The 72089-nt window shown below is 41.4% G+C and overlaps 4 protein-coding genes across 6 annotated transcripts in view; 2 read left to right on the forward strand and 2 right to left on the reverse strand.

Moving 5' to 3' along the window:
• Positions 1 to 286: 286 nt before the first annotated feature.
• Positions 287 to 24107, reverse strand: LOC119656108 (integumentary mucin C.1-like). Its single transcript, XM_038062424.1, has 3 exons — positions 23760 to 24107; positions 23105 to 23689; positions 287 to 2441 (listed from the first exon to the last, which is right to left on the reverse strand). Exons 1-2 carry the CDS (start codon positions 23845 to 23847, stop codon positions 23130 to 23132), a joined length of 648 nt encoding a protein of 215 aa, XP_037918352.1. The 5' UTR covers positions 23848 to 24107; the 3' UTR covers positions 287 to 2441; positions 23105 to 23129.
• A 9344-nt stretch (positions 24108 to 33451) lies between these two features.
• Positions 33452 to 45158, forward strand: LOC119656107 (zinc finger C4H2 domain-containing protein). Of its 2 annotated transcripts, none has more exons than XM_038062423.1 (5): positions 33452 to 33858; positions 33983 to 34154; positions 39322 to 39500; positions 43836 to 44078; positions 44652 to 45158. In XM_038062423.1, the coding sequence occupies exons 1-5, from the start codon at positions 33791 to 33793 to the stop codon at positions 44782 to 44784; spliced, it is 795 nt and encodes a 264-aa protein (XP_037918351.1). In that variant the 5' UTR covers positions 33452 to 33790; the 3' UTR covers positions 44785 to 45158. The 2 variants fall into 2 exon arrangements, with proteins under 2 accessions (XP_037918351.1, XP_037918350.1); XM_038062422.1 differs by having other exon boundaries at positions 33453 to 33858; positions 43836 to 44102.
• Positions 45159 to 51582: 6424 nt separating this feature from the next.
• On the forward strand, positions 51583 to 59723 carry LOC119656049 (procathepsin L-like). The gene is made up of 4 exons (XM_038062314.1): positions 51583 to 51720; positions 54782 to 54987; positions 55058 to 55170; positions 59084 to 59723. Exons 1-4 carry the CDS (start codon positions 51622 to 51624, stop codon positions 59683 to 59685), a joined length of 1020 nt encoding a protein of 339 aa, XP_037918242.1. The 5' UTR covers positions 51583 to 51621; the 3' UTR covers positions 59686 to 59723.
• Positions 59724 to 66033: 6310 nt separating this feature from the next.
• The window catches only part of LOC119655326 (TBC1 domain family member 16), a 16236-nt gene continuing 10180 nt past the window's right edge, over positions 66034 to 72089 (reverse strand). The window contains exons 3-8 of one of the 2 annotated variants that reach the window (XM_038061166.1): positions 71559 to 71854; positions 71297 to 71502; positions 71082 to 71229; positions 70798 to 70904; positions 70545 to 70726; positions 66034 to 67152 (exon numbers count right to left, since the gene is read on the reverse strand). In XM_038061166.1, the coding sequence (XP_037917094.1) occupies positions 66953 to 67152; positions 70545 to 70726; positions 70798 to 70904; positions 71082 to 71229; positions 71297 to 71502; positions 71559 to 71854 (1139 nt within the window). In that variant the 3' untranslated portion in view covers positions 66034 to 66952. The remainder of the gene's footprint in view (positions 67153 to 70544; positions 70727 to 70797; positions 70905 to 71081; positions 71230 to 71296; positions 71503 to 71558; positions 71855 to 72089) is intronic. The other variant, XM_038061167.1, reaches the window with a different exon arrangement.

The raw sequence follows: 72089 nt of genomic DNA on the forward strand, positions 1-72089 counted from the left end.
TATGATGAAGATCGCTTATCGGTACGTACTGCTCCATTTGAGTGGCATTCTTTCCAGACTTTGGAATCTTTAGGAACTATCTGCTAGACCATGCTGGAAATAAATTTAGTAATCCTAAGTATTTACATTTTTTGGATGACGCCACAACGAAGTATTTAAAATAGGTTACTCTCAGGCTCCTCCATCTTTATTTTTCAACCAAATACACTTAAAAAACACCCCTTACATGTAGTATCCTTACAAATTAGTACTTAGTAACTTCAGGGAACGAATAGAAACACTTTTGTAAATTTTTAAATAAACAAAGTCTTTATTTCTGATAATATCTATACAGAAAAATTATAAACATAAAATATAAATTCCGTTAAATAATCATTTTCTAATCAAATCACAAAATTAATCTATTCTATTCATATGAGTTACACATAAACAGTATATAGGGGAGTAAGAACCAATTACTTTTGGTAAATGACACGAGATAAATTCATACAACTTCTCCAGATAAATCGTTGAACATACGAAAAATAAAACGAATTTCAAAAGAAAACAGAAATTCAAATGAAAAGTGACTATCTAAACACTATGCAGACACCAATTAACGGGATAAAATGTGCAAATCAATGATATTGTAATTATGATAAAGCGAGTACCTAACGGAATATTCTCTTTTTTCCCAACAGATAAGAAAATGCATCAGGTCTACTCTGTTGAACTATCCCCTTCTTATCACAAAGACAATACTGACTTACACACTGTTGGAGAAAAAGTATCTTAAATATTTATCAACTTAGAGCTTTTCTTTTCAAAGATGATCCACAGGTAGAAATCGATATAATCTTCTCCTAATTGTTTATTTTCAGAATCTTACTTTTATTATCAATTGAACATTAAAAAAATGACGTGTTTCAAATTTTTAAGAGCACTTTCCATCAGCAGTCCTTTTCTCTTTCTTAAAAAAAGTTGTCAATTTTTACATATTTTTATGGTATAGTTATTCGATTTTCATATAAGATGTGAGAAAACATTCAGTGGCAATCAAGATCATAATTATGTTCTTAATTTCTTCGTCAAAAAGTTTCGTTACATGTTCTTCTATGATTACTTTCCTAGTTACACCGAGTCCTTTGCAAACTTTATATGTTCCAACTTTCGAAATGATCAAAACGTCTACCAAATTAGCTTGGAATTAAGAGATTTCTTTGTGTAGTAATAAATGCAAAACTGGAAGTGGTAATCATTTGGAAAAGAACACTCAAACCATATTATATTGCACTACTGACGCACGTCTAAAAACATTTCAAAGGATTTTATTTATTTGTACCGAAAGGTTTCAATAAAAAACTACTAATTATAATAACAACGTTAATCCCGCAAAATTCGCATGTTTTTATTTCTGATATTTATATGGACGCCATGCAACTGAGCGCTTGTAATACAAACTTTGCAGAACTTCCACGAGCTTGTCTTTGCCTCGATAAGGTAACTTCACATCGACATCAATTGTCACAATCTTTAAACTAGAAAGTTAAAGACAACCCGCAACGAAAATATTTTGTCTGTGCCAGTTGTTTTTATCCCACATGCTTGAGTTTCTACTCTTAATCTTCCAACTTCAAACATATAAAGATCTTTAAGCTCATATTAGACACGTTGTGTGTAAAGTAATAATTTGATTAGTTTTTGTTCGCTAATTTAATTTGTTGTTATATGTTATGCTTCCGATATGATTGCCGAAGACCGAAGAGAATTTAGCCTTCAAATTTTCATAGAAATACGTTTGAAAACAAATCTAGTTGACATTTTTTCGTCAAGTTAATCTCGAGTCCTAGTTTTGGTTATCATAAAGCATTAAGTCAAATTGAAATCTGAGAAAACTAAAAATATCTTTTAAGAAATTCTTGAGCAGAAGATACCCATATTTGGTAAACTTATATTAAATAGTGCTGAGTAAAGGAAATACAAATCAGATTCAGTAATTCGATATGATTGAAGGACGAAAAGGGAAAAAAATTTTGCTGCTTGGAAACAATATTCGTCCCGCGATTCTTAACTTGCCTTAACTACCTTAGAATCAGAAATACTTCTTCTTTTCAATTCTATATTCAGAACAATCGGCCAGTCTTGAGTTTCCTCCATGAATCAACACTCAAGAAACTCAAGACCTTTTTGTTTCAGCAGCAAATAATACCTAACTTTCCGTTGTTTTTGAGATTCTTGTGGAAATAACAAAAGGATAAATGCATCTTTAATCTCGTGACGAATTGTTTAGTTAGAATAGGATGCGTTGAATGACGCACATGAAAAAAAAGATAGAACTCATCACTTTCAGGTATACATACGTACGTGTAATAATTAAATGTTTTCACTTCCAAGTTAGTAAATGTTAAGACGGACATTTACAATGTGAGAAGACTACTATTGTTGTAATTGTGGTTGAAGTGCTGAAAATAAGAGAAAAATGTGACTGTAATATACACAACACCAACAATTTTAGGCAGAATTAAATAGATAAAGAAAAACTATACACCGCAAACAACATCAATCCAAATGACAAACACATTCACTATTTCTCAAAATTTAATAAAACTAGCTGTATATCATTCTCATAATAATACAAATCAAAATGCCGCAATATTGAAGATCCTTTACGTTGCCTAATTACAAATGCATCATGGCTTACTCTATTTTCGTTATACCAATTTAATTTAAACAATTTGCTTCAAAACTTTCGACTCATTCAAACGTTTTGTACGTCGCTTATTGAAATATGCATGAATACGCGGTCTCCTCTTCAAGGACACACTTGAATCAGTTTTCAGTAAAGTGCATCTTCTACTTGTATTCACATGCCCATCCCCTGTATCCTTTCTATGCTCCACCAACGAAACGGTCCGTTTCAACTTTAAACGATTGAATTTTCTACAACCACCTCTGTTTGTGAATGGCTTCCTAAAAATAAACCGACAAGGATTCACTCTGCGGCAAATATCTACAATTGTCCGATTGCTCCTGTAGTACGACAAAATATTTGCAATGTCAGTATCTGAAAGCGACTTTTTTGAAACCATGTTGAGTGCTTTATTTTTAGCCTTTTATGGTCACAGTACTTTAATGTTGATCGATGGACCACGAAAATATTTTTGAGTCAAGGGATATTCATTAATTACGCTCTGCCATGGGAAACTGAATATTATGTGAAGTATTATGACAAGTTGTTGGGAAAAGCTGACTAGGACTTTTACTTACAAATAAACATCTACAAAATGAAACTTGCCGTTTTTAAGGTTTTATATAAGACAAAACCTTATTAAAATCTGTCCATCCATCTGTCTGTCTGTCTCTCACACCTATTATCTGAGAAACAGTTACCCCTACTGATATGAAATTTGGTCCAAAAGCGGTACATGTGAATCCCCTCCCATGCAATTAGTAACATATTTCCACGTTGAATTTAAGGGGGCTCACATTCATGCAAAAGGGATGTCTAATTTTTTTTCACCAAGTATAGTCATGTTGAGATTGGTTTGCAAAGGGGAGGGATAAATGATCCGAAAATCGTCAATTGCTTCAAGATCCCATTTCTAAGAGGTTAGATATTGTCTTCTATTTGTAGTCAAGCATAAAATGGATAGACCAGTAGCTTACTCCAAACTACAATTTTTATTTTACAGTGTAGATATATATTTCGGAGGCAACTTCCCCCCTTCATCAGTACAGTGTATATATATCTACAGTGAACGTAATTTCTATATACGCAGTCACATTTTTCCTCTTTTTTTTAGAAAATGCATAGAATGCGAAGATTGTGTGAAACAATTGAAGGGAATATAAGTTCCTTGGTTTCCTGAGAATTCGTTATGACAGCGGCATTTAGTTTAGCTGCAAAAAGTTGTACGATATTTTGTTTCTGATCGAAAGCGATCATTTGCAAGTGCGCAATTTCTATATACGCAGGTAGCTAAAACGTTTATAAAATTACTTTTGAAAAGTTTTTTTTTGTAGTTAAAAGGTGTGACGTGAAATGTTGTAGTGTTCTACGTAAAACGTGGAAAAGTGTTAACCGAAGAAGAAAAGCCCAACTTGCCAGAATGGAAGATTCGGACTGCACAATGAGAGCGATGTTGAGGGAAATTAGTACATCCGATCGAGTTGTGCAGAATTTCTTTAGATTAAAGGGGAAATATGGTACGAAAAAGCATCCGCGTGAAAATAAAAAAATCGGGAAAAGAGGAATCGCCCTGATTAAAGAGGAAGCTACTAGAAATAAAATTTGGTTCTTTCTAGATTATGCCGAAATTACTTCGTCCTATTAAAAAGAGACGGTTGCAACAGATTTTCCTTACTGATAACAGAATTAACTATAAAAACCTGCTAAAGTAGCTCATTTAACACCGACAAATAATAAGGCTCGTCTCAACTTGAATAGATCGTGGATGAAATGGGAAGAAAAGTGGAAGGCAGTAATTTTTTCGGGAGAGAAGAAATTCAAGCTTTACGGCCCAGCTGGATTTAGCGCATTTTGGCATGATCTAAAAAAAATGAAGATCCTCGAACGAGTCGCAACTTTCGAGGCGGCAGTGTTATGGTTTGGGGAGCATTTTCTTTTCCCTGTAACCTTCGACAGGGAATCATACCAACCAAAATGAACTCAGTAATTTGTACTGAGCTTCTGGAAGCCAATAATAACATTGACTAGAATTTCCAACATGACAACGCCGCGGTACACGCTACTGCATACACGAAATGGTTTTTAAATGACAAACAAATAAAAATATTGCAGTGATCCCATCAAAGTCCTGATCTTAACCCCATAGAGAATATATGGGGGGATACTTGCAAGGAAAGTCTATGTCAATGGACGACAATTTAGCTCCGTACTTGAGTTAATGACAAAAGTTTTAGAATGCTTGGACCAAATCGAAGCAAATACTTTAAAAATTTAATAGCCTCAACGCCAAATCGAATTTTCAAAGTCATAAGGTCCAATGGGGGCAAAACAAAATATCAGTAACTAGTCAACTAGTCAAGTCATGCGTTTATTTACCTCAATAAGCTTAAAAGTGCAAGTGCGTATATAGAAATTGCGCAGTAAAAATGTAATTTTTGGCAATTTAAAAAAAAATTAAGATGTATTTTGTTAATTTTTTTTATTATTCTAAACTTAAATAAAGATACATTTACTACCATATCAACTTTATATTTCTCAAGGCTTCTATATAGTCATAACGAGCAATATATGGGGTGCGTATATAGAAATTGCACGCACTGTACACTGTAAAATAAAAATTGTAGTATGGAGTAAGCTACTGGTCTATCAAGTTCAAGATCCCGTCTTCAGAAACTACCCATTCCATTTATCTGAAAATAAATGTAGTGATCCATGCACATAATATCTAGGCCCCAAAGTACTGTCGATACTGAGAGATCTTTAAATAAAGTTGATAATATTATATTGCCGCATTTATTATAACTATACTGTCTGGGAATTGCCCGGGAGTCCCCCTCGAGTTTATCGCAAAATGATAAATTTTTTGAAGTAATATAGGTTATACTATAAAGCATAATACTACCAAGTTTGGTGGAAAACCACAATATTAATAACAGAGGTCAAAGTTGTCTTTTATGTGCGAATTCCTTGCATTCTAGGAATTTGAATGTCACTATCATACATAACGAGCTAGGTACAAATGGGAAAAGTTCTCATTCACTTTCACACTTATATAAGCAATACACAACACCTTCCATACCTGAAGCGTTCGGCTTCCGATTTCTCGATTGTTTATTCATCTAGAAACGAATAATAATCCAGAGGTGGACAACAACTATGAACAGTAATATGGAAAACAGTCATGTGAAAAAAACGGTCTGAGCAAGTAGACATATCCAACTATAACAGACTATGCCCCATTCTCTTTAGCCTTTGTCTCGTTTGCAAACGGGATCGGTACGTCGAGATCGGTTCTGCCATTTTTTCTATCAAAAGCGTGATTTGGATGCAGTCGCAACGCTTTAAGTCATCATAGCGTATCAAGCCAACACTTTTCGCCCTGCCTTTTGACTTCGATGTTCAGACCAATTTTGACAAGTAAATTCAGTTGCATTGACAGGTGCTTCAAATGTCGGCAATGCTCGCGGAAGTGGGGATGAACAAATTTTTCCGTTGAACTCAGCTTAAATTACTCTCACCGTCTATCCACCACGACTCGTCCTGCGGTGAGGAAAGTACTGTTCTTGTCATTATCGTAACAGAAGTGTTCGATATCCTGTATGTGTTAGTGTCGGCTTTTGGCAAGTCGATACAGATCTCTCTCGCCATCCCGAGTATCCAGTTTATCGTAAAGATCTTTGTAATTCCGAGAATTCCAACTATATAAGCTGGACATTCCGGGCCGAAATCGGGATGTGGGATCTCCTCCCCATCTTGCGACACTGTTCGTGATATAATCCAGTTTTGTTATCAAAGGATGCTCACCTCAAACAGTCCAAATTGAGTGATGCTTTGTCGTACACAGGAAGACAACGAACAATTATGACGGAGCTAGGCACCCGCTTCACAGACCTGTCTCGGGCAAGTGATTTGCGCGCCCACCGGATTAAACAAATTTGCGGCATCCCCGCCAGAAGTACCAACAGTCAGAAAGGTGTTTCTTTTTCCTTTTTTTTCAATCAATCAACATGGATGCATGAATTCTCAAGTCAACAATCATATAATATATATTTCGACACACGTCACGTTGGAATATTGGGACTATAAACATAACTATTTCGGCTTTTGACCAAAGTGAATCCGTTTCCAAGCAATGAATGAACTCAGGTGTGTAGCTTATAAAATCAATAGAATCTCTATACTTTCAGATTCGGGCCCCGTATGTCACTGCTAGCGATTCGGCTGTGATCCAGTAATGAGAAAACTTTCTTGCTGAGGAAACAATTCAACTCTCAAAACTCGCCCGAGAATATACTTGAGCACTAGGATCACCATCATCAGTATCTTCATCTCTGGCGCTAGTAAAGTTGTCGACCATGCCTTAAAAGAACATCATAAAATCTGACTAACTATGCTAATTTCGGACGCAGATCGATGAACGTAAGGATCTAATAGCTCCGTTGGCCGCTGTGAACGCAATAGAATACGCACTGATGATCTGTTATCGTAAAACCACGAGAAGTTCAGGGTATATTACACCATGCCAAAATGAATTCCGCCATTGCGTTAGTAAGGAAAGCAGAAGATGCCATACTGCATTACGAAAGGGTTTCCAAATTTTCGTAAACCTTTCGATTGTCCAGTGATGAACAGCTAAAGAGATTCTCAATCGTATAACATCAAATGAAATTCCACCTCTCGTGGATGATGTAGGAAGTGACCGTTACATGATTTCCACTCTGAATCCTCATGTATCGACTTCATTAACACCTTTCGGATTATTGCGGTGCAGTGTGTTAAAACTAATTAAAAAAGACAATGTAGATACGTCGGCGATGAAAAGGCAACTGGGTGAATTAATTTTTCCACCGTTGGATTGGATGGAATACACCGGAGAGCACCGGTGGTGGTATTTGTCCGTCGCATTAACCTGCTGCGCCACAGATTCTTCCGAAAAAGAATAACAGTTATCAGGCCGATATATTACGGCGCAAAAGGTCACCGCTGCGTCGAGATATGGTCTCTGAGGCCCGAAGCGGAGTATGTCATGATTGCATTTTGTCCGCAATAATTTTCCTTCTCCTTATCGGTTATCTATTTCATACTGCCTTCTCCGAAGAATATAAGAGATTCAGTAAAGAATATCTTTTCTCAAATACCTTGACTACACTGAAAGCATCTACTTGCATTCTCATTAAGTCCTGAACCTTGGATTGGATCTGTAGACAAGCAAAGTGAGACTAATGACAAGTACCAACTAGACCACAGTTCTAAAGTCCGACTGGCTACCGCATACCTATTTATTAGGTTGTTGCAAATGAAATGTCGGATTTTTCAATGAAGTGAAGTTAGTTATGATTTTAATGTTTAAAACTGCCGCAAGGTGACTCTGGTGGTATAGGATAATTGAGTATAAATAGTCGTTCGTTCGATCAAGGAGTCATTTCAGTTTCAATCGTCATTGAAGTTCCAAGTAAAACTCAAAGAAAAAAGCATGGAAGGGAGTCAAAAACGTCTACTTTTTCTATATGAATTTAAACTTGATCACAACGCAGCGGAGGCAACCAGAAACATTTGCAGAGCATTTGGAGCTGACGCAGCAAACGAACGAACGACACAGCGGTGGTTCGAAAAATTCCGATCAGGCGACATGACCCTCCAAAGTGAACCTCGTGGACACCCAGGACCATCGATCGACAACGACGAGTTGCGTTTGATAGTGGAATCTGATCCCCGATCATCGATTCGTGATATTGCAGAGAAAATAGGCGTACACTATTCGACAGTATCTCGGCACTTACAACAGCTTGGAAAGGTGAAGAAGCTTGATAAGTGGGTTCCGCATGAACTTAACGAGCAAAACATGGCGCTGCGAATGGAAATATCCAGTTCCCTACTCAACCGCAACAGGAACAATCCCTTTTTGCGCAGAATAGTGACATGCGATGAAAAGTGGATATTGTACGACAACCGTCGCAGATCAGCGCAATGGCTAGATGCCGATCAGCCTCCACAACACATGCCAAAACCGAGCCTTCACCCGAAGAAGGTAATGGTAACTGTTTGGTGGTCTGCACCTGGAATTATTCATTATTCGTTTTTGGAGCGTGGTGAAACAATTAATGCAGAGAAATATTGTGCCCAACTTGATGAAATGCACGAGAAATTACGTGTTCAGCGGCCTAGATTGGTCAACAGAGATGGAGTGATACTGCTCCATGATAACGCCCGACCTCATGTTTCCAGAATGACGGTCCAAAAATTAAATGAATTACGATATGAGACTCTTCCTCATCCACCATATTCACCCGACCTCTCGCCAACCGACTACCACTTTTTTAAGCATTTGGATCACTTTTTGGCGTGGAAACAATTCAGCAATGAAGTAGCTGTCAAAAGTGCCTTTGAAGAATTTCTTAGCTCTAGAAACCCAGACTTTTACGAAACTGGAATAAATGCCCTTGTATCTCGTTGGGAGAAGTGCATTGAAGCTGCTGGTTCTTATTTTGACTAATAAAATTAATTTTCATAAAAGTTATAGTTTTTTGAAATTTTACTCAAATATCCGACATTTCATTTGCAACAACCTAATACATTAATGAGCAAAATATGTGTATCTATCAATTTGATGTCGCTGGACGCATTAGCAGCACTGTTTTATCTATCTTGAAATGCAATACCCACATCAAGTTTAGATTTTTGCATGACAATCTTCGCTCTGTGCTGTTATATGGAAATAATACTCCATAGAGTTGCACATCGGAGAATAGTGGAGGAAAAATGTAAGCTTCTAGGATAACCGTGAATGAAGCCGAAGCACCTTGCCAAGAACCAACAACGATTGAATGTAGATGTATTTCAGGATAAATTTCCGTTTCTACAGGTCTGTTTATTCTTCGTAATTTTAGGAAGATCACTTTGGTGACAAAGAAAGGCAATTAAAGGAGTTAAGCCGATTCTCGACTCGAAATCTAAAAGCGTGAGCTTAATCTTTTGTTGCCACTACAATAATATTAAATCAAATTGACAGCATCAAATCAATATAATCCAATTAAATACATATTTAGTGTATTCATGTTTAACACCAAGAACGCAATCAAGGACTCAACACAACTAAAGAAAAAATCACGATAACATTATCAACTGACCTTTACAAATGATTCATAGAATAGTTTTAGTGATGAAATCATTTAGAAGATTGCTTCATTATCAAGTGTAAGGAAGAGTTCCAAGGTTTAAATTACGTGCTTACGATTCTTGTAAACGAAGAAGGTTGCACTGAACTTGTTGACCCTACTGTATGGATTAAATGCTATTTTCATAAATATTGGAACAGTACCGAAGACGTGTTATAAATATTGAATTAATTAACAATGCTTGAGATTATACTTTTGGAAATTTTCTCATTGCAACATTTGATATCAGTACTGGCTTTGAAACGATTTGTTTTCTAGTCTGCTTGGAAAACAATATGCAAGAGTAAACCGAAACACACCAATTCTTAAATAAAAGTACTTTAAGTAGTATTACTTGCTGACTTTACACAAACGTTGGTTAACCCCTAAACAGTATGAAGCAATAGACAAGAGAGGATTTAACGGGGAAAATTGAATAACAATATCAGTTCTGCAAGGGTAGTCGGACAGTCTATTTGGAGCGACGTTTATTGTTAAGCACTAGATCTTAGATCAACCTGACACAAAAATCAAGCCGCGCCTCAATATCAAAATAAATATTATACATGTGAAATAATTTGGAGCGTCGAACCCTCATATGAAACAGAAATTAATGATCTCCCGATGGCCCAAGAGCGATAACAGAATTTTTAATTCAAGTTCATTAACTAAAAACAAGGAAAAGATAACAACGGATCGCTTTATCATTTGCAATGGGTGAAAAAATAGTATAAAACGAGCCTCCAATATGTGGCCCACAAACCTAAATTTTACATTAAGATGCACCAGATTGCCAGTAACATTCGATATCTAAAAATTTAAAAGTGAGATGTTTGGAGAGAATATTTAGAATGTCTGTCAAACCCTGCATCGTAAGTATAGTAACTACGGAACAAACAATTGTCAATCAATTACACTTCCAGGAATGCAAAATGCCGCTGTGTAAAAAATAAAGCGTAATATCGACCAAATAATAAGTCGAGCCGCATGCCGGACATAGCATTGGTGACCTCCACATCGAAGCTATGACCGAGACAGACTTCTACAAGTACCTAGGAATTCTGCAAGGAACCCATGCTCGAGTTGGTGATCTGAAGGATGCTCTGCTGTCCGAATTCCTGCGACGTGTAAAGCTGGTGCTGAAATCGCATCTCTCGGGGGAAAATAAAATAAGTACGTTGAATGTATTCGCTATCCCTTCACTGGCTTAAGTTGCTCATGTAAAATGAACATAAAACCTTTATACCCAAGCGCCAGCTTTCGATATTCCCGCCTTGTTTTTCCTAACTTTCGAATACTAATTGAGCTCTTCAATTTGATACCCCACAGGAAAAAAAAATTGATCGCCACTTTTGTTTATGGGGACAACCCGCTAACGAAACATAAAATGACTCAACACCCGTTGTGGAACGACACTTCATCCAAGTTTCGTTAATGCGTGAAGCAATTTCATAACGCAGTTCTCCATTGGCTGATAGCGTTGACCCGAGGTATTTAAATCGGTACGGTCTTGAATGAAGTGCTCTAACACACTTCAAAGCCCTGATCCAATATGGATTGTTGAGCCAACGATTATCAAAGATGACATTCCCGCTAAACGCAGTAAACCATGAAATCCATAATTTGGTTCTCCCGATCTGGAACCACGGACAGATCCCGCAAAAGTGGTCGAAAAATGTGATATGGCCTATCTGCCAAAAAGGTGAAAAGTTGACATGTGAATATTACAAAGGCGTCTTATAAAATCTTTGCGATTGATAAATACCAAGGAGGCTTCCGGAGTGGAAAATCGACAATTGAGCAACTATTTACGGTCAAATGGATGGTAGAACTCAGAGAGCGTTCTACTTTGTCCTGCCAATTTTAACAGCCAGCTGCATACATGGGAAAGCAAAGCTCAGAAGATACAAAACGATAAGACCCGTGCTCTGCTACGGATATGAAACCTGGACGCAAACTTCCGAAAAACGATCAATACCTTCCTGGGAATAACAGGAAATAAACGAGAGGACAACCAACGGGGAATCAAATAAAACCGAGATTTGTACCAAATATTTGACGAAGTTTAAAGTCTCCAAATTAATAAAACTTCGGAAGCTGCAATAGGCTGACCACGATCAACGTATGGACGACACCCCGGACACCTAAAAAAGTATTCGAAGCGAGAGCAGAAGGATCGGTTGTCCGGAAGACCGGTTGACGAAAACAGCGCATCACAGATCGGATGTAGATCGATGGATCGAGATGGTTGGATAAAGTTTATCCTGAAATGGGCTATAGAGCCTCCATAACGATGAGATCAACGGCCAGGCATATTCTTGACCAGCATATAAAAAGTTTTGAAAAATATACCAGATGTCTTTATAAAAACTAGAACTGTGAAACTTATTTGAACTGACTACTTCGGAGGTGTATATCTTTGGATAATGAAGACGACTTGATTTCACAGAATTTTTACAATTTTAGTTGTTGGAATATCTCTGTTCTTTAGTATCATATCTAAAAAATAAATAGAATCAAATTGAAAAGAAATTTTATCAATTCCAGTACAAAATCTAAATTTTTGCTTCAAGATTCAACTTCCCAATCAAAAATAGACCGATAGTTAAATGACTCGCTAAAAAAACTAAACAGCTAATTTGGAACAAATTTATTCTACTTCTATTTTCTTCAGAAAGCGATTATGTGGAGAATTTCAAAGTAGTATCAAGCAATGGAAATAGACCTTGCAAAATATTCAAAAAATTATGCGGAAGCTAGAAGATAACGGAATAGCGCGCCGCTAACCAAACAACTGATAAGAGAATTGTATGCAAAACTTCTGGGTCAGAATTCTGGGAATCTTAGTTGCGATTTAAATGAATCATTTAACTGCTTATTTCTGACTTTATCCAGCTGCAAACTTCATGAGGAAAATAATTTAAAAGCAAACAAATAAAAGCAGAATGAAAAACCCAATAGAAGAAAGTATATCTGAATAATGATAAAATCCACAAATTGCGTTTTTAAACTGTCTTTTTGCAATAAAAAAAATTATAATCCACGATTATTGATAAATTCATGGGTTTTTGATTCTATAAAGAGTAAAATGGAATAAAGTACTCAAAATCACTGCGATTTAACAACGTTATCATAGAAAAAAAGGAGCATGCCTGTACTTCCTCCGTAAATTTTCTCTAACACATAAGTTTGTCGGATACCCTTTTGTCCGAAGACTTTCACCCATTTGTATACCATCAAATCTTGGGGTTTCTCTAGGACCCGCGACTTTGGAATTCCCGGCAGAAATTTAGTAACACGAAATCACTACATACTTCAAAAATTAGAATAGTAATTTCATGGATGACATTTCAATGCCCGTGTGCCGCGAGTGCCTTTGTCATTTATGATGCGATGACACCTCTCCCTTTATTATAATGTTAGAAAATGGCAATTGCAATGCCTCCATTTGATAAGTTTTCCAAAAAAGAGGGATATGAATTTAAGCCCTGTTTTCCTGTGTATTAATCATCGCATCATCGCCGCGGAATTTGTTGCAAATCCTGAGAATACTGTAATTTCGCCAGAATGAGTTTATATGTCACAATATATCCCTGGACATTATAAACAGTCTAAGCATAAATACTGTCAGTAGAGTTGCCTAACGAGACATTATACATTATATCATGTTCGCGTAACTATTGTTGGGTTTGCTGAAGGCGGGGCACAGTGTCGCGATACACTCATTGTTACGGCCGCTTCAAGTGAACGAAAGGCTGATTTATCGTATAGAAAAACAAGGAAGGAACAAGAGATGTTATTGATCGCGCTGTGCTCGTATCGAAAAGATGGCTAAAGCGATGCGGTCGAGAATTAATGGGAACTCTTGCCGTAAGCAGAAAATCATAGTGTCTGGCATGAAATTAGCACCACGAACTGTTTTTCGCATTTTTCGCATTCTGGGTAAATACCTGAAACTAAAAGGTTAAAAACGATACACTGGGCATCTCCCTATTCCACAATTGAAGCGTCTCAAAGTCGAAAAAGCTATTGCGCGCGTACGGCAACACTTGTTCAAAAAAATCTTGTTCACAGACGGAAAAAACAAGCAGAACAATCGAACACTTGGTCATCATATGACAGCAGAGTCCCATGGGGTCAACGAGGTTACCATGTGGAGGTTCTTCTGGACAGGTGTCACTTCTATCCATTTCTGCACTCCTGGAGTCAAAAATTTCGAAGAAACTGTTCTCGAATCGAACCAGTAGTCAATGAGACTCTCGCCGATGAACATTGGATCTTCCAGCAAGACTATGTGCCGACGCATAAATCGAAACGTTGTCAACAATGGCTCACGGACAATATTCCAGCATTTATCCGTGCTGAAGACTAAACATGGGAAGCTCATCTACACTCGCTGAACTACGAATTATAACATGACAGAGGTTACATAGAAGAAACTTCATTCAATATGCAACGCATCACAAACGACCCCCAACGGCAAGATATTCTTGCATCAAAACATACTATTGGACAACTTCCACCATTGTTCTCCAGTGGATTCAAAAATAAGCATTTAAGTGGAAAGCATTTTCCGTTAATCGAGTCAGCCTAATACATTCGAATTCTGATGTTGCCCAATGGAATTATGTTAAGCTGATATCGCATCGCAGCAGCTGATATCGCATCTCCTGGAACCTTTCCTCAGGATTTAATCGGAGACAGCCTATGATAGGAAGGACCAAATTCTAATCAGATGACTGGAATAAATGGCCAAAAACAACTGTGTACACCGACAAAACCTTGGTCAAGAGGGAAGTCCGTAATGACAAGTCGTACTTGAATACGAACATTGATCGAGGACTCGATTTCATGGCGAAATTTTCATCTCCCACCAAACTGGTCAGAGTAATTTCTTGGTGCAGACGTTGGGTTAGGACTGGCGAGAAAACGTTAAGTATTAGGTATTTAGGTGTGTGTGCGAGCAGTGCAAAGTGGAAACGACAACAAACGATTTCCCAAATCCAGCCCACTGATAAGATTAAACCCATTTGTAGATTCAGAGCATTTGTTTAGGGTCGAGGAAAGGGTACAACAGAGTCCGGTTAGCGAGAAGAAGAGGTATCCCAATATACTGCCACGAGGACATTTCGCTAATCTGGTAATTATGGGGGTCATCCCCTGTGTCGGATCCGAAGAATCGATTTTTTTTTGGCATCAATTGTATCTAAATATAGTGTAGGCAAAGTGAATTTTTAAGGTTTTGTGTAAACACAAAACGAAACTGAACGCACGCGGGGGGGTCCCCATACATGCAAAAGGGAGGTGTAATTTTTTTTTCAGCAAATATAGTCATGTCGGGTATCAAATGAGAGATCTCGGTTAGCACTTTCCGAAGCTGGTGACATTATTAGCATTTGTTGAAAAGGTGGGGAGTACAGGGGGTCAAAAATGGCCATTTCTTTAACGAACCCATTCTCAGAAAATACCCAACCGAAAAATCTGAAAAAAGTCAAGACTCTGCCACTATATAGTGCCTAGGCTCCGCAATACCCTCGATACCGATACCTGTTCAAATAAAGTTAATAGTAGTATGTTACTATAATTTTTAGTAATTGGATGCGAAACCCCCCTTAAGTTCATCATAGAATCACAATTTTGCAGTAGTGTATAGTATGGACCATGAGTCTGCCAAGTTTGGTGGAAATCACACTATTACTAACAAAGTTATAACAGGTCAAAGTTACCGTTTCTGTGCAAATTTAAGACCTTGAATATAAATATTACGCGAAAGTGGATATTCTTACATAATATATGCATATATTATGTGCTAGGTTCTAATGCGACAAATGCACATTCAAAACTCTTTACACATAACCTTTCACCTTTCATTTCGATCGGAAATTACAGTGTTAAACAGGTAAAATGTCACATACCAGGTTTATATCGATCACGGCAATAAAGCCCGTATTTATCGGTCCGAATGACTTCGCTAAAAGGACAAGATTTGAAGCAAAATCTGTACATGTGTTTCTTCAAAAAACCTAAGGCTATGAACTAGGTATAGCAAATTAACGGCCAGTTAAGATTTTATAGTTGAAAATCACATTCTACTTTTTAAATGCGTTTTTCTCGAAACTGCATGTTGAAAATCGGCTGCCACCATAGCTCAAAATCCATCCAACGAAATTCTTTGAAATTTTCAGGACTTATTCAGAACATATTTCTACGGTCCGCAAACTAGGATAATTGCGATTCATTCGGTAGTTTTTTTATTTATTAAAGAAGCCTTGAAAAAACACCAAAATTCACAAAAGAAGTTTAACAAGGCGCCAAAAATTTTGCTTTCAATATTTTTTAATCCTAAATTGTGGGCAAACGTTTAGTCTCCACGTTACAATGCTGTTTACATTTCTTCTTTAAGATCACAGCGCCATCTAGCGTGCCAGCAGAAAAACACCATTTTTTGGAGATGGGTGTATAAGTTGCTCTGTATTTCAACGATGTCATTGCGCTACTAAGCATGCTCAAGATATTAAGGGGGTCATCCCGTGTGTCGGGTTGGAGAAATCGATTTTTTTTGCATGAATTTTATCTATATATAGTGGAGAATATGTGGGCAAAGGGATTTTCCGATATTCCGAGTCGTTCAGAAATTACAGGGTTAAACAGGTAAAGAGTTTGCAGCCGCGGCTAGAGTACTCGATGAGAAAGAGCATCGAATCTTCTTTTACCTCTTAGTTTTTTACCTGAGCCTTATAAATTCGAACACAGGTATAAATATAAAAAGATGGAAAACCAATCAATTGTCTAAACTTATTTGCTATTTGGAATAAAAAGGGTAATTCAGTCTAAAGTGAGTACTGAAAGGCTTTCAAGCTATACTCAGTTATATTTTGTTGTAAGTATTGTGCCGTTTGTGTGTTCAATGATCAAGTTAGATCGGTTTAACGTTCAACGTCATGTTCACCCTAAAAAAACGAGTATTTCATGGGAATCGATACTTATCAGAGAAGAAAAAGGACTTCGCATCAACATCAGCAAAGAAACTTTTAGCAAGAATAAACATGGATGTTCCAATTGCGACAAGTTCTGTATATTGTATATTTGATTTTGCTGGAGTTTTCTTCGATATTTCTGCGAATTTCTGCAAATAATAAAATATACGTGGTAGTAAAAAAGGAATGCGTAGGACATGTCGAGAAAAGAATGGGAACGCGGCTTAGAAATGCAAAGAAGAATCACAAAGGCATTGGTGGAAAGGGGACTGGAAAACTTACTGACACGGTTATAAACCACCTCACTCCTTTTTTTGGGCTAGCTATTCGCCGACACGCAAATTCGATAGAAGGAGTGAAGCAAGAAATTTGGGCAACTTTCTTCCATAAATGTTCTACAGACGAAAATCCTCAGCATTAAAATTGTCCAGCAGGCGAGGACAGTTGGTGCAAATGGCGCAAAGCGGAAGCTAAAGGAGAACTGGATAGTTTCCACCACGAGAAGGCACCTTTGACTGAAGAAGTTCAAACAGTCATCAAACCAATCTACGAAGATTTGTCACGAGATGATCTCTTGAACAGATGTTTAGGAGCAGAGACCCAGAATAACAATGAGTCGTTAAATGCATTGAACTGGACTTTCGCTCCTAAACACCTTCATTCTGGGGCCAAGGTTGTAGAAATAGCCACTTTTCTGGCTGTAATTATTTTCAATGAAGGATTCAATGGCATTCTCAAAATCCTAGTGACAATGGGATGTCAAGTTGGTCACATATGTCAGATTTATGCCGACCGCGGTAATGAAGCACGAATTTGGCGGTCCGAACGACGTTCGACTGACCTCGCTAAAAGAGCCAGAATTGAAACTAGAGAGCAACAATCGGCCCTACAAGACTTTTTTGAACAAACGGAGAGTGCTCTCTATGGACCAGGTATAGCAGATTAATGGTGAGTTAAAATTTTACTGTTGATAATCACATTTAAATTTTCAAATGCGTTTTTCTCGAAACTGCATCTTGAAAATCGGCTGCCACCATAGCTCAAAAAATATCCAATCAAATTCTTTGAAATTTTCACGACTTCTTTAATACATATTTCTACAGTCCGCAAACTAGGATAATTGCAATCGGACCGGTCGTTTTTTTTTTATTCATAAAAAAAGCCGTAAAAAAACACCAAAATATAAAAAATTAAGTTTAAAAGCCCACCAAAAATTTACCTTTTAATATTTTCTAATTATGCTAGTTTGCGGACCATGGAATATTGTCCACATTAAAATGCCGTTTAGTTTTTTTTCCTCAGATGAACCCAGCGCCCTCCAGCGTGGCAGCAGAAAAACACCTTTTTTTTGAAGAGGTGGATGCATAAATTGACACGTATTCCGAAAACTAGCTACGATATCAAACTGAAAAATTTATCACATATACTAGAGATGTCAACATCAACATCATATGGTGAAAAAATCACGTTTCTATCTTTATCCAGTCCTTCAAAATAATTTTTCAAAAAAAGGCAAAAAAAAACGGCCTTCACACGGGATGACCCCCTTAATAAATATATGGTGAAAAATTCATATTCGTACCTTTATCAAGTTCGTCACAAAAAATTTCTAACGAAAGTGAAAAACTCCCTTCACACGGGATGACCCCCTTAAACATCATCACCACCTAACGCTTCATGGAAGAGCGCAGTTGATCTTTGGTACAATACGAGAGAAGTATTAGATCATAAACGGCTTCACTCTAAAATATTTAATAAGGAAATGCTTGATATGTTTTAAGATAAATGCGAAACCGACCCAACAATTAATGGAGGAATTTCCTATCGAGCGGATCCGCCCAGGGAAACCATTTGAACGAAGCGGTGTGGGCTATGCTTTTTTTATATCCATCAAATGGAACACTAAAGGGATACATCGTCGTCTTTGTGTATTTGCCTACGAAAGCGGTACATCTCGAATTAACAAGTGATTTGACAGCAAGTACATGCATCGCGGCCACAAGATGCTTCGAAGCACGCATAAGTATGGTCCATACGGTGCTAATTGACGATGACACTAATGTCAATGGAGCAAATAAAATATAGCTGAAAAATTTCAAGAGGATGATCGCTAAAGAGCAGATGACATTGGCAGGAAGCAGTATAAACTGGAAATTCATTCCACCAGGCAGCCCTCATTTCGGCGGCATCTGGGAAGCCGCGGTGAAATCTATGAAGCGCCATCTGGGAAGCCGCGGTGAACACTATGAAGCGGCATCTATTCAAAACAGTCTTGAATGAAGTGCTCTAACACACTTCAAAGCCCTGATCCAATGTGGATTGTTGCGCCAACGATTATTATTATTATTATCTATTCAAAACAATTGATAGGCACGTGCAAAACGTATAGGAAATGTGCACGTACATGTGAATGAATTCAAGACCGTTAACACCGATCAGCAGCGACCCTAACAATTTCACAACCTTAACTCCAGGTCATTTCTTAATCGGACAATGCCTGTTAGAGGTTCCAGATGATTACGTGCAATTAACATAGTATGCTGGTCCCAAGCCCAGGTAAAGGAGGAGAGTTAATGGAAACATACTTTGTACTATCTTCAGTAAAACAAAAGTAAAATGCTGAGATCAGGGAAAGAGATAAATAAAAAAAATATTCCACTATTCTAAATCCTACCTCTCTTGGTGACAGGTCCCGCGAAAGGACAACCAAGAAAATGCATCCAATATTGTGAGAAACAATATGATCGGATAGAGTAACAAGCCTCGGGAAAATGCTAAGGTGCTAAGGCGTCCACTTGAGTCGACGCGGCAGGACGGGCCTCGATCCTGTCGGGAAATGGGGAAGGATTTTTGACGCATGGAGGGCGTCAAGACGTAAGTAAGATAGCCCGAGCAAAACAAATACGTGTTTACACGCCTCGAGAAAATGCTAGGGCGCCCACCTCAGTCGACGCGGCAGGACGGGCCCCGGTCCTGTCGAGAAATGGGCAAGCGTTCTTGAGGCATGGACGGCGTTAGTCCGCACAAAACAAATACATGTCTGCACGCTAAATGTTGATACCCTAACCGGAAAGACCGAGAAACTCGCAAGAACCGTTCAGAAAAGGCGCATTGATATCTGCGCTCTACAAGAAACCCAATGGTCTGTTGCCAAAAGCTGCGATATAGAACGCAAACGCGGTAAAAATGACTAAATACGGTGTTGGCGTTGCCATCTCAGAGGGTTTCCGTGATGCCATTAAAGGAGTCGAACGATTTGATGATCGACTGATAAATAATAATAACCGTTGCCACAACAATCCATATTAAATCAGAGCTTTGAAGTGTGTTAGAGCACTTCATTCAAGGCCGTAACGGTACACTACAGAATTACAAGTACCCTGTAGGAGACAATGTGGTCAGCATTGCACTCCCCCGAGATTATTACCCTGATTTGGCTCAGGTACGCATTCACAGCTGATCCGACTTCAAATCACGATACAAATGCCACTACCACCAGTGAGATTTAAACCGCGACCTTCCGTACGACGGCCTTGCGCTCTAACCACTCAGCTATCCGGACACGGCTGATGAACCTCACCATTATATCAGCTGAAAGAACTATTCACTTCTTCACTGCATACGCACCACAAACAGGTCGACCTGATGCCGAGAAAGATGCCTTCTGGCAACTTTTCGATGAAAAGACTTGTAACGTGCCTGCTGATGACTATATTATCATTGCCGGCGACTTTAATAGTCGTGTGGATTAAAAGACAGTAACAGATACCATGAGGAAAATTGGTTTGAAGCGCGCAATGACGGTGACGAGCGTATAATCGATTTTGCGGACACCCACAACCTTTTACTTATGAATACATCATTTATCAAACGATTGTCTTATCTTCCTACATTTTATAGTGGAAACAGTAAAATGGAAATCGACTAGATTCTCATAAGACGCCGACATTTTACCACCGTCACTGATTGCAAAGCCGTTCCCTATGAGACCATCTGGCACTGGCACTGGCCCGCCGTGCATTAAATGGTGGCGATTTCGTGAGAAGAAAAAAGAAATGATCTGATTTACACGATTACCATCCATTACGAATATGGAAGAATAGTGGAAACAAATGAAAGACACGTCCACAAAGCGGCCACTGCAACGCTCGGAGTCACCTAGCCAGATAAGCGGTACATCAACCGAGGTATTTGGCTTTGGAATGACGATGCTGAAATGAAGGTCCGCAGAAAGAAGTTTTTCGACGATAAAACATTGGCCAACTGGCAAATTTATAAGAATGCCAACAGGGAAGCAAAGAAAGCTATCGCTGGCACCCGAGCGGTCCATTAGAAAAATCTTTACGATAAACTGGACACTCGGGATGGCGAGAGAGATCTTTATCGACTTGCCAAAAACCGAAACGAAAGCACACAGGATATCGAACACTTCTATTGCGCTAATGACAAGGACGGTATTTTGCTTACCGACCGTCGAGCTGCGACGGATAGATGGCGGGAATATTTCGAGCAGTTCAACTGGAGAATTTGCTCATTCTCTACTTCCACAATCATTGCGGATATTTGGAGCAGTTCCACCTGTCAGCGCAAGCAATAAAACGAACAAAATCGAGGAAAGCAATAGAACCTGACCACATCGCATCGGAGCTCTGGAAAGCGAAGAGCTGGGATCCGACACTGTGGCTCAGTGAATTTTTTAATTAGATTATTCACTCTTACCACTCCTTTTTATTCTTGTAATGGACACCGTCACACGGAATATCCAACGTCCAGCGCCCTATACACAGCTTTCTGCAGATGGTGTTTTCCTAGCCTCTAATAGCAAAAATTATCTCGAATAACTTGTCCAAAAATGGAATGATCACCTCATGCAACACGGTCTTAGATTGAATCTGAATAAAACTGAGTTTTCGACGACCGATCTCCATGAAGCAGGCACGATCACTGTCAGCAGCAGTGACCCGCACAGAACTGAGGGACGCTGCAGCCATCGACTGCAAAAGAATCGCATAGAGCGAGGAAACGAAGGAGTAAAATATCAAAGGTTATGTTCACGTTCGTAACCATGCTCGCGTGTTTGATCCCACTAAAGGCCAATTACACCGTTAAGTAGCCGGAGGGCAGAATTTATGTTGAACAAGTAGGCACTGTGCGATTGATTCGAGGACATCTTCGAATCATCTGTAAAATTATGGAATCGCTACCACTTTGAGCATCGCTCGTAAAGTATGGCAAGACAGATCCACCAAGTGCCATCAAGGGCCCAGCATACACGCTGCAGTACGTGGTGACGAACTCGTCGAACAGCTGAAAGATGATAGAGCGGTAGAAGCGATGCAACCCTGGATTGAAACCAGGAAACGACGAGCAATCTTGGGGAATGTACTACCAAGAATCTTTGCAATCAACAACGAACTTCGGTATCAATACCGAATATATTGGCTTGCAGAGAAAATTGATGGGAACATTTTGATAAAAAGACGTGTTGCAACGTAAGTGCATGCCTGCAGTCCGTCCTTTGAAAGTCACTGTAAACCGTAACAGTGTGGGCGCTGTCTTTCTGGAAACCGGAAGCAAAACTAATCCACCACAACACTAAAGGTTTTTAACGGAGCAAGCGAGAAACATTCTTTGTACAAAATGTTTAGTTTGCTCTTTCCGAGGACATATTTCCGCACATTTCTTATTAAACCTGACTGACTTATTGTTTGTGACGGTTTCCAGATTGCTCATCAAATGTTATGTACAAGAGGAAATATCAAATGAAGACGCATCTCAAAACTGCGCAATGACTAAGAATGGAACTCTAATCAACAACAAATGTTATGCCAAAACGAGGAATTTGAGCAACAAAATCAGTGAAGGGAGTCGAAAAACCCCCTTGCAGCGACAGTAGCCTAGAAAATCAGGCAGATTGCTCGTGTTACTGAGAAGTGTGATTCAAACGAAGATAAGTTAAAGTAAACATGAAAATGAACGAGAATATTACACCATTTCTAACGCTAGACAACAACCATGAGCGCGCAAACGAGAATCGTAGCTAAATCAATATTAGTTGAGCACAAACGTTTGCCAAGCGTTTCGAAATTTAGATAGAAAAACTGATCGAACATAATTTTATTCATAAAATACAATCATTACAATAAAGGACATCACTAACGTAACTGGGCTAACTACTGAGCATAAATTACAACGCTTACAACTAGCAACTTAAGATGAGCCGGGTCTAAGCAGCTCATTTGCAAGATAGACCCAGGCCAACACACATAACACAAAACACAGAGAGAAGTAACGTCCGCACTTACCTTTGGCTTGGATCTTTTCGAGTTCTTAAAGCGTATGGTAGTTGCGTTCATTCCGAGCCTTGTAGAATTTGTAGGCCACGAAGGAGATGGCTAGCAGGCCAATGGTAAGAACGATTCCTCCGATGAACGAGGGTCCATCGAAGTGGCGGCAATTCGGAGGAGGCTTGACCGTGGTTGTTGTGCTGGGACTAGGAGGCGTCGTTGGGGTTGTTGGGGTGCTTGGAATTGGGGTTGTTGGAGTTGTGCTCGGAGTGCTGGATGAACTTGAGGTAGTTGAACTGGTGGTTGTGCTGTTGGGAGTTGTCGGGGGCGTCAACGTTGTAGTCGTGGGGGGAACTGTGGAAGCAGGGGTCGTAGTAGTTGGAACTGTTGTATTGTAATGTTGTGTGGTAGTTTCCGTGGTAGTCTCTGTGGTCGTAGCAGGTGTAGTTGAGTCATCTTTACTCGTTGGCGTCGTCGTCGTAACACTGCTAGGCGACTCTGTGGTCGGGGTCGAAACAGTAGGCTCGACCTTCCCACTTGCCGGGGGAGTAACTCCAGCCGGGGTTGTCGGAAGACCGTCCGTTGCATTCGCCTTCACGTCACCTAAAACACCGAAATGCCAATTACTACATACGCCCCCTAATACCGTTTGAAAACAACTCATCGTACATACCTTTTCCATCCCCTATTGCTGCCGACGAGGCAAGCGAAAGGCTGCACAAAATTACTATCAAGGGGACGAACCGCCTCTTGGCAATCATAGTTAACTTCGATTGTTTTTTTGCGTTTAACTACGACAGTGAATCACCGAAACAGCGTAGTAGACGTTCTTTCGAATAAACTCAATACCGTTGCAGATAAACGGGGCGGAGGAATTTCACTACGGCGGACAGCTTTCGAGGACAAATTCAAGACAGAAACAAATTTTTGGGAAACAGATGAAAATCTACCTTACGCACTCCGACAAAATTCTCGCACTTCGCGCAACCAGCTGGACATCTACGGGAAGAATGGCCGTGGTAAGTATACATCGACTGCGTTCGGTTCTGCAGGGGTGGGTTGTCAATTAATTTCATTTTATTGTAGTTTGCTAATGTTTCCGGGTAGATTGAATGTGAATTTATTTGATGTCTTTTAATCGATAATTCTTTTTTTCAATGAAGTTTTTTACATATCTAGAATGTATATAAATTTGCATTCCAGAAAGTTTACCTAATGATTGGGTCTTGTTGTAAGCTTCCCTTATATTTTTTTCTTATTAACTTCAACTGCCTTCAATTTATGATCTAAGTTATGGCTAAACACTATTTTACATGTTCTCAATGGATGTCTAATGTATTCTACAACCATTTGGGAGTGTTAAGGGCACGCTCAGAGCGTAATCAGTAATGTTTTTAAAATTGTTATTTTTCGGTAACGAATGCTTGAATGATTTATGTTTTTAAGGTTTTGTGTAAAACAAAACCTTATTAAAATCGGTTTACTATCTGCCTGTCTTTCCTCTTTTCTTTGGAAATGGAAAATGGAAATCTTCTAAAGACACTGGTACACATGTTCCAGCGTGTGGGATTTTTACCCACTAAAACCACCCCCTAAATCCTGTCCTCTTCCGTGGAACCACCAACAAAGTATTACGTCGCGAGGTGGACATGGCTCTAGCCTCTCCTTTCGCCGATCGATTGCATTCGCAAGCGTGCCTTTCTCGCCTCCTCTTCCTCTCTTCAACTGCACTGAATCCGCTCTACCATGTCGTTTACTGCATTCTATCTCTCCTGGCATGCAATCATTTTTCCACATATATTTTCCGGTGCTAATGTTCCTCTCAATGTCTCCTCTAGACTCTGCCTTTCCTCAACGAATCTAGGACAATAGAAGAAAACATTCTTCGGGTTCTCCGGAATACGGTCGCAGCTGGGATAGTGCGTCCACATCTTGATGCTGGGAATCAATCTGTGGGTCCATCGATCCATTTTTTGTCTGTTCCCACCGTTGCTGCCACCTGCTTAAGGATTCCTCCCTTTCGGCGTTTTTCATTTGCCCGTCAGAGGAAGATTTGGATTCATCATAGATACGTCCCATCTCATCGGCCAAATTATCGATCGGCATCATTCCGGCTACGGCATAGATCGCTTCGTCCGAGATGGTTCTATAACCACACCACACTCTTAGGGCGGTCTTTCTATACACCGCGCTCATCTTTTGAGCATTGCATGGTGTATGCAATGCAGTTGACCAAATTGGCGCTGTGTGAAGCCGTATAGAACTCACCACTGTAGCTATAAGCAGTCTACGAGTGCATCGTGGGCCTCCAACACTTGGCATCATCCTTACCAGGGCCATGCTAACTGTGGACGCCTTGGTGCAAACATTTTGTAAGTGCTGCTTGAAATTCAGCCTCGCATCTATCATCACTCCAAGGTATTTAATTGCTTTGAAGCGATGATATGCTTCCCCATTCTGATACGGGCAGTGGTTTCCTTACGCCGCTTCGTGATAAGCACCACCTCTGTTTTATCCTCCGCGAGTGCAAGACCTGCATCTTTGAGTCACTTCTTTATAACAGTGATTGCTTCGGATGAATATAATTCCACATCCACCAGATCTTTTGCAACAACAATCGTCGCTATGTCATCAGTGTAACCCACTCACTAGCAACTGGGACGTTGAGGACACCATTATACATGATGTTCCACAATAGCGATCCCAGCACAGAGCCCTGTGAAACACCCGCAGCGACAATGTATTCCATTGTCTGTGCCGTACGAGAGCCCTCTATCTGTTAAGTAGCTGTCGACTAGTGCAGTTAAGTAACTTGGTACACCAATCACCGCCAATGACCTCCTTATAAGATTCCAACTGGCAGAGTTGAATGATTTTGCACGTCAAGGGTAATCACAGCACAATACTTGCTGGTGCCACCCGTTCCGTACATCGCATTTTCAGCTAAATCAGTGACCAGTTTGATGACATCGACCGTTGATCTGGCCGTACGAAAGCCGAATTTGTCGGCCAGATAAGCCTCCCAGACTTTCTACAGCCGGGAGCAACCTGTTGTAGATTATTCTCTCCAACATTCCATAGTGTCATAGACATATAGGCCTTAAGGAAGATGGTTTACCAGGAGGCTTATCAGATTTAGGCAACAACACCAACTTTTGTACTTTCTATGTCTCAGGAAAGATCCCATCCGCCAAGCATGCTTCAAACAATTCCACGAATATGTCTGGTCTAGACTTGACGCTTTGTTTGGTATACCGTCGAGGCAGAGCGCTTTGTTGTCTCCCAGCCCACCGCAAATCTCCAGTACTTTTTCCTTCATTACCAGGGGAATTAGAGCTACATCTAAAAATATATGTAGACTGTAACCCCTCGTGTTCTCCTGAGGGAACAAACCCTGAACGATTTTCAGTAGGAGATGTAACTTGCGGGATTGCCTGACCTATAAATCTCCCCATCACGACCTTGTAGGCGTCTCCCCATGGATATATATCCGCCTCTGCGCAGAGTTGCTTGAAGCAGTCCCTTTTGCTTCGCTGTATAACCAGCTTCAGGTTTCTTCGGGCTTCGTTGTAAGCCCGCTGTTTCACCTCCTGCTCAATCCTACCTCTCTGAACCCCTTGTCTGGTCCGATGGAACATCGATCGAAGATCTAACAATTCAGTATTCCACCAGCAGTTGGGCCTTTTGCTGGGGAAAGTATAATGTCTCGGCATCGATGAGTCGCATGCCTTCGCGGTACACTTCGTGATATGGAGGGCTCTTTCCGATGGTGTACCTTGTATACCGTTAGCCAATATGATATCTAACTGCACGAAAGCCTCCAAGAGACAACGCCCTCTTGCATTCGTCAGTGAACTTCTCCATTCTGTGGCCCATGCACTGAAATCACCGGCGATTTTTGGTTTCCGTCCTTTTGCAATTTGTTCAGCATGTCCTCAAATTCGGCCAATGTCAGGCTTAGAGAAGCATAGCAGCTGTAGACATATATGCCGTATATTTTTGCCCATACAAACCCACTTGTGGATTGCCTCATACATTCCTGTATGGCTTGGTCCCCGCATCCCCACAAGGCTGCCCCACCTGTTGGATCGGCTACCCATACATTATTGTTAAGGGGTCGCTTATCATAGCCACTTGAACCGCTGCTTCATGGGAGAGCAACCTTGCGTGACCCTACAGTGATTGAGGTTGATTTGGACCAACCTCATTTTCTCGCTGCATTTAGCGCCTTTTTGAACTCGGGACACTTGCCGCTTCCGGCAATATGCTCGCTGTCTAGGTCCTCCTTTCCATCAAACAACATGTATTTGAGATTCTTGTTGCAATCTCGAGCAATGTGACCTATTTCACCACAACGTCTGCATCGGCTAGACCGATCAACCACTTGTGTACACTGTCGCTAGGTGTCCGTACGAGAGGCACTTGGAGCATCTCTTCAATGAGATGTGTTCTCTAAGGCGACCCACCCAATACGGACCTTCCCGACATCCAGCAGCCAGATGGTCGCCGTTTGTGCACCTCCATACGCCTTTTTAAGGCTTACAATGGATATCTCCTGCAAGTCGTGCAGCTTGAACTGCTCCGCTAAGGCCATGCAGATTTCTGCCTTAGAACTGACCTCATATAGGTCCTTGCACTGTATAGCGATCTTATGCTTTTGCGCACGCATCAAGTAAATTTTCGACTTGGCTGCGGAAGCCTTCGGCTTTGTTCTCTTCGGACCTTTTCAGTTCCAGCATGAAATCTGGCCTCGCACATTCGTCAGGGTCAGCCTAGTCAGTCTTATTAGTTTCGTCGGGATACCGAATTCTCTCATAGCCGTGTACAGTTTTACCCTGGCTATGCTATCATAGGCGGCTTTAAAGTCGATGAATAGATGGTGCAACTAATGTCCAACAGTTTTTCCATCGCTTGCCTCTTTGGTATGGGCCAATGATGTTCTGAGCGTATGAGGCTATCGGACCTAGCAAGATAGCGGAGAATATCTTAGAGATGGTATTCAACAACGTGATACCTCTATAATTGTTGCACTGTGTGATATCTCCTTTTTTATGTATGGGACAGATAATCACTTGTTAGCACTGATGAAGGGAGCAAGTGGTTCCCGAAATATCGGTATTTGCAAGAATAAATATCCACACCAACGAAAAAGAAAGAACAAGTTTTTTAGTATTTCAGATAATTAATCGTTGGAAACACCGCATAATTACACTCAGAGATAATCACATGTTGAAATCATATGTCGGAAAGTCATAAGGGCTCTGGTAACTTGCAAGTCCATGGCTGGAAAAAATGGGGATGCACCCCGAGCATGCCGCACTTGATATATACTGCAATTGCAATTTCCTACTTATGGGGTGGTAATCTAGGCAGACAACACTGAACTCAACACAACAGCCAGGGAATTACACAAACTTTAAAGATGTCCAACGGCATTCCTAGAGTTCCTTCTGGGATTAACTCCTCTTCATCTGCACGTGCAGATGTAGGTAGTGCGGGAGTACCAGCGAGGCGAACAGCTAGCTAAATCGAAGGAAGATTGATATTATTTTCGGGCGTTATCCCAAACTACTGATAACAAGAGAAGTATGACAACGAGGTTTAATTCTGCTAAGAAGTTTGAAACACAGTGGAGCAACACAGCAAAATGGTAGAGCGAGGGAACGGGCGCCGGGAGTAAGCACACTAGCATATTCCAGCGGTAAATATATGGCATAGTTAGATGTGCCCCCTTCAACGTAGAAAGGAATCATCGGGGGCAGAACATTGCTATTCTAACTGACAGCCAACCGGCTATTAAGGCACTTAGGTCTAACCATTTGAATTCCAAACTGATATGAAAATGTCTTTACACATTGAACATACTCGGCTCGCTCAGTAAGGTGCATACTGGGGGTTTCAGGCTACATTGGGTTAGAGGCAATGAGGAGGCGAACGAGGTGGGCAGGAAATGAGCAGGGACGACGCTACACAGACCAAAACCTTTCCGTGGAATCAGCACTGGGTCCATGACTACGACGTTGAAAAGCAAAGAGGAACTTGTGAGGGAAATGCACTGGACGGGAAGGGGGGAAATGAACACAAACGCTCAAAGGATTTTCAAACTTCATCAAGAGGAACCCCGGATTATAGTAGCAATACTCGCTGGTCACTAAAGGCTAAATTATCACATGGGGAAGCTAAGGATATCTACGGACACTGTCTGCAAATTCTGTGAGCAGAGTAATGAAACCTCCAAACATATTTTGAGACAGGGTCGGGCACTTGTACAAAGTAAATTTCGCCACATGGGAGAATAATTAATACCAAATGCCGGAATGAAACACTTACAAATAGGGAACGTAATAAAATTCCTGTCGGTTATACACTGGTACAACATACTACAATTAATAGGTGTACTACAAAATGGTTCTTCTAGGACACAGTACGGCTTCCCTTGCCAATATTATTATTTTTATGATAAAACAACAATAACGATTGCTCATAATGTAACCCCTATTCTTGAAGGACTTAGAACATGACAATCAAGTTGCTTTGTTTGTGGGCGCTTTGACAGATCAAGCCATGATGCGCTGTAGCACTGGCACTCGGAATCAGGGAGTGGAAATAAAGTTCAAACTCCTTGAAAGGAACTTAAAAAAATGCTGCTTTATGTGTGCTATAGGAAACCGTACGGTAGGCGATGTCGTTAGAGGCGAACTAGTCCATCAGACCGGTGGAGAATTTAAAGAGAGTACACACTTTCACAGAGGTTCTGCGCAGTTTTAGGTTAACAATGCACACAGGGGAAATTCTTCTTAAAGAAGAGAGATCGGGGTAAAGAAAAGTCCTTAGAAGCGAAGCCTATCATTGAAGTTACACCTACATAGGCCTTGGATTCAGTTCAGGTATGATAAAGGATGGTTGCTAAGAGAGTAGGAAACAGAGTGGCAGAAAATTTAAAAGCTTTAAGGGAGAGTATTGTTGAAGACGTAGTTCGGGTTGCACCCAGTCAGAAGGAAGAAGGAGGTATACACCGAAAAAAAGTTATTACTAGGTAAGGCGCAATATTGGGGCACTTGAAGTTTCTGCATCCTAGGTAACCTCGACAGTGGCCAAATACTTTTTTTTGAATTAAGCTATAAGTGACTTTACTAAAGATCGAAAAATCTTGAAATGGTTTCTGAATTTTGACCATTTTGGAAGTTGAACTTAGCAAGCTTGCACAAAACGTGGGAGGTGAAACGAACAATTTGCGCATCGAATTCGAAGGAGCTCCTGGAGATTGGGTAAAGCAACACATAGGTAGGTTATAGGGGATAAAACTGAGGGTGCGATTTAAATCTTTTTTTGTGAGGTTGAACTGCAGAGCGGTGTTCACAAAGGTGTATAAAGGAAGAGAAAAGTGGGGGAGAAAAGGGGAGTTATTCTGAAGGGGTGGAAAGCCGGGAAAGTTAGGCCTAGTGAACAAAGGTTTAATCTTCCTTCACCTCACAACAAATAATGAAAGGGAAAGAGGAGAAAAGTACAGTTAGAATTTCTTCGATAATCTGTCGAAAAACTCCTAGTACAAATGGAATAGGCTGAAATGAAATATATACAGAAAATAATAAAGGAAACTTCTTTGAGTAGGGAAATATGTAGGGTGATACATAGGAAGAGGGGGAGGAAAAAATGGGTTCGGCACTGAAGGAAGCCTTAACAGTAGTTAGGACATCTTCGCCAGGTCGCTGTCACGCCAAAAAAAGGAGTAGTCTGCAAAGTAGTCATCAAAACGACGCACCAAAGCGCTAATTGGGCTCCTCGGAGTGGCCACTGATACCTACCTACCTACCCTGCAAAGGGCACAGAATCCAACATTTTACCATTTGACCACTTGCAGGTGATATGGTACAGGTAAGCCAGGGCAGGGCATTGAATCGCACTAGCTTGGTTCCTAGGTCTCTCAGACTTTGCAAGAAAGGTCTTAAATTGATAAATTAGTTATTTATGTCGAACAGCGAGGTAGGCGGATCGAACCATAATTTCCTTTCACTTCGTTCTTTCGAGAGAACCTCCAGTGGCCAAAAGGAAAGTTGAACGGTGACGCCGAGCTCGTGGGGATACCTTGAAGGAAGCTATTACACAGTTGGTAAGGAGCGATAAAAAAAGATATTATAAATAGTCGACATTTTCAAGTTATGTATAAATATTATTCACACAATTTCATGGTAGAAAATGAGCCATCCCTGCTTATGGACACAAATTCTAAAGAAAAAGAAGAATTTCATGGTAGAAGATAATCTATTTAGCCCAACTATATTAATAAAACTTCCAGCAAAATTATAGATGAAAGAGTTAGTCACGAATGAAAGTTACTGTTGTTCTAATGAGTATATAGATTAACTTTCCAATAGAGACATTTCGATAAAAAAAGAAAGACGGAGATGCACGTTGAATGCAGAAAACATAATAGCACCACAGTGAAAGAAACTTTCCCTGTAATGAATGTATAAGAAACGCGTAACTCGTAAGAAGCTAGAGTGGTTTTGGTTTCACAAAATATATGTGACACAATCAGGGCCGTAGAAAGACAACCCGATCTCGGGGTGAAAATAATGAGCAATTTCTACTAGGGGGGAGGAGAACTTAGATGCAATACTTATGGAACTGTTTGCAATTTGCCTTTAATGAACAAATGCCTAAAGATTCGGTAAGATTTGCTTTCACTACAAGAAGACAGGCGATACCATTCCACACAATACATATGGAACAGGAAAATCTGCAATTTTTCAAAATTCATCATCCACTGACCAACGAAAGTAGCTGGAAGCATGTAGAAGCTTTATTTGTATAATTATGGATTGCGGTACTGCATGTACTTAAAAAAAGTTCAGTAACTTTCGTAACGGAAATCTGATTCCACACGTTCTTATGACTGTGTAAACTTGTAACGATCGGCGATGGTTAGAAAACCATTCTAAGCGGCCAAGGACAACCAGGAGGGGAGAGCTTTCCGAAAAACCTAACAAGTCGGGATACCGGAAGCTAGACGCTTCAAGTATGAAAGGTTTTGTGTATTTCTTTTACATAGAGATTTGAGTGTGCATTTGTCCCATTAGTATGTAGCACGTAATATATGCATATACCCACTTTCAAGTGATATTGACATTCACAGTCTTGAATTTGCACTGAAGCGACAGTTCTGACCTATTATAGCTTTGTTAGTAACAGTTCGATGTAGCCTACATTATTGCAAAATTTTGTGATTCTAGGGTGAACTTAAGGGGAGCTTTCCTGCCAATTACTAAAAATTATAGTAATGTACTATTATTACTATTATTAACTTTATTTGGACAGGTATCGGTATGAAGGGTATTTCGGAGCCTAGGCACCATATAGTGGCAGTCCCCTGATTTTTTTTTTTTAATTTTTCGGTTGTGTAGTTTCTGAGAATGCGTTCGTTAAAAAAATGAACCCCCCGAACTCCCCACCTTTCTAACAAATGTCCAAATTAACACCGGCTTCGAAAAGTACGTACCGAGACCTTTCATTTGATACCCCACATGACTATATTTGATGAAAAAAAAATGTACACCCCCCTTTTGCATGTATGGGGACCCCCCTTAAATTCGACTTAAATGGATGTAACTCACTATATGCGTGAGCGTTCATAGTTCCCATCTTTCTACCAAATTTTGTGTCAATCGCTACAACCGTCTCCGAGAAAAATGCATGTGACGGATAGACAGACAGACAGACAGTAAACCGATTTTAATAAGCTTTTGTGTTTACACAAAACCTTAAAAAAAGAAAGTTGACGTAATTGACTGTATTGAAGCTCCAGTGAAGTGTTCCGACGACAGACGCTTGGAGGGTGAGGCCCTTTAAACACTTCCCCCCTCAAGTATCGTTTTACAGAACTTCACCGAGACCTGAAAAATCAAGCAAACGTTAGACTTCACGCGTACCTATCGAATGATCAACACGCCAACTAAATCTGGAAATGAAATAAGAAAAATAAAGGACTCGACGGCGCACGGAGCATACATCTCCAGACACTAGTGAGAGCCTCTTTCATTTCCAAATTGGATAAACAATAAATTAACTAAAAATAAAAATAAAACTAGGTAGCTTGCTCCTACTACAATATATTTGAATAGTTAGTAAATACGTAAGAACTGCAAGCATCGGAACGATAACTATAATAAATTAACCAAAAAGGTAAATTCTCAAATAAGAAAATTAGAGAGAAATTAATAACCCATTAAAATCCATTCTGCGCATAGTATTATAAACCGAATTTGATTTTTTTACATATTTTTGAAATTCAAATAATTTTCCAGTAACCCACTGCATCGTCAACAACTGCAAGAAATGTTTCAGAAACATGTTGATACCCGCGCAGCATCTTTTCAAACGGACAGACAACTTTCGTTTCCATCGACGGTGCGTTGGTCTTGTCGAAGAACGTCAAAAGTTTCTTGTTTTTGGCAGCTCCATGCGAATAATTTAAACGTTCCAGTTTAATTCTTTTTGGCGTCAAAAACATCAAATAAAGTCTTCCCTGCAGACTTTCCGAATATGCGAATGTGCTCATATACACAACTTCGTGCCGGATCTCAAGTGAATGTTTGTGTTTGATGTGCGTCCGCAAAACAAAAATAAACAACTCTCCCCCAAAAAACGTCGTTCGCTTTGCGTGTTTGCCTGATTTAAAGTGTAATTGAAAATCTGCTGCTGGAAATGGCCGAAATATCTTCGTCGAACGAAAGGAATATCTACGCGAAGCTGGAGGCGATCAAGGAGATCCGGTGAGTTGGGCACGGGCGTTTTTCCTCTAATTGGATGCAAATCACTGATGCATTCCTTTATTCATCGATTTTTTTCCTTTTCTTCTCGGGTTGATGTCGGCATTTATGTGACAATGTCGAGCAGGAATAAGACAATTCAACTGGAGAAATTGAAGTTCCGGATTATTCGGGAGGTGAAGATTGGGGATGAAGAGGATAAATGCTTGGCGGAGTACAGGAAGGAGATGGAACTGCTGCTGCAGGAGAAGATGAGCCATGTGGAAGAACTGAGGCAAATTCACGCCGATATAAATGAGGTTTGTGGAATTATTGATATTATTCGCATACTTTTGGAGGAGACGTTCCTTTCTCCAGGAAGAACGTCCGAGAGGTGTCATTGTGGTCGTAGTCTTGTCTTTCTGTCGAGGGTGATCTTGTACAGGTTCCCGAAATATATTGAAAATATTGATGAGTACTGAGTCGCTGTCAAAAGAGCGCTTTCTTCTAGCCCAGCTCAAGCTGTCGGCCCCCCACCCAAAGGCGAGCCACAAGTTTTAGCTCACTTCGGATTCTTGAAAGCGGATCGATGAGCGAAAAGAACTGAAGTCTCTTAATGTGGCGGCAAGCGGGGACGAAAATGATGCGTTGAGCTATTATAACGCAGCAAATTTAGGGGAATACAGAGTGCCGTGACAAGAGCGATTTTTTTTATTGCAATGGTTAGGGAGGCAATGTGTCTCCTGCCTGAATTATTTGACAGCTTGTAGGAAACCCTTATCCCAAATTCCCTTCCCTCCCTTTCTTCCTTTGCGGAGATTTTAAACTCCGCATGATCATGCGACCTAGTCGTCCTAACCTTCCTATTCCTTTCAACAAACCCTTCCATTCTTCCCTTCTACTCTCCTCCTTCATGAACACTTGTTCTGCCCTGAATTTCAACACCTCCAAACACTTTTGAGCCGCACTCTCGATTTCTTTCTTTCCAACTTCCCCGAACGCCACCTCTCTCTATTTCCTCCACCATCCCCGTTTGCCAAAATTGAGGCTCATCACCACCCACTTGAATTTAATACACATCTCTTCCATTCAGATGTCAAAGCTGCACCTAATTCTGTTAAGTTCAACCTCCGGTAGGCCAACTTTGACGGTCTCAACACAACCTTAATGTCAATGAACTGCACTGGGTACCTTTTATAATATCCTGTCCGATCTCCTTTCCTATCATGTCTTTTCTTCTCCTACGTTATCCAATTTGGTTCAGCACGGAGATCCTTAACAACATTCACCTAATACATGCATTGCGGAAGAAGTTTTGGACTTCCAAGAATGACGCCAACCTCGCTCATTTCAAGGCTATGCGCTTCCCTGGAAGCGTCGATGCCGTGCTTGTCCGCGCTAACTTGAAACCGTTTTGTTTCCACACTTGCTATTCCCGTAACCCCACCCAATCTTTCCCTTCTTGGGGGGCTGCTCTTTACCAACTTCTTTGCTAAATGCCTTAATTCGCGACAGGAGGTACACGCTGTTTATATCGATTACGCCAAAACCTTCCGATACTATTGACCACAATGATCTCTCCAAACTCTCTCTACTCAACTTCCTTGCCCTCAATCATCTCTTGGCTTTCCTCCTACCTCTAATACCGTTCGTGCAGAATTTTTCTTCATGGACACTCATCTCGTTCCTTCTCTCCCTTCTCTAGTTTCCAAGATTCCATACTTGATCCCCTGCTATTTCTTTTTTTATCAATGACCTCCCCTCCATTCTCATCTGTTCGTGTTAAATTATTTGCCTCTGTTTCGTCTGCGCTGAACTGTGCTGTCTTGCAGCCCACCATGATACTTTATTCGATTGGGGCGCGGTTAACAAAATGACACTGAATGTCAACAAATGCTATTCACTGAAACCCTCCCCAACATTCTTTCCCTCTTGGCGGACAACCCCTTTCACTACTGTCCTGGGTGTAGTCTTTGATGACAAACGACTATCCGTCACGGCTCTGCACCCTCAATCTTCGTTCCCTGCAGCAACGTCTGATGGACTACTCTGCCAACTCTGAAATTATTTTCCGCATTGCCTCTCGTAGTACACGTAGTGCGGATATTTTTTAAGTACCCTTCGCGGGGCGCTCAAGAAGTGCAAAGACGCCTCCTCGCGGAACTGATCCTGCAATTTCTGGAGAGTTTCTCCACTCATCCGTAAATTTCAAAAGATCTTCAGTGAGTATACGAAGTGGATGATGGTGCATGCTCTTTGCTGTCGCAAATATTATAGCTAACATTATCCTGGAACGCAACAAAGAACACCTCGAAGCTTAATCAACATAAAACAGGGCAACCTCCACTCTGCATTCTCCCACACACATTTGGGAGCAATTTGCGTAATTTACATATCCGCTCGTCTGCACTTCATTGATTTCGAGTGCACTGCATAGGAGGGCATACCGGCAATCTATTATCAGAACGATTTCCTCTCTTCCGTGTCATTCATCATGCTGGCTTGGTTGAAAAACGTGGAGTGTTTCGATAGATGGTATCATCTTTCCTCAAACTCTTCTACCTTTCCTGCAACCTTTATCCCGTTTAGATGCGAGATAGATTCGTCTTGATGGGTTGCGCCATTTTGTTCTATCAAAGGCTTGATCTGGATACAATCGCGAGGTTTTAGATCACCATCGAGCGTATCAACCCACCGTTGCTTTGATCAGCTATTTGATCTTTTCCCATTGACTTTGATGTTCACATCAATTTTGACAAGTGAATTCTTGTTACCGCAAAATACATGATCATACCATCGAAGACGCCGTGTTGCATGAGGCGATTATTCCATATTTGAACAAATTACTTGAGATAAGCTTTGCTATGAGACGCCAGGAAAACATTTGCGTAAAGCAGTCTATAGGGCTCTGGACGTTGGATGTCTCGTATGACGGTATCCATAATAAGAACAAAGAGGATTGATGATAGGGCGCTTTTTTGATGAACACCGACAGACCCAAAGCGGTTTTGATAAGCCCACCACCCTTTGCACTTTACTTTTTGGATCATTTCTCACGAAACCGCCACCATTTAATACGCGGCGTTCCGGTGCGTTCCTCACACTATTTTTCCGGTGACTTGATTCGGAAAACAGCAAACAACGTCCGATAAAATGTCCGCGTCTTATGCGGTATGCGCCCTCCAAATCGTTTTCCCGCACATGGCCATTAAGGTGGCCCGCAATTGTGATATAGTCTTAGCACTTTACATATCTTTGTATCGAGAAGTTGTCAGAAGGCATCTTTCTCGGCATCGGAACGACCTGCTTGTGGTGCGAATGCAGTGAAGAAGAGAATCATGCGATCAACTAATATAATGGTCAGTCGGTCATCAAATCGCTCGACCTCTAGATTGACATTACGGAAACTCTTAAGGGTGGGTTAATACCATATTGAGTGGGTTAATACCATATTGAGTGTGCGAAGTACGCTTAGATTACGGTTCCAGGAAGCAAACGGTTCACCATCTCAACGCGCTTGTGTCTCAAATCTTTGGGCACGTATATGATGAACGCCTGTCAGACAAGGAAGACGTGCCGGATTTGCCATGAGCACCACCACTCCCTGTCGCATGGCCTAAATAGCATGGCTAACTCTGCGCCCGTCAACTGCTAGGCGACTCACTCTGCACTGGACTCCTGTCCCAAGTCACGTTGTGGGCACCGTACCACAACGTACCAAGATTCTTCTCCTCAACCCCCGTGTCTTCATATTTTCTGATCTTCCTCAACGCGAGGTCCGGTTCCGTTTTCAGAAGCAGTTTCCGTATCGAAACCGCCACCGCAGCGGCTACGTCTTTCCCGGCACTTCTCATTCGTACCAGTCAGTGGTGTCAGGACGATTGAACGCTCACTTACCGCATCTGACAGACTACGTTATAATACATCGCCTACCGGATGCCTTCGTTTCCTTTGCCGGACTGCAGATTGCGGACGCTCGCCTCTATTCGGATCTTATCGTCGGAGCGGATCTTTTTTCTCGCCTCATACTGAGGGGACTCAAGCGAAGCCCGGATGCCGCCGTCGTTGCTCAGGCGACCGATATTCACCGGCTCCTCGGCGCTGCTGTATCCATCGCTGGATACTGCATTAGCTTCAACATTGAAATTCGCAACCCCATAGAACGGTTTTGGCTGCAGACTCGTTCTCTTCTCGTCAAGATGGAGCAACGTTTCGGACGATAGTCTGCCTTCCGCCTGGCTTTTTATATACTCTTGGGATTTCATGGTAGCCACCCGATGATGCATTTCGCTTTATCCTCGATTTTCGATCGATTCGGTCAGAAAACATTTTCATGCAGAGCCTCTGGGCTCTGAAGATGCCGTGTGATGACACGTTGCCGCCCGCATGTGACCAACCGCGTGGCCGACATACAGCTCTTCGTATCTCACGCTTACTGGCGGATGTGGCCTCACTTGGAGTGTCCACTTATGTCCTCATTAATTCGGAGTGGTTCGTGGCTCCAAGCTTCCTTTCTCGCTCGCTAGAGCCGTAGATGTACTCATGCACGCATGATTTTGGGTCGCTCGAGTTTGTTCCCAAGCAGAAATATAACCAATGCGTCCACTGACGTCGAGTCTGAATTGCTACTCCGTTCAATATACGATTATTTTTGATGGTGTTGGAGTGCAGAATATCTGGAGGCCCCGTTGGACGAGTTGCTTCTGCCCTGGACGAAACTTTGAGTCATTCTTTTGAAAATTTGGATATTTAGCTCAAAAGGAGGGGTCCGTGGACATTAATGGGGGAAAAAGTTTCTTCCCAATTGGTCCGGTTCAACATCAACTGGATGCGGAATTAGGACTTTCTCAATCCTCAAACAAAATAAATCTTCTCTGTATCATAATCCTAACCCCAGCAATTATTTACGAGTTCTATTTACTTAGCCGTCCGGATAGTTGAATGGTTTTTATGGAAGGCTGTGGTCCAAATTTCACTAGTAATAATAATAATAATCGTTGGCGCAACAATCCATGTTGGATCAGGGCCTTGAAGTGTGTTAGAGCACTTCATTCAAGACCGTAACGGTACACTAGGAGGCAATTTCACTAGTGGCAGTGGGATTTGTATCGTGATTTGACGCCGGATATCAGTCGACTCAGCTGTGAATGAGTACCTGAGTCAAATCAGGGTAATATTCTCGGGCGAGCGCAATGCTGACCACATTGCTTCAAATAGGGTACTGTAATCCTGTAGTGTACCGTTGCGGTCTTGAATGCGCTCTAACACAAGTGCGAAGTGCTCTAACACACTTCAAGGCCCTGACCCATTTTGATTGTTGCGCCAGTTATTATTATTTACTAAGCCTTTCTAAAAAAGCTAATGTTTTTGCTAGACGTATCTTGTTTGCAACCTACTCCACAAACGCTAATATATTATATATATTAAACCCTCAGAAACACTTTATTTTACTTGTCCATTTTAAATGTATTTAAAAATATTCTGCAGATGGAGGCCGTTATCAAACAAACTGAGGAGAACCGAATGCGATCAATCGGAATGGCGAATCGTATACACGAGGAATATTATCCATTAAAAACAGAAATAGATCAGATGCGTCGTGAGTACTTAGGATTGAGTCCATTACGTGATCTGCACGAAGAAGAAGGCAGCGTCATCACAAAGGAGTAAGTTGAATTTTTTTATCAAGCGTCTTTATTTGCTGAGTATGTGCGTTCATAAATATCATCGTTGGCGTTAATTTTTTGGAAAGATTATTAACTATGGAAATGGTATTACTTCTTGAAACCTTCTAACTATGCTGTTTGCCTGTAAAACATGTGTGAGCTGGGACACTAATCCACTATTCTTCCTCTGAGGAGAGTATTGCTTTTCCCTAGAACGCTGGGAGAGAAATTGTGAATTCGAATGATGACTATTGAGTAAAATTCATTCTGATGTAATTTGGCTACTAACAACAAACTGCATTTAGAGCGTTTGAGTAAAGTTTTGTAACCAATCAGATTGTTCGTCGCTTATCTCCACTGCCCCACTAGCTTGGAGATACTATAGAGAACAAAACTTTGATGGCGGCTTAGTTGTCAATCAGGATAGTTATGTTACGTTTGAGGCTCGTATAACACCCCAGCTACTGACAGGCTTCCAGTATTACCGCTAGAATACCCTGACGCATACTGAAAGACCATACAAATCCGCCACACAATAGAATCATACCTTAGGATGGAACGGACATCCATTTTGTCAAGACGAATCACACCCAGATAATTTAAGTTGGACGGAAATGATAATATGTGCGCATTTAACTGTGGGAGGACGAATTCGTGTACCATTGAGCTCCGTTTTGGTTGCATCTATGCCGAGTTCGCATTTTGCAGTTCAGAGACGTGCTTCGCCAACGCTCATACCATAATTTCGCTGATAATGGACGGAAGCATCCTTGACGCTAATATTACCAAATTGTCTACTGCCACGTTGGGATATCTCTCGACTCACAAGTCTAATCAAATGATTATCTCTCCAATTAGGTTGGATTGTCCTGGTTCTTGGCATACATACTATCCATTGGGTATGACATTTTAATTCTACTCTCCTTGATAGATTTGGTGCTTAATTCGAAAGAGGTGAGGTTTCCACCGTCTGTACAATTACAATTTGCAAGTAAGTTGCGAATGTGAATGTCTCGAATTGACAGGGCCGGAACTAATTTTGAAAACGTGGTCCACCGTTGTGTCGCTCTTTTTCGTCGACGACGTCAACCAGTTATTGGAGTGGACGAAAACGAAATTGTATGAATGCAATCAAATAGATAGACAACTCATTACACGTTTACGATTTTTTTTGGCAGCCAACAGCCTATTTCAGCTTCCGCTCGAAACGTCTCACCATAGGATCAAAGCTCTTACTGTACGAGACAATGATCTTGCCAGTCCTCATGTATTCTTCGGAGACTTGGGTTCTTACCATGAAAAATTGCGAACTCTTGGCCGTGTTCGAGAGAAGAATCCTCCAAAGAATTTTGGGCCCCCTACATAAGGATGGAATATTCCGTAACCTATATAACGACAAAATCTATGAACGATACCATAACCGTCTGGTTGTGGCTCAACAGGTTGCATTGGCCGGGTCACTTAATCCGTATGGATGAGGATGATCCCACCCGGAAATTCTATAAGGGAATATCTGTGATAGAAAAAGAAGACGGGGCAGACCCTTCCTGAGATGGAGCGATGGCGTAGGCCAGGACACCAGACAGCTTTTAGGGATATCGAATTGGTGGACCTCGGCGCAAAACCGGGATGTCTGGAGTTCCTTATTAAGGCAGGCCTAGACCGGATACCGATTGTTGCGCCGTTGCTGATTATGATGATGAACCACTTTGTAGTGTGTTTATTAGTAATAGAAGTCGTACTATTACTAACAAAGTTATAATAGGTCAGAGTTTTCGCTTCTGTGCAAATTTGAGATTTGCGAAAGTGGATATTCTCACATAACATATGCATATATTAAGTGCTAGGTTTTAATACCTGAAGCGTCTAGCTTCCGGTTTCCCGATTTGTTTTTATTTTACGGCCGACTGCAGACTTAGAAATATAATTAAAAACAATAACAAGAGAACGGCTCTCCGTACTCTTACTCGATTCTCTACTGACACCGAAAAACAATTTTCGCTCTCGAGAACTGTTTTTCGATGTCATGACCACCAAGATTCACACTGCGTGCATTCGACACGCAAGTTGCTCGCTTCGTTACAAAGGGATGAGCTCCCATGTTTCATGGCGATCATTGAGCCCCGCAGAACTGCTGATGCTTTCGGTGTTCTGACAATACTTCAGCCAGGACCACTTCCTGGTTATATTTTGCTGGGCACGAGACTTTATGGACAATTTCAAACACCTTTACTAGAACTTGGACCTTTGACGTTACTATGTCTTTCGTGGGGATGTTACCATTGGGAGCCCCGGCAAGCTTCATTTTGATAACCTGACCAAACTTTCTCCAGTCGATTTTTTTGGGATTTCTGAAAATGTAGGAAATCTCTAAAGTGAAATTCAGATTGATCCGATAAGATCTTTGATCAAAGACGACTCTCTATTTCTTCAGTTTGAACATCCCGTTGTCAGTAAATACGGTGGTATGTAGGAGCACCCCAGATCCCAAAGTTTGGGAAGTACAAGGTCAGTATACTGCTCCTTCTACACACCTATAGGTTTGTGTTAATAAAAAAAATCGAAGAGAGATCTACCTCTTTCGTTGGTATTTGAACTGCCCCACAGAGTGTCACTTTCACTGGCATCAAAATGTTGGCTTTGCGCGACGCAAGGGTAGATGTCAGATGTTGTATATTTCTTCCAACGGTGCTGGCCGGTTGTAAGCTAGGTAAGGAATTATATAGCTTTTCGCTACCACCTGCTCCAAAGTGCACAGGGTTAGTCGCTGGACTTCAGATTTGGACACAAACTGCCATTCAGGATCTTTGTGACGAAGATACATGCTCTAGATCTGTCCCAATCAGCACCCCTAAGGCTGGGAAATAAATTGTAATATTTATTTGATTTGGAGTCCTGTGATGATCCGGCTTCCTCCGATGCAAAGCTTCTCTATCAGTGCAATGTCGATATTTTCCTTCCAGAGGAATATATACAGCGTTGCGGAAATTTTTTTAGGTTCCTACGTCAAAAATATACTTGAATAAATGTACCGGGAAAAATTTTATGACTATGATTTTTAACGGCTGGAGCAATCATCACAAAATTTGGTGAGAATATGTGGTCTGTGAACCGCATTTTTTTTTCACAGAATATGGTATTGTAGGGTATCAAAGGAAGGGGTACTTTTCGAAAATAGTCTTCTTTCTTATATTGGTTGAAACACAGGGAAGTGACAACACAAAATGTGTGCCCCAAAAAGTAGAACAGTCTTGTTCCCAGAACCTATCCAACCAAACAATCGGAAAAAATCATAGTAATGCATCGATAATCTAGGCCTTAAAATATATCGCATAACGATATCTGTTGAAATAAAGTTAATAATAGCATATAACTATGTTTTAGAAATTTACCTGAAAAGTCGAAAATTTGGCGTCAGTATAAATGATAATATAAGACCCAATTTCGAATTTGAATGCACTCGATCGAAACCGACGAATCGTCGCAGAAGGGAGATATATTGTTCGAAGCCTTCGAGGTTCTGCCCGTCAATGCAAATAGGAAGAGTGACATGTGTCGGCCGGACTCTGCTTCCCTCCTTTTCCAACCTGGTGGCGGAGCAATCAGGTGCCATTATCATAGACGGGGTGTTCGAGGAAAGATAAGATTGTCCGTTGAATCTCTCCACGTCCTTCAGTCCTAGACAGCATGAAATACGTTTTGGGCTTCAAATTCCTCATTTTACTACGATGTAGCACCTTGCACTTTGCAGTTCGGTATGAAGACCGGCAAGGGCGGTGTTTTACTCCTTTTGAACGCGCGTTGATGTTTGAAGATAATTTCTTTTCTGTTTGGAATAGCTCCCCGCATCTAATTGTCATATCATCCCCAACAAATCGAATTTCAAAGGATGCTAGATAAGTCAGAATCGTGATGAAGTGTTCTCTCCACCTCTTCAACTGCTCATTGTGGATGAGAAATCTACCGTTAACGTCCCTCATAGAATCATCGAAAGGGTTTTTCATACGGGTAACTGGAAGCTCCTTCATTATGCGCTATAGGGGATTTTTATCATTTGCTGCTAATTCTTCTTCTCTCATGGCACTTTACTTTTGCCACCAATCAGGAATTTCCTCAAAAATTTTCGAGAAGTTTTCAGATCTTTGATGTTTGGGAATTGAAGTAACAATAGACTACCCGATTTGCATTTGTTTGGTTTTAGATGTAATATAGTGGTAACAAGATCAACGAAGAAATAATTTATTTGTTTAGTTCATGTCACTCCTAACTTATGGAATTTTATCTTCAAGAGATATTGAAGAACAAATTGAATAAACAAATATTTTCCTTTTCCAGTCGATTCCAGAATAATTACTTCAATACAAAATCTCAAACGGCTACGACATCATCTTTTGCTCGTCCTCACGCTCGGCATCCATTGTTGCCAGAATCGACAGTGACTTCTTTACAACCATCAGGACCACATGCATTCATGCCACCTCCGCCGCCAGTCGGACCGATGCGTTTAAATAAGCCGGAAATACCGCCGAATCGGATGCAACAGAGTCCGTCAATAGGAATGGGTCATCCTACCTTCAGGTCTGATTTTAATGTCAATTTAAGGTTTGTTTATTTTCGTTATTTTTATGTTTGAATTTAGTTGAATTGAAATTTATTATATTTACTTATCGCAATGAGGAAGTAATTTCATTTTTCACTTTTCGTCAATGCAATTATTACATTTCGAAATGCTGTTCCAGCTAAACAGTAATTTTTATGGTTAAGTTTAATTAACAATTGGATTGCCATAATCAGACACATATTTTCCATCTGAAATAAATTTTCTTTACTTCGAGGAATATAAATTGAAATATATAATTTTTCATCTGATTATCCAAATAACCGCATACTTTGAAGCATAGAAAAGTTCATCTGAATATGGAATTGTGTGTTAAAATTTTAGTCCTATATCCATTGTTTTGTTTGCCTTCTCAATTTATTCTCATAATGATGTAACCATTTATCTTTTGAATATTGATTCTGCAAGTTTTCATTTTATATAATAATTTTGTCACTCATCATTTAGTTTGTAATCTAAAGGAATATCAAGGCTAGTAACCTGACGATGTGTAATTCGCACTAATTATAGTTTTAATTCTAATTCATTTATAGGCAACAACCGCCCCCGATGAAATCATGTCTATCGTGCCATCAGCAGATCCATCGGAATGCGCCAATATGTCCTTTGTGTAAAGCAAAGAGTCGGTCGCGTAACCCGAAAAAGCCGAAAAAGAAAGAACACTAATAGATCCCCGTCAAAAAAGGAAACGACAAGCGAAATGAAACAACATGGGAACATTCCGTTGGGTTTCACAGCGAATCGATCAGCGTGTCGTAACGTTATCGCATCAAATATTTTTGCCAAAAGGGTTTTGAACTTCCCTTCGATTTAGTTCAATGTGGGCTTCTTAAAATGAAGCCTAACACATTAATAAATAATCAGTATCTATAATTATCGTCGCATTCATGAGATAAGTTGATGTTCTCTTTTTTTGTATTGTAATTTTATCACGTATTTCGATAGCTTTAAGTAGAGTAATTTCGAAATCGTCAATTCTATGTCATTTATTGTACTATTGATTTTAGTAAGGAAATATTAGAAGTGGATGAAATACTTAATTCTGTTTTTATATTAAATTCGCTCTTATCCGGTCATTCTATAATTGAGTGTGAGTATGAAAAAAGGAAGACTGACCCGGCTATGATAAGATGCTAAACACCGTAAGCCCTTGTTTTTTACATTTTAACTGAATTGCTATTGATGGACATTGTATTGTAATATTTATGCCCTTTTCTGCAAACGGAGAAGCGAGCTGGCTGTGTTAACACTTCCACCTAAAAGTTATGTTATCACATCTGCTCAACCAGGGCTCAGCACAACTATTATTGGTTTTTGGCTGGACGAAATTAATATTACTATTTGCAAAGACAATTATAGTAGACTGTGTTTGAATATCTGGAGGGTCAAAAATACTACCACTAAGTGCCAAGCGTTTACGCTCCGAAGATTCTACCTATTTAAAAGATAAAGGGGCTCTGGTGGTGGCGGTCGGTGGTAACTTAATTGGAGAATCCGTCGAGAACTCCCCGCAACATCGAACACGAATTGTGTATTTTTGCAGTCTATCCCCGTGATCAGCTCATGCTTGTATGCAAGGTTTTGATGAATTATCTTACAGCAATATGCCTGCTCGTGTATTGTATCGGCGCCATAGCAGTAAAGCCAGATATGAGATGGTCCAAAGTCTCCAATTCACTGGTCGTTCTCTACTCGCTTTTTTGTTATTAGCGTTTCAGCAAAGTGCTCACCAGCACACAGCCATCTGTTCGACAGGTGCATATCGACAAATGGTTGTCAAATGCAATTCACATGTTTGCCGTGCATTGCCTTCGACTTCGATTCATCGATCCGCTCCTGGTTTGTCTTTACCCTATTTAGAGGATTGAAAGATTGATCCTTCAAGCGTAGTAAGCCTGCAATCTACCTTACAAGGAACCGCATGCAAAAGACTCGTCTGCACCTTGTTTTAAAAATAAGCGTGTAGTGAATCAACTTGGCGATGATGTTGTGCCGACACGTCAACAACGTCCATAATTCCGTTGTCCCGAGGCAGGTTCATCCGCTCCACGACACAATTCGGGTGATGCATTCGAAATTGGGCACAGTATCTCCCGCTGGACGTTTTCTAGATCGGTCCTCGTCCACAGCAATATTCCGAATGCATAAGTCAGTGAAGGGATAGCGAATACATTCAGTGCGCTTATTTTATTCTTCCTCGGGAGATGCGTTTTCATCACCACCTGCACACATCGCAGGAATTCGGACAGCAGAGCATCTTTCAGATCACCTCATCAACTTGAGCATGGTTTCCTTGTAGAATTCCTAGGTATTTATACTAAGTTGTTCAATAAGTTTTGCGGTTCGATAAGAAAGGGCGTTGCTACTAGCCCAATTTTTTGTTGTTGGTACACTCTTTATACGAACGTATGTGAAGTTTCATTTCAATCTGTCAATTCATTCTTTGTTTACAAACCATTTAGTAGCAACATGTTACAGTAGTTTTTACAATGGGAAAAATCAAATATTGTGCAGTGATCGAATTTTTATTTTTGGGAGGTTTAAAAAAGCAAAGGAAATTTACGAACGAATGTTGAAAGTATATAAGGACTGCTCCCAATTAGTACAGTATAAAGATGGTTGCTGGAATTGGTCGTACAAGCCTTGAAGACGATCCACGTCAAGGACGTTCGAAAACAGCAAAACAGGTTTTTGTGCTTCAATTCATCACTATGGATGAGACTGAAGTCTATCACCATGATCCTGTATCAAAACAAGAGGCAAAGAGTGGAGTAAACCTGATTCTTAGGCTCCGAAACGAGTTCGTGTCCAGAAATCGGCTAAGGAGGTGTTAGCATCAGTTTTTGGGATGCGAAAGGAATTTTGTTTGTGGATTACCTGCAAACTGGTAAAACAATAAATTCTGAATATTTATGTAAATTTTGAGACCAGCTGAAGGAAAAAATTCGTGAAAAAAGTCCAGATTTGCAGAAGAAAAAAGTTCTTTTTCATCAGGACAATGCACTGTATCACAAGAAAATTTCGACAATGGCTAAAATCCATGAATTAAAATTCGAATTGTTTGAGCATCCTCTGTTTCTAGTCCTAAAAAATTCATGCGATGAATGCAAATGATGAGGTTATAACAGCTGTGGAAGCGTATTTTTCAGCCCTTCTAGATTCTGACTTCAGGGATGGAATTCATAAATTTGAATCCCATTGGAACAGGTGCATTCATGTTCACGGAGACTACACTGACCAATGAAGAGTATTTCAACCCATAAAATTGTCTTTTCCTTATCGAAGCGCAAAACTTATTGAACAATCTGGTAGAGTCTGTCTCGTCATAGTTTGGAAGTGGAGGTCTGTAATGCTTTACGGATGGTTCGGATTCGATTTTTATCCAAATGTCACCCGGATATCACGCCTAAGCATGTCCACTATTTAAAATAGCCTCCTGTCGTATAGGTACATCCAGTGTGCCAGTTCGCATTAGCGCGTAAGCCATATTTTATTGCAAAACCATGCTTTCTAGCCTCAGTCGGTAGCCATGAAAAGGTGTTCAGTGCCATTGCAAAAACAAAGAAGACTCAATTTCTGGAAGATGCCCATTTGTATGCGAATGGGCTCTGAGATGTTAGTACCCTCAGAAAGACGCACTGACAAGGTGACTGTTGCCAAAAACTTTATTATTATTGTTTCTGCTTTAGTGTATCCAGAATTTCAACTACGGGTGGGTTATTATTGCGGCATAGTTCCGGTAACCCCTCTGCACTTTGCTCTTTGCCCGCCTGCTGGCAATGTCTTGCCGAAGTGAGTCACGTCGGCGCGACGTTCCACACGAGTTTTCCATGCCGAATCTCAGAGATTGTGGCGAAACAGCTGCAACAGGCTTAGCAATGCTCCTAATCCACCTAGACATTAAACCGCCCCCCGACTACCGGTTTCGACACTGTGCTGTGCATTACAGGGCAGCGGCCCAGTCAATAAGTTAGAGACTCCCGCCGGTTATCCGTACCGGACTTCAAATTTCTCCTTCTCCTCATTTGATGGATTTTCATTTTATACCTAACTGGCAGGTGAGGAAGCTCAGTGAGTAATCAGCAAGACTACGAAGTTGCTTCATTTTCCTCACCTATACCTTGCTGCCCCTGGCCTACAGGCATTCAAACTTAAGTTATCCATCTTTTATCCTTTCACAAACGGGTTTGGGACTAGCTACGGAGGAGTTAATATTACCTTGGTTTATAGAAATATCAATATGGAGAGGATTTTGAGGGCTAATTACCATATATATACCAGCTTTATGATTTTTTTTTTAATTTTCCAATTGGATAGTTTCTGAGAACAGATTCGTGAAAGAAATTATCATTTTCTAGTCCTCGCCTTGCCGCCTCTTGCGAGACTTTTCATTGTATACCTCATATGACTACATTTTTTCGACGGCGCTACAGCCCAAATCGAGCCTTGACCTCCCGGATGCATTGCCTCCAATTCTCTGGATTCAAAAATCGCGTCCTCCAATTAGAAAAACCAGAAAATTCCGTCCAGGAGCCTTCCGACTGTTTAAGAAAGGATGGGCACCTATGTTCCTTGAACAGAATCTTACCGAGCCTTGCAGATTGGCTGGTATTTTCAATGTTCCCACAATCCGACAGTCCAACCAGGACCACCTCTTGACAGTTTTGATAACCGACTTGTACTTCTTCAGGCAGTCCCTGAATGGCTGCCAATATTTGTACCTGTAGCAGATGTTAAAGATCTCCCAGGTAAATTTCCTAAGGCCGGACAGATCTTCTTTCCACCACGGTGGCAGTGCCCTCTTACTGTAAGGGCATGGGACTTTAAAGGCGATATCGAATGCCTTTTCGAGAGCCCCGAGCTTCGATTCCAGTTCGTCTGAGAAGAATATCTGGTCAGTTCTCCACCCTAAGGATCCCATTGTCGATTAGTAGGGTAATATCAAGGATCTCCTCACAATCGTCACAGTTCTCCGGGCTGGGAAAATGGGAGGTTGGTGTACTGCCCTTGTTACTCACCGAAGGATCTGTTTTAATCTTAAAATCAAAGGATGGCTCACCTCTTTCGTTGATCTCCGATCTGCCCCAAAGCGTGTGCTTTGCATTGACGTCGCAGCCTATCAACAGATTGGTCATCTTTGCTGCTATGGTGGTCGTCAAATATTGTAGTTCTTTTGGCGGAACTGATCGGTGGTGTGCCATGTAAGCCATGTTGCATTCCTGACTCCGAACCGCACTTTATAGTCTACCTTTTCAAGTGTCTCTAGACACTTTCCGTTTGTACGGAGCAGAAAAGTTTGGCTCTTCACCTGGGGTTGCTACTCATTGATAACTATCCAGTCGTACATGGAAATGCTGGAGTTTTGAAGGCGCAGGGATTCGACATGCTTGCCCTTATCGATGTGGATCTTCGGCAATCAGATGCGGGTGACCGGTCTCCTGGGAATCTCGTTGAAGGTGATAACTTTGAGGTTTACGCCAGGCGTCAATGATCTTGGCGACGCACAAACCGAGGAAGTCCCTGCAGAATTGGTCCTCGCAAGCTATAACACGGAACTCATGGACCAAATGAGTGGAATCAAACCAGACCTGACCTTTAGGGTCAGGAGATTCTCGATGATTATTTTCGACACCCTGGTCTCAACGGTGGTCCACACCTTCGGCGCTAGTTTGCAGCTAGCGTAATTGCCATTTGCCACCGCCACACGTAAGTGGCTCCTGGCCACGTCGCTTAAGGGTTTCGCAGTTCATGGCTGGTCGGCTGGCTGTTGCTGCTGACCGGCCTGCAGAGGTTGCTTAGCATCCGAGCTCTCGAATACTTTGCTCTGCTTTTGTTTTTGTTCGACCTCGCCTTTAGATCGATTGCATTTGAGAGCTGTGGACTTCGTCTTCTGCTCGTCTACCAGGCCTTTGCTGTTATATTCCTGAACAATCGCCTGGTATTTAACGAAGTCCTTTCATACTGCTCGTCAGTTGTACCGGCCTTCTTATTCTTCGCAATCTTGCTCAGAATATGAATGGCCTTCTGAGACTGGCTCTGGAGTAGGACTCTAGTGGGCTTTCGGTTCTTAGTTGGTTTTCGGTGACCGACATTCTTGGCTGATATTCGCTGAAGCCAGCTTGAAGACAGTGGATTCCAAGCTGGAAACCAATAATCCGTCTGCGATCTCGCCTCGGGAGGTCTTTACGGTTGGTTTCAATACGGCCGTGTTACGGCTGTCACCGATTATACCGCTCTCGACCTGTCCCCTGGCTGGATGCCAGCAGGTCATCCTCCGATAATGTGCCTAGCATCACCACCTCTTCTTCTCTCGTCGGTTTTCTGTTTTTATTAATTGAGTCAATGTCTTAGTCCCACAGTAGGCCGGGAAGAACCCTGGCTAGCCCGGTCACCAGGTTAACGGTTTTATTTGAAATTGAAGGTGCCCAAGGTATTCAGAGTTCGCATACTAAAGCTCCCCATTGACCACAGAGCCCTCGGCGTATGCTGTTCCACGTTGGCTTGGGGTTCTGCTAGCAGCTTCTCCCCGGGCTGTTGGATCGACTCATTTCCCTGTCAGGCCCATTTGCTTCTAACACATGACCAGCAGCCCTTTGCCGCTGAACTTGCCCTTTCTGTGTATAGTTTTCTTGACGAGGATGCTAATGTTCTTAGGAGAGACTTCCTGGAGAAGCTTCCGCAGTGCCGGTCGAAAAAGGGAACGAAGTTGTATCTTTTCCCCCAGGGCTCGGAATTTTATCGAGGGCCCCCAATACAAATTTCAATGAAAAAAGGGATAATATTGGGCCCGTCATAGTTTTTATCCTAAACTCATATGATTTTCCCTCCGAGTCCAATTTTCCCCGCATAATTTTCACCCCGGCCCTGGATTTTCTCTCTAAGGCCCTGCACCTTTCTAATCGGAAATAATCTTCTGTTTTGAAGAGTTGAAGTGCAAAAAAGCTGATTTTTGAATGTTATACAAAGCATAAATATTTAACTTACGACAAGAGGTTGAAACTGTTAATATGGATATTATCGATCCAGTTTCAAAAACGCATTCATAACAAATTGTTTCTTTTCTTGTAAAAATCAACTTGTTTATTTACAAATCTTCGCCAAACCATTCGATTGTGAAGATGTTCCACATTCAGTGGTTTCGCTCAAATTTGTGTGTACGTAGTTGATAGCAACCGTGCAATTTTTATGTTTAGAAGATAGAAAAGTTGCGTTCAAAAAAAACTTATTTTCTTCAGTTTCTAAGAAATCTGTATATACCCGTAGAAGATCCAACGTGATATCTTTCTTTTGGATATAAACAAATAATACTGGAGATACCACTTCACGTATCAAGCTTTCGTTTTTGCTTCCGATAAGATTCAACGAGTTGTGGCTTCTTAGATGACGAATAATGTTTATCTTTCACACATGCAATTTCAAATTTAAAAACCGGGGAAGTCTATAAGGAATTAGTTTCTTGCCTAGAGCTGACTAGTGAACACTTCCTAACTTTGTGCATTCAAAATGATACTCAAGGGTGTGCTCTTATTGCTAATATCAGTTAAGTTTGTTAGCGCGAACATTTTGTATAGTGACCCTATCGAGAGTTGGAGAAAGTTTAAGGTAGGACCTTTTTGTGTTTGGTGAAATTTATGTATTTTCGTGAAACTTTTTGTTAAAAGAATGGTGATTTGTTCAGTTGGCAGCTTAATTTATACTTTCGGTGAAGAATCTTTACATGACGACGATCTAAAGATGAACTGAAAGAAACATCCTAAAGCTTTCATCACAGCGGTGATGCGTTTTGACGCACAGTGAATACGACCATACACTTACTGGGTAGTGACGCGTTGGTTCTAAACTATAGAGGTAGGCACTAAGCCAGATTGCTACGGGGCAGGACTCCTCGATCTACAGCACAAGTTGCCAAGGTGACTTCTTTTCGCATCACCATGTATAGTCCTTAGACAGCGTTTTCAGCTCTAATCCTCCAAAATCCTCTACGGAGCATATTACACACCAGGTTTTGATGAAGTACCTTGCAGACGTATAGCGGCTGGGGTGCTCGGCATCCTGTACGTAGGTGCTATATACTGAATTGTCCCCTCTTCACGGTTGCATAGTCTGGCTAAAAGAACCTAAGTGCTACATGCTTGGCTGTGGCCCGGCCGCTTGGGTGTGCCAGTTGGTGAACGGTGTCAAAAGCCTGGTGGCAGAGTGAAACCAGTAAATATGGTTTGATCGTCCCGTTGAACTCTATATAGTAGGTTGCAAGGTCGTCCAACTCAAGTCGATGAAACTTGAGACGATGGCTGGCGATGAGTTGCGGCAGTTGGTCGTTTTTCGTGTGGAACTCGCTGATAGCAGGAACTGGTTGTGGTGATAATAGAGACCGTCTCCACGTGAGTCAGAGCGTGTTCTCAAACTGGTTGATGAAGTCGAGTTGTCTGGTCTGCCGTGGTGAGGCCCCATCGGAGCGCGGAGGTAAGCGAGCGATGGTTGGTGTATATCATGAACTGGCGTCCCTCCAGGATCCGTGGAAAGTACTTGGCGGCTGCGAAATGGGCGAGAAGTTTGCAGTCATAAGTGGAATATTGCTGCTTAGCCTCCGACGGTTTCCTTGAGAAGAAGCCTAATGGAGCCCATGTGCTGCCTGCTCGCTGTTGGTCCAAGGCCACACCGATAGCCATGTTGGAAGCGTAGGTGCACAAAGCTATCTTTGGGTCGATGGTAGAAACGCTGAAGTGGGAGCAGAAGCGATGCTCTGCTTGCAACGGTTAGTCGTGAAGTCAGCCTCGATTGCCAAAGTGAGGACGCGTGGGGTGCCGGGGTGATAATAATTAGTGAATACGATCTTTACCTGGAGCTTGGTCACCTGCAGGAGCAAAAGAAGTTCCTCGAGGTAACGCTGATGTTCTTTCTGGTCATGGGCGGAATCCAGTTTCCTGAAGAGGTGATTATTAGTCTGCTTCAGTGCTTGCGTTGCATTCCTGAGCCCGATTGGCATGCTTACGAACTTAAACAGGCCGAAAGTCGTAATGACGGCTGTTTCGTTGACGTCCTCGGAGGTGACCGGAATCTGGTAGAGAGCTCTTTGTGGGTCGATGACCGAGAATAGCGAACCGCTAGTCTTATGGAAAGTAGGTACCGGTCCGCGTGATTAGTTGTCATTGCGATGAGGCGTTCTTCCGCGATGCGTTGAAGGCGTGCGGTCCATTGGTGACGATCTAGTGGTGAATTTGCCAAGGTCGCCAGTTCTCCTGGCAAAAAGGCAGTCTTTGAGAACTTTGCGATAATTTGCCAATATTTGTCCTCCGAAAGGTCGCGGAGTGTCGATTGCGATGAGACGGCGCTTCTGGTGTAAATTTGTGGAACCGGCCCAGTGTGCAGATCATGGAAAGGCTGGTGAAGCTATCGATGGTGTCGTAAGTCAATTATTAATCCGTGATGCTTGAGTACGTCGGTTCCGACGATAGCTGTTTGAATATTAGCGATGATGAATGACCAGTGGAATGGTCGGCACACTAGGCAACGAGTTGCAGCGTTGCGATCTGACACATAGAAATGGTTCTCTGAGGAAGTGCAGTTCCTGCAGCCCAACCAGTCTTCTTGGTTTTATAAATGAGATTTAGGAGTCATCTAGTTGATTTCCTAGTTCCAGGTTTCTGCAGTTCTCGATTCCACCAGGGAGCTGTTTTACCGTATTCACCTCGGGTTGAAGGGCCAGCCTGTTAAAAGCTCTTTACAAGTATCCGGTGCATAGTTTCCAAATGAGCTTCGGCCTAGGAGTTATTAGTCCTTTAGGAAGGTGCAGTTTGCCAAGAACTTTGTTGAATTCCGCCAAATCTGTTTTCCTAGGATTCTGTCTTTGCTCGCCTGTAGCAGTCATAATAAATTTCAAGTTACGCTAGTCTGACAGTGAGATCTCGTCTTTGTAGGGCAGATTGCTAGGTTAATTACTTCATTTTTTGGTCCGACAAGTGAAACGAAATCGTATAAGAGATGAATGACTACCGCTGACCGAGAAATGTTCTGCATCCAGTGTGGGTTTCGCCCATGTTATTAGCTTGTTCCCAACTCTTCTTCCTTGCGGATAGTGTCGCCCCTGGTGGTGCATTAAGGCTAATGTCCGCTTTTTATCGTTTTTTCTAGTAGAAACAAAGTTTCTAACAGGTTTCAACCTGTAGTTTTCCCACCTTAGAGGCTAAAGTTTCCTTTTGTCGTGCCTTTTTCTTTCGTTCTCTGGAGAATTTAGGCAGTAATGCTTCAGATGGGGCGGAAGTAGTCAGGTTTCCAGTTTCTACCATTATGGAAGTTACTGTATTCTCTTTTTTGACTGGCTGCTTTACAGGCACTAAGTGCAGGCTTTCCATTGCAGTGGAGGCGATGCCTTCCATAAATCTCTCCATTGGGGGCATGGAATCCGCTGGTGAATGCAAATTAGGTGGCCTCTTGTCACTTGGGGAGTATACATTCTCTGTTTCCATATTCATGTCGTCGATGGGTCGCCCAGGGGCTAGATGGCGCTGAACAGTTAAGGAAGAAATGTAAACTTATTGGGGTGTCCTGGAAGGTGTGAATGACGCATGTAAAATATAATTTCATATTGTAATCTTATCTTTCTGAGAAGGCAATAAAAATGATATTTGGTTATTCATCATAAAAATATTCTTCGTTTTTACAGACAGAATTTGGCAAGCACTACCATGATATATACTCGGAAAAAAGGCATTTCAGAAATTACTTACAAAGTTGGATTCTAACACACAAGCACAATGCGAAGTATTTTCAAAGTCTCGTTCCTTATAAATTGGCAATAAATCACTTGGCGGATTTCAATCGTGAGGAAAGGTTGAAATTTTTCTATGGATTCAACTTAACAATGCTCAAGTACGTATTGAATTCTAGTATTGTTGTCCTGGCTCCTTTATTTTATACTGATGTGTGTTGTGTTTTACAGATCAACGCGAGGAGAGGGTATATCAGCAACTTTCTTGAAACCAGAAAACGTATTCATCCCAAAATCGATAAATTGGACAGCTGAAGGTGCTGTGACTGAAGTGAAGGATCAAGGTAATGTCAAATCTTCAATAAAAAGTATCAAAAGGATTTTCCTTCGAAACCCGGGGGGTGGGGGTTTGGCGCAGCACCAAGTACTCACCACGTTCGTTAGACCATTTGTACTGTCCTTTGAAATCGCCTATCCAATGGCTTCCCGCCTGCGGCGTTCACAGACTTTTGTGAATCCAAGCACATCTCCCAGGACAGAGAATGCGCAGATTCTCAATTGAAGAAAACTTTTCCGAGGTATCTTCGTCGGAGGTCTGAGGAGACCGGGTAGCTGGCCGGGACCACCAACTCAAAATTTTTCATGTGGTGATATAGGGAACAGTACAGCCCCCGGGCTCTTCGGCATTCGGCTGTGTGAATATTTAGAATACACCCTTCAGAGCGGACTTGATAATGGATGACCGAATGTCAAATTTTGACTCCGGTCCCGCCATTGTGAATTCAGGTCCTTGGCAGTCTAGTCTGTCAGCCTTCATTACCAGCGATATTCAATTGTTTTGGCACCCATATCGGGAATGTTTCGTTCAGTCGGCCAAGTTTTAGCAACTATTGGTAGCAACTCCACGCCAACTGGCTTCATATATTGTTTAAATTTAATGATGATAGCGCTGGGCAATTCGACAATCCGACGACCAGGTTCTAATAATGCAGTCCACCATTCTATATATCTCCGCCTGAGATATGGTTCTAATTTTTCCAATTGGTCGGCCAAGTTCCATAATTGGGTTTTCCGAAAAAAAAACCCTGAACGCGGTTCGTTTCCCATGACGGTCATTCTTCGCTTTTAGTGATTATGACGGAGTTTGTCCTTCCAAAAACAAATCTAAGAGTCAAAGCCACCTCATGTTTGTCAAGGGATTTCCAGATGGGTGCATAGCCGTATGATTGGAAGCCTTTCCACCCGCTAATAGTATCGAGCCCATACGCATCGTTAATCCGTGTCACCTTCAAATTATTAGGGGATAGATTTAGGATAGTTTCGGGGCCGCAGTCGGAGTAGTATTCATTGCTCTAGTAATACTTACGCAACCGAGCCTTTGAATCAGTGCCCGAAGCTTCCTGATATTAGCAAAGTTTTGTTTCGGCGACCAGACGATGCATGCATAAATCAAGATGGACTTTATTATGGACGTATACATCCAATCAATCCGTTGTTGTGAAAGTCCCCGGGTCTTGCCTATTGTAATTCTACAGCACTAGAACAATCTGCATTTGGGATGATGGATGGATATGATGCCTTCATGCTAACTTGGAGTTCAGATGTACTCCTAAATACTAGAGTGTTTGTACCTGTTGGATTTCCGCCCTAATTAGGTGGGCACCGCGTAGCTGCCTAACCTGAAATCTCTAGTGAACATAACTAGTCCATTCTTCCCAGCGTTCACCATTAGTCCGTTACGTAAGCACCAACTGTGGATTATCTGCATGTCTTGCATTTAAATTTCTGCGCAAAGACTTTTGTGTTCTCCAGGAGTCGTAATAGAGGAGTTATATCAGAGGAGAGAGAAGGCCTTCGGGTGGGTAGCCCCTAAAAGTTTTGGCCTCAACAGACTTCCATCCAACCAATATGTGCATCTTCCTCCCCTTCAGTATGGAACGAATCATCTCTCGGTTGAAAGCTGTGTGCGGCTGTCGGCCCCGAGCTAAGATTTTGGATGCTGCCTGGGAAGTGCACTTCAGTCAAATGGTTTGCTGTTTCTTTATTGTAAAAGTAAGTTGCCGAGCTGTTGGTTACGTTCCTTGATAAAGACGCGCTTCAATTCGAGATTACCTCAACCGAATTATAATTATTTCTTCGCAAAAGCGTTTAGTTAACCTTATTTCACCTAACAGCTGAATCAGACTTGAGAGCCCGGTTTAGGAGTACTCTTTATGTTTTTTCCCTGTTTTGCTAAATCAGGCTTCCACCATGGTGTTTTGCCCTTCTTTAGTGTTTTGAGTGGACAACTTTCTTCGAAAGCTTTTTTCATGCTAGTTATGATCATTTGAGCCGCTTGCTCAATTACAACAATGGATTTGATGCGCCACTTGCGAATCGTGCTAAGCTCTATTTTATGTGTCATACAATCTGCTTTCTACGAATTCCCGAATGGATCCATGGTGAAACCCTGCAGCTGCTTGTTCAGACGTACTTCCCCCCGACAAGGTGGACTGTGGTTCACAGCCTTACTTGAAAGGTATGTCGCCCCAGTTTTATGAGACTATTAAATCGGTTATTACCTAGGATAAAATCGGCTGGGCTATAACAGCTTCTCCGCATATATATAAGCCCACGGGCCCAGATGGCATAATGGCAGTTATGCTGCAGAAACAACAAGAAAGGGTTCTGCCGTGTTTTGCAAAGATTTACTGGAGGTGCAGTTCTTTCGGACACATACCGCACTCTTGGAGATGCACGCGTGGTTTTCATACTGAAAACGAAGGACTTCCGGACAATCAACCCCACCTTCTTCATGCTGGAGACCCTAGAGCGAATCCTGCATATCGACTTAGGAACGATGTATGCCCTCTTAAAAGGTAAATCCATAGAAACCGCTCTCCACGAGGTAATTAGTACGGTTGAACAGTACAAGAAATATACTCTAGCTACCTTCTGGTATATAGAGGGAGCATTTAACAACGTGAGTACTAACGCCATCAAGGAAGACTAAATCTAAATAGGATTGGAACGATATCTTACGCATTGGATAATATCCATGCTAAGAACTAGGATAATCCAGTCCGATTTGGGAGGTAGCCCCTTTACCAGAGCTATGAACAGAGGTATGCCCCAGGGTGGCGCCAACTGTCCGGTGCTCTGATTGATAATGATGGACGAAATTTTGCGCATATTGAACAGGAAAGGAGTGAAGGACCGCGAGTGCATATGCTACCGGGGCTCTGCAGTTCTGCCCGGGAGATGCTCTCAATGAACTCTAACACATCATCCCCTGGAGCTTCACAATAAATACGCTGTAGCGTGCAGTGCAATCAGACTATATAAGTATGGATGTTGAAGAGCCAAGCTCCATGGCCTTAGTAATGTCCTAAACAAACGAACAGACTGCCCGACATGCAAGCCGAGATTCACGAAAAACGTTGCTGTGGACTCAATGGAGGACCGGAAACCCAGACTCGACACACCTTACAATTCACATTGTCGACGCTGCAGAGACGAGGGAGAAACCCTCAGGCATTGCCCAGCTTTAGCTAGAGTCAGGCTACGGACACTAGGTAAACCATTCTTGGGCACCTCTGGAGACTTCCATTGTCAATGCTACGGACTAACTTTGAAGATCGCCATTCACATCGCCTCCTGCTACTACCCCCATGTCTTTACCCTTGGCATAAGGGATAGTTTTAACGATTATTCCACTGTGAATTTCGTTCTCGTCATAGGACAAATAAGTAGAGCGTCAAGGAATCTTCTTATCCTCCTGATGACATTTTAGGTGAATGTGGCCATTGCCTCGTCGCCGTTACATAGGTAGTTAGTCAGGATAGCCTGGAAGTTTTTTGAAACCACCACCTAAAAGCAGGGACTAGCAACTTATCGACGCTTCAGATGAAGAGGTTGTAGTCTGCTTATTCCCTTTACTGGCCTTAGGAGTTGGCATTCGTAACGTGACTGTCCTAAGCCCGTAGTAGCTGGCAGCTAGTTTGCCCTGAACCTTCTTAATATCCGGTTCATGAAAGCAGCTAGCATCACTAGTTATCAATTAGGAATATACTGGGTTTGGACTCTTATAGTTTTGCGAAATTTGCCACGAACGCAAAAATTTCCTCCTTTTTTCAAAATTCACGGGTTTTTGCATTTTTGGATTTCTAGTAGAGTTCATTCTGAGTTCCAAAAAGTTTCAATATTTTTAACCTTTTCTCAAACTAAACCAGTCTTGGATCCTTATTTTAATATTTGAAGCCTTTTCTTACTTTTCAGAATACTGTGGCTCATGCTGGGCATTCTCTGCAACTGGTGCATTGGAGGGTCAGCAGTATCGTCTATCGAAAAAGTTGATCTCACTCTCGGAACAGAATTTAATTGACTGTTCGTACGACTATGGAAACAATGGTTGCTTTGGTGGGCTGATGACATTCTCTTACGAATATGTTCGCGAAAATAAAGGAATCGATACTGAAGAAAGTTATCCATATGACGGAGAGGATTGGATGTGTCGTTTTGACCCAAAGTATGTTGGAGCTACTGACAAAGGCTACGTTGAAATACCGTATGGAAGCGAAAAAGCATTAATGGAGGCCGTAGCGACTGTTGGGCCAATTTCTGTGGCTATAGATGCAGCCGATGAAAAGTTTCAACTCTACAAGGAAGGAGTATATGTTGGTAAATCTTGTAATAAGTATAACGTGAACCATGCAGTCCTTATTGTTGGATATGGGACCGATTCAAAAACGGGCCTTGATTACTGGCTTGTTAAAAATTCTTGGGGGAAAAAGTGGGGGGATAAAGGTTACATAAAAATGGTACGAAATAAAAATAATGCAAACTGCATAGCATCATATGCAAGTTATCCGTTAATGTGAAATATTATAATAAAATAAAAGGTTATTGTTTTTTGCATGTTTACACCGTTTAATTATACCATGATCATATTCAATGAAGTAAAAATTGGGGTTTGAAAGTCCCAGACGTCGTGGTCTAGCAACAAAGTCGTTTATTTCTTTAATTCCAACATATTTTTAACGTCCTAGCCTACGCCATCCTCCACTAAAAGCAGAACCTACCTCGCCGTTTCTTACCATAGACATTGCGTCCATTCGGATTAAATGGACTGCTTACCGTATCATCATGACAAATAAGTCAATGTCCATAGCGGTTTCTGGTGCTACCACTTAGAAATGATGTTGAATCAGCCGATAGGGTTGCTGCCCCGTCTGCCTCCTCGCCGCCTCTGTATACCTATGGGTTTTTACAGAAAGGTTTTTGATTCAATACTTTGGGTACCTTCAGTTTCAAGTAAAACTCTTACCTTGGTTGCCGAACTAGCCAGGGTGGACATTTTACCAAAATTATTCGTGGGACCAAGCCATGGACAAAAAACAAAAAATCGACAAGGGAAGAAGAGGTGGTGATGCCAGGTGCATCATCGGAGGATGAGCTGGTTGCATCCAGCCAGGAGACAGTAGCCGTCGAGAGCAGAACAATCGGCCCCGGCCGTAGTACTACTGTGCTGGAATTAATTTCAGTTACCTCCACGAGCGAGCCGGCAGATGCAGTAGGGGTTTCCAATTAGAAAGCCATTGTCGTGGAAACCGTCGTCGACCTGGGTTCCTCCAGCAAAGATTGACAAGAATGATGGCGACCGAGAGCCAGCATAGAAGCGGAGATAATTCTGCTTCTGGCAAATTGGCAGCGGAGATAGTTATCGAGCATCTCTTGGATGGTAAAGGGGGAATGTGGGGATTCGTTCCTTCCTTTAATTCATCCCAGGTGGTCCGCGGGTTCCGAAGAGATGCCTATGAGCCCGGTCGCTAGCATCAGGTTGCCGAAAACTCGCATAGATAATGAGCTACATGAATCCTCTTGCCTTCAAAACCCTTGGATTTCCATGGACGACTGGGTGGTAAGCAGAGAAGAGAATCCCCGGTGAGAGCCAAACTGTTCTGCCTCGCATCAATTGAGAGTATCTGGAAATGCTGGAAAAGGCGGATTATAAAGTGTGGTTCGTAGTGAGGAATGCAAAAGTGAAAGTATTCCGCGCCATGAAACCGGACGACGACCTGGATCTAGTCGACGCTCCAACCTAATTCAACATTAGTATATAGCGAATGTCTCAGCTAAAAAAGTCCTTCCTCAAAAGGCAGGTACCAGCGAAACGCCACGAAAAAACCAGGTTTCAGTGGCGAAGATGCTAAATGGTTTCTGCCCAACCTGAACGAAGTCCTGAAACCAAAAGAAGTCCTTGAGAAGAATAGAAGGATAGATCGATTTCTGGATAGCTGAGTAGTTAGAGCACAAGAGGCTCAGAGAAAATCGAGATGGGACGCATAGACAACTGCGTGGTCGTTTAAAGGAGGCGATTCCCAAAACGAAAAAGAACTGCTCCAAACAATTGTACGAAGATGCTGACATAAACCCTTGCGGTGAGGCCTATAGGGTAGTAATAAGAAGGCTGCGTAGGTCGACCTAAGTAGCCTATCCGCGCCTTCTGAAACAGATTGTTGCCACTCTGTTCCCTCACTACCAAGGTAGCGGAAGACAAACGGTGGCCTAGGTCAACGAATGCCTCCAGTTACCGAGGAGGGGCTACAGGAAATATGTACTAAGGTCGGTGACAATAGGGGGTGATACTTGACACCAAACTGAGCTAGAGGGAGTACCTAGAGTATTCATGTCAAAAGGCAGTTCGCGCCGCCGCGGCATTTGCAAGAATGTGGTCGAATGTTGGTGGGCCGAAACACTGCAGAATATTGCTTTTAGTCGAAGTGGTGTGATCCATCCTATTCTACGTGTCACCCGTATTGGCTGAGACGAATTCGGTTTACAGGCAGATGGCCTTGAGGGTTAGCGGCACTTTTAGAACCACATCAGATGAGGCCGCATTGGTGGTGGTGGGCATGATTACAGTTGATATTCTGGGGAATGAAATAAGTGTGCTATTCCATGCAAGGCGTATCGAGGGGGACACAACGTAGAAGTGCCGAGTATAATTTCTGGCAACACAGATGGGACGAGTCTTCGAAGGGCCGATGGTAGCTTTTTCCCAACATTGAGGTATGGCTTGGGCGACACCACGGAGAAACCAATTGGTACGTTACCCAGTTCTTCACGCGACACGGTGTTTGTTGTAGGTAGTATTTATACCGCTTTGGGCTGGATGATTCGCCGAATTGTCCTACATGTTGCGGCACAACTACAATAGACCGAAATGACTCTGGAAGTCATAATTTGCAGGTTCATGGCAGGAAAAAATGAGGGTGCATCCCGAAAAGGCTACATTAGGTAAACACTGCAATAGTAAGGAAAGTGATTAACTATGGGACGGTAATCTGGGCAGAAAGAACTGAACCCAGCATAACAGCCAGGGAATTGCATAAGATGTAAAGACTGACTTGTGTGTGTATCAGTGGGGCAATTAGAACACGACTGGGATTAACTCCTCTTCATTTTCGTATACAAATGCAGGTAAGGAGGGCGATCTTTAGAATATCCGGGAGTATTTGTGAGGCGGGGAGCTACCTAAATAGAAGGAAGATTGATATTCTTTCTAGGCGATATGCCGAATTATTGATACTGAGGGATAGCATGATAGCGAAGTTTTATTTCGACAAGAAAGTTGAAGCCCGTTGGGGTAAGAGGGCAAACTGGAAAGGAGCTGAGACGTCTCTATACGGGCAAGAACCCTTTTAGATTATCAGAAATTGATTAATGGATATGACCTTGAAAAATGAAGAGAAACGGTTAACGGAATCTATCAGGAATGGAGCAGTCTAGGATTCTCAAGGGGGGATGCGAACCCAAGGATTGTTTAAATTTCATCAAGAAGAATCTCCCATCGTAATGGGAATACTCACTGGCCATTGTCAGCTAAACTATCACTTGAGAAAGCTAGAGATTCTTTGAGAAGAGGACGAAACCTCCACATATGATCTGGGACAGTGTCCGACCCTTGTGGCAAATAGGTTACAGCACTTGGGAGAATATTTAATACTAGATGCCATCGATGCCATTGAAATGTTTGGGAATAGAGAATATATTAAAATTTCTGCGGATTACAGGCTTGTTTGACATACTATAGTTAATAGGTATATACTGTAACCAATAAAAGGGGCACAATCGTTCTTTTAGGATGCAGTGCATCTTCCCTTAACGGGACGGTTCTAAACAAATCATAGAAGGCAATGGAATATAATGCCATATTTTACGAGGAATTCTATGGAGACCAAAGTATAGCTTAGAATGTAAAACTGATCTGAATGATCTGTTCAACGAACTATCGGCAATGGCCCCCGCGAAGTAACGAAATTCGTCATACACTGGGCATGAGCAAGACATAGGTGAGTTCTTAATCCCCACCCGAGCATTAATGGAAGTTCAGGAAAAATTACACATTTCAGTATTACATAAAAATTGAATGGATTCAATTCTTACAGGCAACAGGACACTTTTCATATTGTTAACTGAACGGTTAAACCGAGAGAACCGAGGTGCGTCGATTTAGTGAAGAAGAAGGATATATACTATTTATTTTTTGATGATTCTGTAGTCTTCGGATTCACATTACAGGACAGGACTTGGCTTTTATTTGCTAGATTTAGGTTATCCTCGTGAGTGGTAATCTCTGCTCATTTAAATTTTGAACAAATCATAGGAAGAAACAGTAATGAAGGTGATAGCTTAATGGATGACCAAGGAAACATCCAAGGTAACCCCGACGATATCAAGAAAAGATGGAATACTTTAAGAAGCTGCTCAAGCGAGTGGAAGCGCCAGCGAGAAGTACAGCTTTGACGAACTCGGAAGTTACAAATAGTACACTAGTCGAACCTCCTATTGAAGAGGTGAAAACAGCCCTACGCAACCAAAAACTGAACTAGGCCCCGGGATTCGATATTATTCCAGTTAAACTATTACAGAGGGGAGGAAATTGCCCGGATAATCTCCTGCAAAAACTTATTTTAAAAATTTGGGCAAATGAAAAATTACCTAACGACTGGGGCAAGGGCGTAATTTTTCCTATATACAAAAAAGTAGACACACTTATCTGTGACAGTTGCAGAGACATTTCGTTGTTGCGCACGTTCTACAAGATCCTGACGAAAATCATCCAAGTTACATTACAGTCATATACAAACAAATTACTTGGTGAATACCAATATGGCTTTCGAAAAGGAAGACCCAAATTTTCATGGTCAAACAACTACTGGAAAAGTGCTATCAGTTCAACATCGATGTCTATCAGCTCTTCTTCGACTTCCTTCAAGTGTATGATAGCATCAAACGAGAAGTATTATATCGTATCATCTGCGGGTTTCGCCTACCAAAAAAACTGGTACGAATGACCGAATTGAGGATAGCTAAGATTGAATCACATGTAAAATTGCTTGACGGGCTAACGCAATGCTTCGAAATGAACTGCGAATTAAAGCAAAGAGATGGACTCGCCCCCATGCTTTTCAGCCTAGCCCACGGGAACATTTCGCTAGAAATCTTCACAAACAGCGGGATTCGCTGACGACATAAACATCATGGCACGTTCAATTTTAGACGCGAAGGAAGTATTCCGACCACTAAATGAAGCTGCGTAAGAAGTCGGCATAACAATTAATGAAAAGAAAACAAAATCCATGACCCAATCAAGAAGGCAGGCGCCAATACCACAAAGCCTGACAATGGGCGTCCTTAATTTGGAAACCTGGACAGTTTTGTGCATCTAGGAGCAACCATAAAGAAGGATGGTAATGAAAAGGACGAAGTTCAGTGGCGAATATTGATGGTCAACAAATCATACTTCTCAGGCCTCCGGATAATAAAAAAGAAAGGGGTGGGCATGAAAACTAAGCTCCGAATCTACAAGATCATAATACGACCTGTGTTACTGTATGGTTGTAAAGCGTGAGCTCTAACGCAGGCGTTAGAGAAGTCCATCGACACATTTGAACGTAAAGTTCTACGTCGAATATTTGCACCGGTAAAAGATGGAGCTAACTGGCGAATTAGATATAACCATGAGTTGTACCAGTTCTATTATAATCCAACAGCATCGGCGGTGGTAAAGCTCCGAAAACTGCAGTGGGCCGGTTACGTAGAACCGACGACAAGCCAATACCGAACAGGGTATTCAAAGGCACATCCGAAGGATGCCGCCCAGTGAGAAAACGACGCATACGGTGGGAGGACTCAGTGGATGAGGACAGGATAAAGCTGCTGAAATTTTCCAACTGGAGGCCATGATCGAAGGCACGAGATGGTTGGATAAAGTCTAACCTAGAGGCCAAGGACCGGTTTGGCCTGTCGCGCCGTTGAAGAGGAAAAAGAGCTTAATGTAGGATATATGGGAGCAGTTATCCCTGCACAGCCCATTGGGATATTCTGGATAGGTGGAATGAAACACATGTAATAGAAAATGATTTAACTTCTGCCATTCTAATTGATACATTGAGACGTACAAACTCCCTTCATCCAGATCGAGCATGCGGCGTGAGATCTTGGGCTGCACATTAATGAAGGCAAGACGAAGCACATGGTGGCAACGTCAGCGCCAAAACCAAAATCCAAAGAACGAACAACATCGAATCGCACTGGTCAACCGAAAACAATGAAGATGGGAGACTACAACCTTGAGACCATTGAAAATTTCTCCTATCTAGGGTTGAAAATCACAACCGATAACAGCTACGATGATGAAATCCGCGCACGGATGTTGGCAGCCAACAGAGCCTATTTCAGCTTACAAAAACTATTCCGCTCGAAACGTCTCATCATAGGGTCAAAGCTCTTACTGTACAAGACAATGATCTTATCAGTTCTCATGTATTCCTCGGAAACTTGGGTTCTTAACAAGAAAAATTGCGAACTCTTGGCCGCGTTCGAGAGAAGAATCCTCCGAACAATTTTTGGCCCTCTATGGTAGAAAAAGAAGACTAGGCAGACGCTGCCTGAGATGGAGCGATGGCGTAGGTCAGGACGCCAGACAGCTTTTAGGGATATCGAATTGGTGAACTTTGGCGTAAAACCGGGATATCTGGAGTTCCTTATTAAGGCAGACCTGGACCGGATACCGGTTGTTGCGCCTTTAATGATGATGATGATAATTCTAATTGATAGTGACGTGGTTTGAGCAATGCTTCTGTTTTTATGCAAACTGCCCACAAATCGGGCACTTACTTCATTAATCACTCCTTCAAAATAAATACGTCCACCCATTATTAGCAATAAATATATATATGTATATTTTTCATAAATATATATATAATTTACATCATTGTGTTTTGTAATTAGCAATACATTTAATTAATCGAAGCGTTTAACAGATCACGATTTTGCCATAAATAATTTCTGGTAGAATTTTCGTTTCCTTCAAATATCTTATAGTTTATTCATTGAAATAAATAGTAATATTTCCTAAATAGCCTTTTTGTGTGATTATTTAAAAATTTGAACTTCAATCGGCAAGTTTGGAATGTCGTCACAACAAATGTTCCGTTCTCAACTAAAATGTGAATGCAAATGTAATTGAAATACAAAAGTGACTTCTCCGTCTACCTTGAGTAATCGTCCCATCAAAGAATTTTCTAATTAATTTTTAACATTTCCGTGGGGCAACTTAGTTTAATTTCAAGATGATTCGGAATGTCTCAGATCATGGCTTTCGCTTCTGTAATTGCGGCGCATATTTAGACATTTTAAGTTTTATCTTACATAGCTTTTTGTAGGTTTCATATTATTTGAATTATCTTAAATTTACGGATATCGCAATTATCGATGGCGGGCTGAATAGCAAATTGAATTAACGTTTCTTCTTTAACTTTTAAATTGAACTCCTTAATATCTGTTTTTTTATATTCCTGTAAATATTTTTATGTTATCTTTTCAATATACAGAGGCATCGTGTTTTTATTCTGAAGTAACATAAAGCCACAATCATTTTATAACTTAACGGTAGGATAGTCACAGTTCTACATACAATATTGTGCGCGAAATAAAACGTTATGATTAAAAGTATAAATAGATTTTAAGGCATAATTGAAAATTATTAATTGCTATGTATAATGTACATATAACACTAGGATATTTTTGGTGTGGTGTATAGTTTAGAGATTCTTCTTTGGTATCTAATTTGTTCTATCTTTAATCAACGGCTAGGGCACACGTTTCGTCATCGGTATGACCTATACATTCGATGGCTGGATGGTGCCCTGAATCCCACATTCCCGGACCGCAACGTTTACATAGACCGGACAGGGTACATGGGATTTTTGGCAGTTGTCGGTATTGATGCAATAGGCCACGAGCCTTCCGTAGTATGAGCTGACCATCCATGTACATTGCTGCGAAAAAAAAAGAAACATTCGTTTAATTTACGTGGATTAATTTTTAAATGGAAATACCGGGAGAAATTGCCCTCTTGGCTCTGCATTATATTAGGTCGGTGCATAATCTCCGGCCTTTTTTATGAAAGGGAGTTCCAATGAATAAGTATTTTTTTTCATGTACGTTATGCTATTTTATTCTTTAGATATTGCTGTTTCGAGTACTTAAAAAAGTTTTCGAATATTCATTTTCATTTTTCATTTCTAGAATCAAAACTATGAAGTGTCTTCTTTTATTCGAGTTCGTGGAGTAAAAGCAGCTTAGGCTGCCAGGAACATGTGTGCCGTTTATGGTGAGGGTTCTATCACCAGAAGAACAGCTCGAAGATGGTTTTCACGTTTGAAGGAATAACATTCTGACTTGAAGGGCATCTCACACTCCGGACGATCTCCAAATTTGGATGAAGACCGTTTGAATACAATAATGACGATCCTCACAAGAGAACTCACCAGTATACTGGGTTATGACGATTTAACCGTTGTTCGACATATGAAATCCAGGGGTTAGCTTGAAAAGCTAGGAATATGAGTACCACCTGTTTTGAACGAGAATAGCAAAAATCAACGAGTTTCACTAATGACAATTATCCGGTCTAGGCCTGCGTTAATAAGAAACCAGACACCCCGGTTTTGCGCCGAAGTTCACCAATTCGATATCCCTAAAAGCCTGACCTACGCCATTGCTCCATCCATTAGGTGGACTTGAAGAGGATGGTGCCTCTCGCATTTACATCGGCATCGCGAATCACTTTCTCCAGGGCCAGGTTAAAGAGGATGCATGATAGGGCATCCCCTTGTCGTAGACCTTTGTTGATGTTGAATGGTCTCGAGAGTAATCCTCCTGCTTTTATCTGGCATCGCACATTGGTCAGGGTCAGCCTAGCCAGTCTTATCAATTTCGTTGGGATACCGAATTCTCTCAAGGCCGTGTACAGTTTTACCCTGGCTATGCAGTCATAGGCGGCTTTAAAGTCGATAAAAAGATGCCACAGAGAAAAAATCTGATCTATTGCCGATTTGCCTGGAATGAAGCCTCTGATGTTCTGAGCGTATGGGGCTATCCGGCCTAGCAACATAGAGGAGAATATCTTGCTGCACTGCGTGATATTCCCCCTTTTTATGTATGAGACAGATAATGCCTTTTTACCAGTCGTGAGGCATTGATTCGCTGTCCCACACCTTGAACGCAAGTTGATGAACCACTTGGTGTAATTGGTCGCCTCCATATTTAACCAATTCGGCTGTAATTCCATCGGCTCTTGGCGACTTATGATTTTTTTAGCCGATAAATTGCATGGACTGTTTCTCCTAAACTTGGTGGTGGCAGTATTTGTCCGTCGTCTTCAGTTGGCAGGACCTCCAACTCGCCGATGTTCTGGTTGTTCAGTAGCTCATCAAAGTACTCAACTCATCGCTCCAATATGCCCATTCTGTCGGAAATCAGATTTTCCTCTTTGTCTCGGCAGGATGAACATCGAGGTGTATAGGGCTTCATCCTGCTGACTTGTTGGTAAAACTTCCGCGCCTGGTGCAGTTGCTCCCTGTACTTTTCGAGTTCACAGACCTTTTGGTTCTCCCAGGCTTCCTTTTTCCATCTGTGAAGTCGCTTCTCCGCTCGACGGAGTTCGTGATAAGTCTGCGCACGTGCCTGCGTCCTTTGAGAATGCAGAATTACTCGGTATGCGGCATTCTTCCGTTCCGTAGCTAGCTTACATTCATCGTCAAACCAGCCGTTTCGACTCTTTTTCCGGCTGGGGCCAAGTATATTTGTGACCGTATTATGATAACGTTGAGGTCATTGTGAAGATCATTTGTTGATGCTCCAGGATTTCTGTTGACTACGGTTATTGCGGCATCCATTTCCCTCCTATAGGTGTTGCGGAGGGCTTCAGTGTTAACTCTCACCTGGTTCTCAGAGGGGATTCTGAGTGGTGTTGTTATTCGAGCTTGGAGCACCATGCCAACGAGATAATGATCCGAATCTATATTGGTCCCCCTATATGTTCTGACATTCATCAAGGCTGAGAGGTAGAGAGAGGTCCAACGTATGTTTGTGGACCGCTTTCTGCACAAACCAGGTACTTCCAGCAATCATTTCGTGTGACACTGCTAATTGAATAATCCGCAGTCCGTTATCATTTGTATTTTGATGTAAGCTGTGGGAGCCAACGTATCGCCTGAATACGGGCTCCATCCCTACTTGGCTGTTAAGTATGATTTTGATATCATATTTGGGGTAGACTTCGAGGGTTCGTTCAATTGCCTTGTAGAAGGTATCCTTTTCTGACTCTGCAGTCTCTTCTGTAGGGGCGTGAACGTTAATGAGGATTATATTTCTAAATTTGCCTTGCAAGCGCAGAGTGCATAATCGTTCGCTTATGTTTTCAGAGCCGATAACAGCAGGTTTCATTTTTTGGCTGACTAACAAACCTAATCCGAGCACACTGGATGGCCGCTATAATGTATGGTGTAGCGACTCCTCTCCAGGAAACCGGTCGTTGTCCTACGTATCTCATTGGAACAGGGTATCGGCCAGCTGCTTGGCAGCTTGATCTCTGTACAGCGTACTTTCCATGAGAAAATGCACAAATCGTTAATCCGTTGTCGTTGGCGGGTTCGTCGTTGTAAAATCCATCCTGTCCGAGGCTCCTTCAGTGGCTTCCTAACATAGGTTTTCCGTGTAGGGTTGTCAGTCCTACCCAACCCCCAATCTGGAGGACTAGTTGGTACATTTTGTCCCGTTTTTAGGTGCGGGAGACTCGCCTTCGTCCTTCTCCGTCTGTAGCTTTTCCTTTGGAAAGAGCTCCCAGCGGTCACGACGTGGATAAGATAAGATAAGGTGTTAGAGCTGTTGGTGTTGGTTCAGCAGACGTTTCCCAGGTTTTATGCTCCATCGTGGGTACCAATCCTTTGACCTTGTATTTAGTAACGTAAAATTATAATCGTGGTACGGATGATAGGAGCAAGTATTCAGAATGACAATCGTTTGAATTGTTAGTTTCAGATTACTACAGATTGAGATGTGATTTTCACCAGCAACCCACCTTTTAGAGGTGGACCCCAACAAGTGCAAACGATTATCAAATTCATTAATTGAAAATTTTGTATCATAATTTGAGAACCCAATAATAACATAAAAAGATTGGAAAGATCAACAATCTCTAAAATAAATGAAATAATGGGCGTAAACAAAATACCAAATAAGGTTTTTTAAATGCCTATTTAGTGTTGACCGGATATATTTGTTATTGCATGGAACTGGAAAACCTGTCTCGCATACGTCATCGATACTCAAAACGATTGATTGAAAGTGAATCTATAGCAATGAAAAATCTATTGAAATACTTTACCTAATGAGCTGAAATGCAATAACATTTCATCCGTTCGCAAATCTTGTGCTATAACATCATCCGCATAAACTGCAATTATTGCCAAACACAGGAACAAATGAAAATAGTCCGTAAGATAATTTGACCAGCAAGCTTCCCACATTCGAATTGCAACAGCCTCAGTGAACTCGCGTTTAAAACATCTAGATCGAAGCCATGATGATAAAAATATTATATGAGAATCGTATAGAAATGAAATATATCCACAACTCACAATAGGATCCATCGATGACAAAACAACAGTTCCATTGCATCAGCGTGGTTTTCAAGATGTTTGTAGAACTTAGGAACCATTATACGTATTAGTTCGCGTAAGTAGCTCTGGAATTGATTCATATTATATAATAATATATTATATTTAAAAGTAATGAATGTTTGCTATTCTGAATCAGAAGTTGTCATCGTTAAAGTAATAATCTATAAAAGCGCAACTATTATAGTTAGATGAATTGACCCACTTTCATGAATTGCAAATCAATGCCTTTTTAATAAACTCACCAAATTTTTATCGATATCATTGTCCGTTGGTGTACATACAAACATCGCTCGCTGCATTAGACCGACAAAGCACCAGAAAGCCTCTGATTCATTCTTAATTTCACATAAAACCGGAGCCAAAAGATCACTCATTCCCTGTGTATATCTGCTTTCGGAATTATTTTAAAGTTAAGTTCAGTTAAGTTCTGAAAGCATGTTTGATCCAAAGTACTCACGACAATCCCGAGTTGTAAAACGCGTAGTTCAAGAGTATATTTTTCATAATATCGATGTTTGGATTATCTTCGCCAGCAAAGTATGGATTACCCCGATCGGTTCGAACAACATCCTTTTCTACAACACAGTTAACGGTTCGCCAAAAAAGTGCCTGCTCTTCAGGCGACATAGAATATAGTCGTCTTCGATTTATCTCCTCATACTCCTAAGATATTAACTCATTTGAGAGTAGAGAGATATAAGAAATAGGAGACTTTGTACCTGTCTACGAATTTCCATCAGAGCTGCACGATCCTCAAATGAAGAGTTGAACGAATAACAATGGAGAAGGAATGGCCAAACTGTCTTGCGTAAGCTTTTCTCCAGTCCGCCGAAAAATACGCATTTTCTTAGTAGCAAATCGTCTTCTATTTGACCTTTTTCGTTCAATAGTGTACCGTAGAAATAGTCAGTTGTTATTTTGTTTACTTTTCCTTCATCTGGATGCAATTCACTCTTTTTCACTTCTGGTCTGCATACCATAAATTGGCGATACGGCAGATTCGGTTCTTCTTGGCCTATTAATAGTAGAATGGAAAGAAAAATTAGGAAATAAGGTAATAAGTATCATTCTTTTAGGAGTGTTTGGAATGAAAAGCACGTTCTGAACATGAATATTGATCTTGACTACAATTTTTTATATGAAGTTTTGACGTTCGTCCTGCTTTTTCACGGTGCTACAGTCTGTGCGTGTGTTTTCACTACATTGATTCGAGACAATCTTTTTTGTCAGTCAATCTTCCTGCGTATAGA

Source organism: Hermetia illucens, chromosome 4, assembly GCF_905115235.1.
Source record: "Hermetia illucens chromosome 4, iHerIll2.2.curated.20191125, whole genome shotgun sequence".
NCBI lineage: Eukaryota > Metazoa > Arthropoda > Insecta > Diptera > Stratiomyidae > Hermetia > Hermetia illucens.

Bases quoted from the DNA above. Each gene is read 5' to 3' on its own strand.
- LOC119656108 (XM_038062424.1), bottom strand. From the start codon at position 23,847: ATGATTGCCAAGAGGCGGTTCGTCCCCTTGATAGTAATTTTGTGCAGC. The intron at 23,690-23,759 runs GTATGTACGATG...TCGGTGTTTTAG, and splicing joins AGCAATAGGGGATGGAAAAG to GTGACGTGAAGGCGAATGCA.
- LOC119656107 (XM_038062422.1), top strand. From the start codon at position 33,791: ATGGCCGAAATATCTTCGTCGAACGAAAGGAATATCTACGCGAAGCTG. The intron at 39,501-43,835 runs GTAAGTTGAATT...TTCCTTTTCCAG, and splicing joins GGCAGCGTCATCACAAAGGA to TCGATTCCAGAATAATTACT. The intron at 44,103-44,651 runs GTTTGTTTATTT...ATTCATTTATAG, and splicing joins GATTTTAATGTCAATTTAAG to GCAACAACCGCCCCCGATGA.
- LOC119656049 (XM_038062314.1), top strand. From the start codon at position 51,622: ATGATACTCAAGGGTGTGCTCTTATTGCTAATATCAGTTAAGTTTGTT. The intron at 54,988-55,057 runs GTACGTATTGAA...TGTGTTTTACAG, and splicing joins TTCAACTTAACAATGCTCAA to ATCAACGCGAGGAGAGGGTA. The intron at 55,171-59,083 runs GTAATGTCAAAT...CTTACTTTTCAG, and splicing joins GACTGAAGTGAAGGATCAAG to AATACTGTGGCTCATGCTGG.